We start from the raw sequence: 72089 nt of genomic DNA, 5'->3' as shown, positions 1-72089 counted from the left end.
ATTTTCTCCTGAATGTAAGAAACAATTGTTGCGGAGGACTTATCATCTTGGACTCTGGGATTGTGCAGTGAATCAGTTGTCCCTCCATTGCTAGCCCTGCTCCTTCTGTAAGGCCCTGTGAGATAGAAAAGGTAAATACACTGAAACATTGAAAAGAAATTCAGAAGTTCAAAATAAATCTATTACCCTGAGATTAATTTTCTTGCAGACATTCACAGTAGAACAAAGAAATACAATGGAATCAATGAAAATCTACACACGAAGTCTGATAAACAACAATATGCAAAAGAAGACAAACTCTGCAGATGAAAAAAGCCAAATAATAATAAATAATTAGGTCAATAAATAATATTGAGAACATGAGTTGTAGAGTTCTTGAAAGTGAGTCCATAAGTTGTGGAGTCAGTTCAACGTTGAGATGGGTGAAGCTATTTGTCCATGCTGGTTCAGGAGCCTCACGGTTCACCTGTTCCTGAACCTGGTGGTGTGGGATCTAAGGCTCCTGTACACTGAACGATCACTGAAGTAAAAAGCACAAATGGAATGGTGTGTGGACAGTATCGGCGAGAGCAGGGCTGGACAGGCTCCCATTGAGCACAAACGCCAACAAGGAGAAGCCCAAGGTGACTGTTTCAGTGCTAAATACTCCATGTAATCTGCAGGTTCTGGCAGCAGTCCTGGAAGACTGGTAGGCAACACATATAATACTGCTGTTCAGGAGAGAACAGAAAGAGAAAGCAGGAAACTATAGAGTAATTGGCCTGGCGTCAGTTGCATTGAAGGAGCTACAATCCATCATTAAGGACCTGGTAACAAGGCACTTCAAAAATCAGAGCATGATTGGAATCACATCGTTTCATGAAAGCGAAATCATATTTGATAAGATATTTTTGAGGATGTAGTTTGCAGAGTGCGCAAAGGGGAATGAGCAGATTTTACTGTAACTGACATATAGATACAAATTCTGGAGTTAATTAACAGCTTGGTTCAAATTCAGATTGCTTCTGTACAACACATCAGGTTTCCTTATTTCAGATGCAGGAAATAAAGGATGTAGTAAATTATGTATCATTTCCAGCTCCTCTCAGTTCTGGAGACGCAGTGGAAGCTATAACCCAAGAATCTAGCAAGGGATCTTGACTTGCCAGAAAATTAAGAAAAGTGAGTCCACACTTGCCATCCTGGCAGAATCTTGTTAAAGGACAGCAGGAGGTGGCTTCTGATTGGCTGCTCGAACTTTTAAATGGAACATAGGGTGGGCCGGCAGTGGTGAAGAGGCTACATCAGATTAGTAGGACGAGGCATGATCCAATGTTCAAAATGTTTGCTGGGGTGAAGGTGTTTACATTATGCTAAAAATAGATCACAGTTTGTGGACATCACAGAAATCAGACACCCCTCCATAGCCCTTTCTATACCTCTCTCTATCTTGGTAAAGCAGCCAATATAATCTATGACCCAACTCACCCCAGATATTCTCACTTCTCCCCACTCCTACTGGGCAGATGATACAAAAGCTTGAAAGCACGAAGTACCAGGCTCAAGGACTGCTTCTATCCCACTATTATAGGATAGTCCCCGAGGATGATAAGAACTATGGACCTCACAATCTACCTCATTATGGTCTTGAAACTTATTGTTACCTGTACTGCACTTCCTCTGTACCTCTAACACTTCATGTTGCATTCTGCTATGGATTTACCTCAGTGCACTGTTGTAATGAAATTATCTGTTTTGACGGTGTGCATTTCGCTGTACCTCATTACATGTGACAATAATAAACCAATTTACCAATTTACTTACTGATTTTAACATCAACTGTGGCTTGGCTTTTGTTGCTGATTCAAATTCCCATTCTGAGATTTGAGCACTGAACTCAGACTGAAATGGGTATTAGAATTGGTTTACATACTGTCACATGTACCAAAAGACAGTGGGGAGCTTGTCTTGCAAACTGTTCAGATCAAATCCATGACACTGTGCATTAAGGTAGAACAAGAAAAAACAATAACAATGTAACAGCTATAGAGAAAGTGAAGTGAAGGTGAATGATAAAGCGCACCATCATAACAAGGTAGATTGTGAGGTCAAGAGTCCATCTCATCGTTCAAGAAGTCCATTCAAGAGTTTGATAACAGTGGAATAGAAACTCTCATTGAGCTTGGTTTGTGTGCCTTCAGACTTTTGCATCTTCTGCCTGATGGTAGAGGAGAGAAGTGAGAATGTCTAGGGTGGTGGGATCTCTGATTATGCTGGCCGTTTTACTGAGGCAGTGAAAAATGTAGACAGAGGCCATCCTGGTTTCTGTGATGTGCTGGGCTGTGTCCAGAACCCACTGTAGCTTCTAGCGAAATGGAATTAATGGGAAAGTGGTTCAGGTCATCCTTAATAGAGCACCGGTCACAGCTTAAGCATGTCTGAAATAAATTGTCACTTACTCTGAGAGTCATTGGTTCTCAACTCTACCTGCAACGAAGCAAGCTTCCTGAGAAAACCTTGTCAACAAATGCAGTGAACAAAACATTTCTGCTCGATTTGTTGTTCAGAAAGCTGTTTTCATTTCACCCGATATTGATTTTTTGCATTGTCTAACAGCTTGAGCTCAGTAGCAGTACACACAAGATCAATAAATATTGCCACAAATCCATCACGAAGCTTTTCCAGATGAACTGACGCTCTATGAAACAACGTGTGCTGTGGATCAGACATCAATCTTCTCCTCAGGGTCATGGGTGACTTGCTTTGACTCTGGTTTTGTGGGTTCCGAGGTGGCTGATGAAGTGAGTATTGGTCTCATGCTCAGCTGGGGCACCCTTTGGCTGATGGCTTGGATGGTCAGTATTTTGTGAAGCGGACCACTCTTTCTACCATTTATGAAAGACTCCTGGGTACCCCTGATGCATGGTTTCCAGGCTCCAATATCATCCCGAATATTCCTTAACACAAGAGATTCTGCAGATGCTGGAAACCTTGAGCAACACACATAAAATGCTGGAGGAACTCAGCATGTCAGGCAGCATCTCTGGAGGGGAATAAATAGTTGATGTTTCGGATTGAGACCCTTCATCTGGACTGGAAAGGAAAGGGGCAGAAGCCAGAATACAAGAGATTCTGTAGATGCAGGAGGAATATCCCGTCCTGTCAGGAGTCAATGAGCATGTTGCAGCTCTTGAGGAGGCATTGGACACATCCCTTAGTCCACCTGCTTATCTCTTCCTGTGATAAGGCCCATTTCAGGAGTCTAATGTCAGGCTGAATTTCTTGACCTTGCTGAACAGAGCTAATTGAGTGCCACTGAGCTCTCAGTGCAGGGCCTTCGCCTGGGAGAAAATGAGCTTCTGGTGAGAGTCTGTGGAGACAAGTCTGAAGGTGGTCCCCAAAGAGAGGTCGATCTCAGAGGAAGTCATCACCAGGGTGCTCCTCAGCACCTCCTCTCCGCAGCCAAAGAGCTGCTCCCCGAATCGCAGACACATGAACTTCTGTAGGCGCTGAAAGTCCAGAGTAACATGTACAAAATGCTGGAGGAACTTAGCTAATCAAACAAAATCTATGGAGGGGAATGAACAGTCGATGCTTCATGCCAAGACCCCTCATCAAGACTGATGGACTGAACCACTGAGTCAGAAAAGGCAAAAGCTAGGGCGACTGTTTCATGATATACCCTCTGTGGTGTTCTGCTGTGGTGGTTTTAGCAAACTTGTGTTCCCCCGACCCCTAGCACCTACGGTCAAATATCATCGTTTCTATTTACCTAGGGAGATCTCCTACATAATCCTGACCACAGTTCACATTCCTCCAGCAGCCGACTATAATCAAGCACTTGAAATACTGCATGATGCCCCATCCCAAAACATTTCAAATCATAGTCAGGGACTTCAACCAGGCTTGTTTGAAAACAACCCTGCACAATTACAATCAGCATATAACCTGTAGCATCAGAGGTCCCAACACACTAGCCTACTGGTATACTGAGATATTTAATGCTCACCATCCCATGCCCAGACTGCATCTCAGTAAATCTGATCACATTGCTGTCCTTACCTGCATCCAGGTAGAGGCTAAAGAGCAAGGCTCTTTGAGGACAATAAAGAGGTGGCTACAGGAGGCAGAGGAGCAGCTGGGGGATTGCTTCGAGTTGGAATACTGGGCCATGTTCATCTGTGGATCTGAATGGTTGCCATAATGAATGGTTGTACATAAGTATGTCCCCACTGAATTGTTCAGAGCCTTCCCCAACCAGAACCATGAGATCTGCAATCTGCTGAGGGCCAGGTCAGAGGCATTCAAGTCTGGTGACCAAGGAAGTTACAAGAAGTCCCCGTATGATCTCTGGTAAGTTATCTCTTGGACAAAGTGGTAATTCCAGACTAAATTTGTATCAATGAAGGATGCTCAACAGTTGGTGGCAGGGTTTGAATGCTATCACTTCTTAGTAAGTAAAATCAAGCAACATCAGCAACAACAGGGCTTCACTTTCAAATGAGCTCAATGCCTTCTGTGCTCGCTTTGGCCATCAAAGCATGAAGGAACCGTCATGAATTCCCTCAGCCCTTGATGACCCTGTGATTTCAGTCTCTGAGGCGAATGTGCGAGCAGCGTTCAGGAGAGTGGACCCACAAAAAGCATCCAGCCCAGATGGGGAGGCTGACCAAGTTCTATAAACCTGTGCTGATTAACCAGCTGGAGTGTTCACTGAGATCTTTAACCTTTTGCTTCAACAGTCTGAGACACCCACCTGCTTCAAGCAGATTTCACTTATACTCGTGCCTAAGAAATGCATAGTAAACTGCCTCAAGGACTAGCATCCGGTAGCACTTACATCCACAGTGATGCAGTGTTGGTGATGGTTGGTAATGCAACATATCAACTCCTGCCCGAGAAGCAACCTGGACTCACTCCAATTTGCCAACTGAAGCAATAGGTCCACAGCGGATGCCATCTCATTGGTTCCTTACTCAACCATGGAACATCTGGACATCAAAAATGCATAAATCAGAATGTTTCTTATCGACTACAGCTCAGCATTCGATGCCAACGTCCCTTCAAAACTAATCCATAAGCCTCAGTACCTCTTTGTACAATTGGATCCCCAATTTTCTCACTTGTCAGTTCAAACCCCAGTCAGTTCGGATTGAAATCAACATCTCCATGATTGCCATCAACACAGGTTCACTACAAGGCTGTGTGCTTAGCCATCTGCTCTACTCACTTTACACTTATGGTACTGTGGCTAAGTGCGGCTCAAATGCCGTTCATGTTTGGTGGCAATACCACCATCAGAGTGCAAATCAAAGGCGGTGATGAATCAGCATACAGGAGGGATAATGAAAAGCTGGCTACGTGGTACCATAACAACAAATTCTCACTTAAAGTCAGCAAGAACGAGGAGCTGATTATTGACTTCAGGAGGAGGAAATCAGAGGTCCATGAGCCAGTTCTCATCAGAGGATCAGAGGTGGAGAGGGTCAGCAGCTTGAAGTTCCTGAGTATTATTATTTTGGAGGACCTGTTCTGGGCAAAGAAATTACAAAGAAATCACAGTAGCATCTCTACTTCCTTAGGAGTTTGCAAAGACATCTAAAACTTTGAGAAATAACTGTAGATATGTGGTGGAGAGTATATCGACTGGCTGCCTGGTCTGGAAACACCAATGCCCTTGAACAGAAAATCTTACAAAGAATAGTGGATATGGCCCAGGTAAACAGAGGTAAAGCCCCTCCCACCTTTCACACATCTACACCAAGCATTGTCGCAGGAGAGCAGCATCCATCATCAGGGACCACCAACACCCAGGTCATAAACTCATCTCCCGGCTGCTGTCAGGAAGAAGGTACAGCAGCCTTAAGACCCACACTACCAGAGTCAGGAACAGGTGTTAGTCTCTCAGCTTTACTTATCCCATCATTGAACTGTTCCCACAACAGGTGGGCTCACTTTCAAGGATTCTTCATCTCGTAGTTCTTGATATGTATTCTTTACAATTTCTTTACAAGACACAAAAGTAATTCATTCGATACCTCTACTCAAGTGACAAGTGGCTAACCTTTATGAAGTATCCAGTATCAGAGACAGGGACTGAACATCCATTACCATTGGGAGTATATGTGATCTATGGCGAATATCCAGCACCATCAGAGAGGGGTCTGATATCTGGTACCATCAGAGACAGGCACTAATCTGTGGAGAAATCCAGCACAGGTACCAGCTCCAGACGTTCCCTGCTCCATGGTGGAGAGGCTGATCTTGGTAACGCCTCACTCCTCTAAAGCCCTGAGCTCCTTAAGGAATAATTTGTGACTGAATTGTAATTAAGCAATGGCTGTTCCCCAGTGACTGCCTACCCTGTCTGCATCTTGAGTTTTAAGATAATCACAGTATGGTGGAAATTAGACGGGGAATGAGATTTATCTAGCAGCCAGAGCACCAGCTGGCTCAGAATCAGAATCATATTCACAATCAGGTTCAATAGGACCAGCATATGTTGCAAAATTTGCTGTTTTATGTCAACACTACATTGCAATACATAATTTAAAAACCATAAATGACAATAAGATATATATATATATATGAAAAATAAATTAAATAGTAGTGCAAAAGAGACAAAAAGTAGTGAGGTAGTGTTCATGGATTCATTGTCCAATCAGAAATCTGATGGCAGACAGGAAGAAGCTGTTCCTGAATCATTGACTGTGTGTCTTTAGGCTCCTGTATCTCCCCCTTCAATGAGAACAGGACACGTCCTGGGCGATAGGGTCCTTAATGAAGGATGCAGCTTTTTTGAGGCATACTTCATCTTTTGAAGGTGTCCTCAGTGCTGGAGAGGCTGGTGCCCATGGTGGAGCTGGCTAATTTTACAGCTTTCGGCAACTTTTTCCTATCCTGTGCACTGGCTCCCTCCATACCAAATGGTGATACAACCAGTTAGAATGGTCTCTGTGGTACAGCTGCAGAAATTTGCAAGTCTTTGGTGAGCTATACGAAATTATGAAGGGTATAGATCAGGTAAATGCAAGCAGGCTTTTTCCACTGAGGTTGGATGGGACTTCAACCCCAGAGGTCATGGCTTAAGGGTAAAAGGGGAGAAGTTTAAGGGGAGCATGAGGGGAAATTTCTTCACTCAGAGGGTCATGAGTGAGTCAGCACCAGTAATCTATGCAAGCTTGATTTGGAGAGAAGTTTGGATAGGTACATGGATGGAAGGGATATGGAGGACTATGGTCCTGGTGCAGATCAATGGGAATAGGCAGTTTAAATGGTTTTGCCATAGACTAGATGGGCTGAAGGACCTGTCTCTATACTGTACTTCTCCAGGACTCTATGACATACCAACTCTTACCAAACCCCTAATGAAATAGAGCCACTGCCATGCCTTCATTGTAATTGTGTCGATATGCTGGGCTCAGGATAGATCTTCAGAGATTTTAAAACCCAAGAACTTCTGTTAATGTCCCCCTCCCCTTCTTACCCCATCCCTTATCTATCTATCTATCTATTTATTATTTTCCCCTCTTTTTTCTTCTTTTCTCTCTCTGTCCCTCTCTCAATCACTCCTTGCCTGCTCTTCATCTCCCTCAGGTGCTCCCCTCCCCCTTTCTTTCTCCCTAGGCTTCCTGTCCCATGATCCTTTCCCTTCTCCGGCTGTGTATCCCTTTTGCCAATCAACATTCCAGCTCCTCACCCTCCTGTCTTCTCCTATCATTTCGGATCTCTCCCTCCACCTCCCACTTTCAAATCTCTTACTATCTCTTCTTTCAGTTAGTCCTGACAAAGGGTCTCGGCCCAAAACGTCGATAGTGCTTCTTCCAATAGATGCTGCCTGGCCTGCTGTGTTCCACCAGCATTTTGTGTGTGTTGCTTGAATTTTCAGGACCTGCAGATTTCCTCATGTTTGCGAACTTGGAAGTGCTCACTCTTTCCACTGCTGATCCCTCAATGAGAACCAATGTGTGTTCCCTCAACTTCCCATTCGTGAAATCCACAATCAGTTCTTTGGTCTTATTGACATTGTGTGCAAGGTTGTTTTGGCGACACCACTCAACCTATCTTGCTCTGAAATAGAACATTCTGATCACATTCCCCACAGTTAAAGCCTTTTCTAAATCTGCTCGAGGAACTCAGCAGGCCAGGTTGTGTCAGTGGAGGGGAATAAACAGTCAATATCTTTGGGCGAAGTTCCTTCATCTGGTCTGAGAGAAGGTAGGGGGAGTTCGCTCAAGGGGATATGGGGACAGAGTTAAAGGGGATCGAAAGTCCAGCCTTTTCACACGGAGGGTGGTGGGCATTTGCAACAGGCTGCTAGAGGAAGTGGCAGAGGTGGATACAATTAAATGACATTTGGACAGATTCATGGATATGAACATTTAGAGGGATCCAGGCCAAATATAAGCAAATGAGATTAGCTGAGGCAAACAACTTGGATGGCATGGACTATATAGTTTAAAGGGGCAGTTTCCATACTGAATCACTATGATCCTGCGACTCTATGATAACTTCTTAGGCATCAGTGACAGGAAAATCATCCTGATGAAGGATCACAGCCTTAGTCAATGACTAATCCTCTCCATAGATGCTGCCTGACCTGCTGAGTTCTTCCAGCATTTTGTGTGTGTTACTCACCTCCACTTCTTGGTCTCCAGTGGGTGGCGGAGTATATTGCAGATATTTGTGAATATTCAGACAATCACGAGATTAAGGTACCCAGGTTAAATTCAGGAGAGTAGAGCCAGGGTAGAAGGTCAGCCCTGATGTTATGGAACAGCAGGGCAAAGGTACGGGGCTAAATGATGCGCTTTTCTTTCCAACATGTTTCATTCTGTTCTCTGATATCCTTGTCCACAAACAGACACCTGATTCCCTGTCCCACCTGTGCACAGCTGAAGCCATACAGTATATGAGTCTCTGCCAGGGCTCTGGTGCATGCAGTGTATGACAGATGCCAAGAATTTGGCCTCCCATGGCTATCCCTCCCTGCAGAACACACTGCCCCACATCCTGCAGCACCTTCTGGCCTGTCAGACCCACAGAAGCTCCAGAAAGCCTGATGTTTAAGTTTGGAATTGTTCTGAAGATTTATCCGCTGAAGGACTGCGTCCATTTCTTTCATGAATGCCTCTGAGGACGACGGGTGGGGAATACTGAGCCTCCTCATGGCAGGTGTCAGTGAAAGAAAGGGGGAGCCCAGCAGGGTGAAATTACCCGATGAACAAGAGAAGAATGGCGTACATGTAGTGCCCTGGGGCGTAGAACTATACAGCACTGATGTCCATGCCAAACACAGTGCCAATTTAAACTACATATCTACTGTAACCCATTTTTTTCCTCCATTCTCTGCTCCCCCAACCCCACTCCATCTGACTCTCAGCTTCTCAATAATTTGTCTGTCTCTCATCCATCCTCTGGAGCTTCCCAACTCCATCTCTGTTCCAGTGCACCACCTGGTGCAACCAGTCAGTCATCTTTCAACCTCCCTCTTCAGTTCACCAATCACCTTGGACTTCTGTCTCACTACCTATGTTCCCTCTAAGCTGTGCATGTGCTCAACACGTTTTTCAGCCAGCGCACAAAGGAAATTAATGTGCGCACAAAAGATTAGTTATCTAAAATAATGTAGTAATTAATAATTATACTTATTGAAAATAATATTTTAGCTAAATGTTTCTGTTAACTAGTTAGTCGGTTTTTCAAATACCACAATGCACGTCACTAATTTACGTCACCTCACCTTTCCTGTTCCGGTTTGTACAGCTTCATCACGGCAGCCATCTTTGGTGGATGGTGTTCATATTGTAAAGTTTACAAAGATCTGTTTCAAATCCTGTAGATAGCTTACTAAGTTTTTATTGAAAAATATATTGATTCATTATGGCGAATTCAAAAGAAGCGAAGTGAGTGAAGCGCAAAAGGACTGCAAATTTGTTTAAAGTTGAATGGCTTAACTGTGGTGAACTACATATACCTATATAGCCTATATCTCGCCTCTCGTCTCCGAGAGTTACTGATGGTGCATCATTAATAAAATAGTAGAAACTGCTACACTGAAAGCTCATGAGGTCATGAATGTTCAGTTACGAGAAATATTTATGTATGATGCGGAAACTGGAGTTATCTGTTTGTATTGTCATGATGTGAAAGTTGCTGGAAAATTTGCTAGTGGAAATAAGTGGGATGATACTTGGGAATTTGACTTTTTGAAGCATCATCCAGCAAGTAAATTGCATTTGGATGGTGTACAAAAGCTCACGCAACAGAACCCGCCATTACCCGTTACAGGAGTGCCATGCACGTTACGGTTAAGAGCAGATGAGCAAGATCGAAAATGATCAAACCCAGAGGAGATCAAAGAATGGGTAAATGCCAAAGACAGAAGAGAGAGAAAAGTAACTGAGTGACTTAAATATGTATGTTATTTTGTTGTTATTCTGTGCAGTTTTATGTCAAATATTTTGTAAACCTGCATGAACTGTGCCATGTGTGCATTCAGTGCGCACATACTTTTGTCACAGGAAAAAAACTTGCAAAACATAAGATTTTTGTGCACACTGACTACTAAGAATTAGAGGGAACATTGCTCACCACCAATACCCATTCCCTCCCCTCTCTCACTGTTGATGCAGGGTTTTGACCAAAAAAATTCAATAATTCATTTCCTCCTTCAGATGCTGTTCAACCTATTGAGTTCTAGATATATACTAGAATAAGCAGGACATAGAGGGATATGGATTTAATGCAGGCAAGTGGGATTAATATAGACAAGTATAATGTTTGGCACAGACACAGTGGGCAAACTAATCTCCTCTTTGTCTCCCTCAATATCCTGGGTTTGGATTCTATCAGACCTTGTTGATTATTCACCTTAAAGCACCCAATACCCCCCTCAAAATTGTTGAGGTTGAATCCTAAATGAGATTTTCTCATTGATGTTCACCATGGAAAAGAACACTGCTGATAGGGAGATCAGGGAAGGTCATGTTGATATTCTATGGCACGTCAAAAAAAACCTCTTCTGCCTCCTTAGTTAACCTGAATTCTAAATTTATTTTCACAGTTGTTCAAGGAAAATAATCTTCCACTCCGGATACTGACTGCGAATTGAACAAGTTAGGTCTTTATTCTTTGAAATTTGTCAAACATGAACTTCCATGCACAAATCCATGTTGACTACTCCTAATCAGACCCTGTCGATCCAGATAATTATATATACCATCTCTAAGAATATTTTCCATTAATTTACACACCACTGACATCAAACTTACAGGCCTATAATTGCTAGGTTTACTCTTAAAACCCTTTTTAAACAATGAAACAACATGAGCAATACGCCAATCCTCCAGCACCATCCCCGTTTCCAATGACGTTTGAAATATTTCTGTCAGAGCCCCTGCTATTTCTACACTAACTTCCCTCAAGGTCCTAGGGAATATCCTGTCAGGATCCAGAGATCTATCCACTTTTATATTCCTAAAAAGCACCAGCACTTAACCGTCATAGTTTCCATAACTTCCCAACTTGTTTCCCTTACCTTACACAATTCAATATCCTTCTCCTTAGTGAATACTAAAGAAAAGAAATTGTTCAAAATCTCCCCCATCTCTTTTCGTTCCACACATAGCTGACCACTCTGATTCTCTAAGGGACCAATTTTATCTCTCACTATCCTTTTGCTATTAATATAGCTGTAGAAACCCTTTGGATTTACTTTCACCTTACTTGCCAAAGCTTTCTTTCTTAAGATTCTTTTTACATTCTTTATATTCCTTGAGCACCTCATTTACTCCATGCTGCCTATATTTATTGTAGATCTCTTTTTCCTAACCAAGTTTCCAATATCCCTTGAAAACCATGGCTCTCTCAAACTTTTAACCTTTCCTTTCAACCTAACAGGAACATAAAGATTCTGTACCCTCAAAATTTCTCCTTTAAGTGACCTCCATTTCTCTGTTACATCCTTCCCATAAAACAAAGTCACCTCTCATCTTCTGCTCCAAAGAGAAAAGCTGCAGCTCAATCAACATATTCTCTTAAATCATGCTTTCTAATCCAGGCAGCATCCTGGTAAATCTCATCTGCAGCTTCTCTAAAGCTTCTACTTTCTTCCTATAATGAGGGGACCAGAATTGAATATGACGAGCCAAGTCTGGTTTAACCAAGGTTTCATAGAGCTGCAACGTTGCCTCATGAAGTTTCTCGAACTTTGCCATTCTTATCTTTCATCCTCACGGGAACATGCTGGTCTCTCAAGAGCTGGTCTTTAAAGCATTCCCGGCATATTCATGCAACTCACACAAAATGCTGGTGGAACGCAGCAGGCCAGGCAGCATCTATGAGGAGAAGCACTGTCGACGTTTCGGGCCGAGACCCTTCATCAGGACTAACTGAAAGAAATGATAGAAAGAGATTTGAAAGTAGAAGGGGGGAGGGGAAAATGCGAAATGATAGGAGAAGACCAGAGGGGGTGAAGCTGAGAGCCAGAAAGATGGTAGGCAAAAGGGATACAGAGCTGGAAAAGGGAAAGGATCATGGGACAGGAGGCCTCAGGAGTAAGAAAGGGGTAGGGGAACACCAGAGGGTGCTCCAGAACAGCACCAGAACAGGCAGAGTGATGGGCAGAAAGAGAGAGAGAAAAAAAAGGAAGGAGGAAAACCCAGCATATTCATTCTGGATTTAGACCCAAACAGGCACTCCAGTTCTTCATAAACAAAAGAAATTCTGCAGATACTGGAAATTCAAAGCAACACACATAATGCTGGAAGAACTCAGCAGATCAGGCAGCATCTATAGAAGTGAATAAACAGTCGATGTTTTGAGCTGAGATCCTTCTTCAGTTATTTCCTACTACTGTTGTAATTAGTGTTCTCTGCAATTTAGCACTTTCACCTAAGGTCCTGTCTCATTCATACCTATGACAATCTTAAAGCTTACAAAATTATGATCAGTGTTATCAAACCATTCCCCACTGAAACTTCCATCTCCTGGCCAAACTCTTTTCTCAATACAAGTCTAGTACAATCCCATCCTTAGTTCGACTATCTACATATGGTTTCAGGAAACTCCCCTAGGGACATCTAACAAATTCTGTCCCAATTAGTGCCCCAATTGTCCCAGTCATTTACACTCCCTTGGAAGTCCAGCTGTGACATTGATTTAATAACTAAATCAAAAATAACTAGTATCACACCCCGTTCCACTGAATCAGATTGGATTCACAATTCAAGTTTATTTTTCACGTGTACATTGGGAAACATACATAGACTAAAAACTGAGGACTTGAACTCACGGGAACATAAGGTACACCATGGCTGATACCCACATAACAAATCATCTTTGTGTCTCCTGTGGGCTGTCATATCTCTAAGTACTTTCTCCAACGGCACCATCAATACACACTTACTTATTTTTCATTACACCACTAACACTCAGGGCAATAATGAAGACCTCCAGCTCTGGTGGTGTTCAAGGCTTCCTTCATCATGTCAGTAGCTCCCTCTCAGTTTTCACTACTGTGAGTCATGCAAGTCCTGGATGGAGACTCAGGAATACTGTCACAGCCAGATGTAGAAAGATTCTTAGTTGATTTTTTTCTGCAAAAATTTTGTTCTACCAGTCAGGATTGTTAGACCTGAGCTGAATCCCCAAATCAGGAGGACCGATGGACCAGTCTGGTCTGTCCGGTCTCTACCCTTTGACCTGTTTTGCATGGGTGCCCTACCAAGAAACAAAGCGTAAAGCCCAGACTCCAGTCAACCTAGCTCTCCAGGTCATTGAGACGCGCAAGCCTCCAGGCCCAACAACAAGACTGCAGTCCTTATGAAGATCAATAATACGCAAAAAACCTTTGGACATATCAACAGCACCTGAGAGGAAGTTAATATAATTGGTTTAGTCTCATTATAGGACTCCAACCACAGAACTTCAGTGAAATACAATCTTTCCTCACATTCCAGCCTTCTAGATTGATGTAATTTTGTTTTGAAACTCATAGTGTGAAATTAGTTTCGAGAACGAAATTAGCCTGTTGGAGTATTGTGTACACAAGCCTTTGCACACAGCTCTTCTCTGCCACAGAAACAATAGGTCATAATCAGCACTGCCAATCAAATGCTAAAAATACTCATCAGTGAATACCCACTACTTCCCACCAGCATCCTTCATGAAGCATTTTGTACAGTCCTGTACCGTATTCTGCTGTTGGATAGTTCTGCATGGACTCTTTAATGATTAACCTGTCAAAGACCTCAAATGCAAAGTTATTTCTCAATTATTCTAGGGAGGAGAAATGCCTGAGAAGCAGCTAACAGAGATTTAACTGTAAAACCTCCTAAGGATCTTCTCAAATACAGCTTGTCTCTGGCTGCCTAAGTAGGCAACAGGCTGGCCATACTTTAACTGAAAGGCAGCACACACACAAAAGTACTACAGGAACTCAGCAGTTCAGACTGCATCTTATGACATTAACCAAAGGATGAGGCCTGGTCGCGTTGTGGTTAGGGCTAATGCTTTACAGTGCCAGCGATCACCAATGGGGTTCAACCTCCAGCACTGCCTGGAAGGAGTTTGTACGTTCTCCCTGTGCTCTCTGGGTGTTCCGGTTTACTCCCATATTCCAAAGTCATGCAGTTAGGGTTAATGAATTGTGGGCAATTGTTGGCACCAGAAGCATGGCAACACTTGCGTCCAGCACGACCCTTGGATGTACAACAATGTATTTCCCTGTATGCTTTAATGTTTCAAAGCACATGTGACAAATAAAGCTAATCTTCAATCTGAACCTCTTTGTAAAGGGAGAGTGGCGGGATGGAAGAGATGCTTAGGGAGAGAATAACAGAGTTTGGAAGCTTTTCCAAGGAAGGCACAGTTGCCAATGCTAGAGCAGATATGTTGGGCAGGAGCAAGGGACAGGATGTCTCACCAGTGGCAAAAGTAAAATAGTGCAGGTGCTGGAAATCGGAAATAAAACCAGAAATTCTCAGCAGGTTAGGTATATGTAGAGAGCAACAGGCAACGTTTTGGGTCAAAAGCCTTTCATCAGAAGTATGAGTTGTTTCTGTACCATGGGTACTGTCCAGCCTGCTGAGGACCTTGAGTGTTTAATTTGAGTGTTTAAAAAACACTCAAGAGCAAAGAGAATATATCCAATAGGGCGAAACCAAATAATAATGAATCGAAGTCCAAAGTCCAAAGTAAATTTATTATCAAGGTACACATATGTCACTGTATACAACCCTGAGTTTCATTTTCATGTGGGCATGCTCAATAAGTTTATAGAATAATACCCATAACAGAATCAATGAAAAACTAGGCCATTCATCCAGATGTAGAAGACATCAAATCTTGCAAATACAAAAAGAAGAAATAATAATAATAAATAAATATTAAGAACATAAAGAGAAGAATCCTTGAAAGTGACTTTATTGGTTGTGGGAACATTTCAATGATGCAGCAAGTGAAGTTGAGTGAAGTTATCCCCTTTGGTTCAAGAGCCTGATGGTTGAAGTGTAATAGCTGTTCCTGAACCTGGCAGTGAGTCATGAGGCTCTTGTACCTTCTTCCTGATGGCAGCTGTGAGAAGAGAGCATGTCATGGGTGGTGGAGGTCCCGTATGACAGATTCTGCTTTCCTGCGACAGTGTTTAATGCAGATGTGCTCAGTCGTTGGGAGGGCTTTGCCCATGATGGGCAGGGCCATATTCATTGCTTCTTGTAAGGTTTTCCATTCAATGGCATTGTTGTTTCCATACCAGGCTGTGATGCTGCCAGTCAATATACTCTCCACTACATATCTGTAAATGTTTGTCAAAGTGTTAGGTGTCAGGCTGAATCTCACATACTTCTAAGGAGGTAGACACACTGCTGTGCTTTCTTCATAATTGTACCTACATGCTGGGCCCAGGACAAGTCCTCTGAAATAATAACACCCAGGAATTTAAAGCTGCTAACCCTGTCCATCTCTGATCCTCTGTTAAGGACTGGCTTATGGACCTCTGGTTTCCTTCTCCGAGAGTCCCTAATTAGTTCCTTGGTCTTGCTGACACTGACTAAGAGGTTGTTGTTATGAAACCACTCAGTCAGATTCTCCTATATAGTGATTTACACCACACTTGATTCGACTACGACAGTGGGGTCATCAACAAATTTGGGTATAGCAGTGGAGCTATGCTTAGACGCACTGTCATATGTGTAAAGTGAATAGAGCAGAGGGCTAAGCCCACAGCTGTGTCGTGCTCCTGTGCTGATGGAGATTGTGGGGGATATGTTGTTGCCAATCTGAACTCTACAAGTGAGGAAATCCAGGATTCAAATGCACAAGGAAGTATTGAGACTAAGGTCTTGGAGCTTATTGATTGGTTTTGAGGGTATGATGGAATCAGTTGATAAAGAACATTCTGATGTATCATCTCTGCTATCCAGATGTTCCAGTTTAGAGTGAAGAGCCAATGAGATGGCATCTACAGTGGACCTGTTGCTCCAGTAGGCAAATTGGAGAGGATCTAAGTCAATTTTCAGACGTGTTGATATGTTTCATCACCAGCCTCTCAAAACACTTCATCGTTGTGAATGTAAATGCCACTGGAAGATAGTCGTTGAGGCAGATCACCATGCCCTACTTGAAGACTGGTATAGTGGAAGCCTGTTTAAAGCAGGTGGGCACCACACACTGCTGAAGCAAGAGGTTAACGATCTGTGAACACACCGGCCAGTTGGTCAGCACGGGTCTTTAGCACTTGACCAGGTGCCCCCTCTGGGCCACATGCTTCCTGAACAGTCCTCGCATGTTGACTTCAGAGACTGAAGTCACAGGTTCATTGGGGTTGTGAGAGTTTGTAATAGTTCCTCCATGTTTTGACAGATAAAGCGAGCATAGAAGGAATTGAGCTCATCTGGAAGTGAAGCCCTGCAGTCTCCTATGTCACTTGAATTAACCTTAGAAGAGGTTATAGTTTTCAAGACCTGCCACAACTATTTAACATTCTCTGATGATTCGTCTGGTTCAGAATTGTCATTTCACCCGTGATATGGCTTTCTGGAGATCGTACTTGGACCTCTTGTAACTTTGTTGGTCACCAGATTGGAATATTCTGGTTAGGCTCTCAGCAGATTTCATGCAGATCTCATGGCTCATCCAGGGTTTCTGATTGGCAAAGACTCTGAACAATTTGTGGGGGCACACTCATCTACAGTTATTTTATTAAAATCTGTAACAACCATGGTGTATTCATTCAGATCCAAGAACATGGCCAAGTCCACTGATTCAAAGCAATACCATAGCCACTCGTTTACTTTTCATGACCACCTCTTTGATGTCCTACTTTGCTGTTCTTTGGTCTCTGCCTGTATGCAGGTAGGAGAAGGACAGCCAAGTGATCCAATTTACCCAAATGCGGTTTGGGCATGGAGGGGTAGGCATTCCTTATCATAGTACATCAGTGGACTAGTATGTTGGTACAGCTGGTGCTACAGGTTGTATGCTAGTGGTAACTGGACAAGGTTTCCTTCAAACAGGCCTGGTTGAAGTCTCCACCTATGATCTGAAATGCGTTGGGATGGACTGCTCCTTGTTTGGAGACAGCATCACGCAGTATCACAAGCGCTTGATGATAGTTGGCTGCTGGTGGTATGTAAACTGTGGTCAGGATTACAGATGAGAAGTCCCTAGGTAAATAGAATGAATGACTTTCTAAGTTTTCCAGGTGTTCCAAGTTGGGGGAACATGAATTTGAGAAATCCACCACATCAGAGCAGCACTGAGAGTTTATCATGAAATACACACCTCCTCCTTTGGCCTTTTCCAATTGAATAGCTTGGTCCGTTCTATAAATCGGGAAGCCTTCGGGTCTTATTGCTGCATCTAGTACTGGGAGAAAGCCACGTCTCAGTCAGACATAGAATACAACAGCCTCTCATTTCAATACAGTAATCATACCCTCCGGTCCTTAATTTTGTTCTCAGCCTTTGCCAACAAGATACTGGATAGAGGAGGCCTCATCCTTCTGTTTCAGCCTGGCTTGCAGTCCCTCCCTCCTACCTCGCTTCCAGCCATGGCGATGAACCTTCGTCCCTTTAAAGATGCCATACCTTCCTGTTCTGCCAAGTGCTTCCAATGCTCGTGAGACCTGTGGATCATTAGGTTGATGGAAAAGTACATTGCTTAGAAGGAAATCACATGCTGCAGATCGCAGTGAGAGTAATTCAAAAGAGCTAAATTTAAAAGTATATTTAGAAGTATTGTCTGCAGCCCACAGAAGATCACCAACAATCTCCGGTGTCATGATAATACACAATTCATTAAAATTAACAGGATGTTCATTGGTTGCCGGAGCTTCATGAGGCCAGTTGGAGAAGTTGAGGGTCACCAGGACAGTCATAGTTAAAATCGCAGTGAGAACATTAAATATTTTTCCCTGTTTAATGATTGTTAATAGCAAGACTGTGGGACATACACAACAAGCTGGAAAATATTAAATGGACAAAGGGTCTTCAGCCCAAATCAGGACTGCTGGCTTGGAGGAAGCTCTAGAGAAGGGGAAAGCTAACATCACGGAATGGGAGTCATCAAAACTAAAATGCTGTTGAACACCATAAGACAGAGGAGCAGAATTAGGCCATTCAGCCCATCAAGTCTGGTCCACCATTCCATCATTGCTGATTCTGAATCCCACTCAATGCCACAGACCAGCCTATTCATGATATTCTTTAATGTCTGAACAATCAGGAAAATAGCAACTTCCACTTTGAATATACCCATGGACTTGCCCTCCACCGCTGTCTGTAGCAGAGCATTCCACAGATTCACTACACTCTGGTAAAAAAAAGTCCTTCTTACCTCTGTTCAAAAAGGTCGCCCCTCGATTCTGAGGCTGTTGCCTCTAGTTCTGATTACCCACTCCATAGAAAATATCCTCCCCACATCCACCTTACCTATTCATTTCAATATTCAGTAGGTTTCAATGAGATCCCCCCCCCACATTCTTCTAAATTCCAGTGAGTACAAGCCCAACACCAAACACTTCTCATATGATAACCCCTTCATTCCCAGAATCATCCCCATGAACCTCCTCTGGACTCTCTCCACTGGCAACACATCCTTTCTGAGATATGGGGGCCCAAAACCGTTCACAATAGTCTAAGTGCAGCCTGACTAGAGTCTTATAAAGTCTCAGCATTATCTCCTTGCCTTTATATTCTATTCCCCTTTAAATAAATGCCAACATTGCATCTGCCTTCTTTGCCACAGACTCAAACTTTTAATTAACCTTCTAGAAGTCTTGTACTAAGACTCCTAAGTCCCTCTGTACCTCTGATGTTTGATCCTCCTTCCCATTAAGATAATACTCCGTACTACTGTTCCTTTTACCAAAATGCATTATCATACATTTCCCAACACTGTATTACATCTGCCACTTTTTTGCCCATTCTTCCAGCTTGTCTAAATCCTGCTGCAATCGCATTGCTTCTGCTGCACTACCTAGCCCTCCAGCTATCTTTGTGTCATTGGGTTATTACACAGCACCCAATCTAAGATAGCCTTTCCTTGAGTAACCTCGAGCACAAGCTGCTCTGAAAAGCCATCTTATAGGCATTCAACAATTTTGCTCTCTTGCGTTACCTGTCCCGTGAGTTTCTCATGAGAATGACGTATTGTCTTGTGATATTGATATGATGTAATTGTCTTCCGATAGTAGGGTGATGCGATGTCACGTGATGGCATGTCCCGCTGGTATAAAAGGGGAGACAATAACTTGTTACGTAGTTCTTTTCTTGGGGGTCACAGTCGGTGGCAACCACATTCGCTGCTGGTTGCATAACACTTGCCATTTGATACCAACCTGATTTCCCCAATCCTCTTGCATATTGAAGTCCCCCAATACAATTGTGACATTACCCTTGTTACATACCTTTTCTAGCTCCCTTTGCAATCTCAACCCCTCATCTCAGCTACCATTTGGAGGTCTATATATGATTCCCATAATGGTTTTATAACTCTTACAGTTTCTTAATCCCACCCACAAAGATTCAACATTCTCTGACCCTATGTCACTTCTTTAAAAAGATGTAATTCCATCTCTTACCAACAGAGCCACACCACCACCTATGCCTTCCTACCAGTTCTCTCAATACAAAGTATATATCCTTTGATGTTAAGCTCCCAACTATGGCCTTCTTTCAGATATGACTCAGTGATCCCACAACATCATACCAACCAAGCTCTAATAGTGCCACGACTTCACCCACCTTATTCCAAATGCTACACACATTTAAATACAGCACCTTCAGTTCTGCAGACTTCACGCTTTTGAAATTTTGCCTCTGTGCCTCAATTTAACTTTTTGCTCTGTCTGCATTTGTACCTAATCATTGGCTTGTCCTTCCTTACGTTCATCTTACATCCATCATCTACTTGTAAACCTGCTGGGTCATCTGAGCTCTACCATGCTGGTTCACATCCCTCTGCCATATTAGTTTAAACCACTCCAAACAGCTCTAGTGAACCTGCCAGTAAGGATATTGGTCCCCCTCAGATTCAGGTGTACAGGTCACACCTGCCCCAGAAGAGGTCCCAATGATCCAGAAATCTGAATCCCTGCCCCTGCTCCAATTCTTCAGCCACACTTTTATCCGCCATCTCATTCCATTCCTATCCTCACTGTCATGTGACACAGGCAGAAATCCCGAGATTACTACACTTGAGGTCCTGCTTTTCAGCTTCCTTCCTAACTCTCTGTACCTCCTCCCTTTTTCTACCTATGTCATTGGTACTAGTATGTACCATGGCTTTGAGCTGTTCACCCTCCCTTTTCAGGATATTGTGGACACGTTCAGAAACATCACAGACCCTGGCAACTGGGTGAAAACTCCCATCCATGTTTCTTTTTCGCTTCCACAGATTCATCTATCTGTCCCCCTGACTATAGAGCCCCCTATTGCTGCTGCCATCCTCTTCCGCTCCCTACCCTTCTGAACTGGTGGTGGTGGCATCCGTCAGTCTCGAGAGACCATGGATCTGCGCCTGGAGTTTCCAGGGCACAGGCCTGGGCAGGGTTGTACGGGAGACCGGCAGCTGCCCAAGCTGCAGGCCTTCCCCTCTCCACACCACCGATGTTGTCCAAGGGAAGGGCACTAGGATCCATGCAGCTTGGCACCGGTGACGCCGCAGAGCAATGTGTTGTTAAGTGCCTTGCTCAAGGACACAAACACGCTGCCTCAGCTGAGGCTCGAACCAGTGAGGTTACTGGTTACTTCAGGTTACTGGTCTGATGCCTTGCCCACTAGGCCACGCACCAACACCCTTCTGAACTACAGGGCCAGGTTCAGTGCCAGAGGCATGACAGCATTTGCTTCCCCCATGTAGGTGCACCCTCCCCCCAACAGCACTCAAAATAGAATACTTATTGTTGAAGGGACGGCCGCAGGGGTTTTGTCCTTTACCTGACGTTCCCCCTTCCCTCTCCTGACAGTCACCCATTTATCCGTAGCCTTGGGGTGACTACCTCCTTGTTGCTCCTGTCTACCACCTCTTTACTTTCCCTGACAACTGGGATCAGAAAGCTAAATCTGCCTTCTCCTGCCCCAACTGCAGAAGAAACAGTGATTCCCATGTCTGCTTTGTCAGTCACTTCAGATCCCACGCAGATTAAGAATGGAAGTGGTCACCCTCAGGTTCTGCAAAACAAGAACTATTTCTAATACGTACATTGACAAAACATTTTGTATCGGTCAATAATGACAACACAAATCAATGTTTTGCAATTCCGCTCAATTCTCCATAGCTAAATGTCAAACAAGCACAGTTTAAATGAGCAAATTAAATCATAATGATGCATGTCATTAAGATTAACAGAATGTTCTGTAGGTTGCCGAAGTCCATGGAGAAGCTGTTGAGAACTGGAGTAGTTTCAAGGCCAACAATTCAGAGCAGGAGATGCAACTTCCCTCTTCACTGGATGATGCACCATCAATAACTCACACTGAGATGTAAGGCGAGATATCGGCTTTTATTGACTGGAAGAAGGAACCAGGAGTGAGTGTCTATCATACAATGTCCTGGAGACTGAGGCCGAGCGTCAGGCCTCAGACCTCCTTTATACAGGGGCCTGTGGGAGGAGCCACAGGAGCAGTCAGCAGGGGCGTGTCCCGACAGGCACATAGTTCACCACATTCACCCCCCCTTCGTTTGAAAGAGTCCTCATGTGGCGAAGTTCTTACAAGTCAAGTCTATCAGGTGGTCGAATCTGTCGCTGCAATCTACGTAGCACCGGCTGTGACCGCATAGATGCCGGCAACATTGGTGATTGCACAGGGGACGGAGGTTGCGCTTGTTCCTGCCCACTAGGCGCCGGTGATCCCTCATGCATGTGCGAGGCACCTGGTATAAATGCGTACGAAACGCCCGGTATACAAGTGTCGTGAGGAGTCTGTGTAGGGCCTGGTGAGCACGGTGTCACCTCTGGTGCAGGGTTCATAGTTACCGGAGAGCCTTCAGGGTAGTGGTCTGCTGCACCTGCGGGTGCCAGGTCGCGGATGGAGACCGTGTCCTCCCGCCCATCAGGTAAGACCACGTAAGCATACTGGGGGTTCGCATGTAGAAGGTGAACCCTCTCTACCAGCGGGGAGTATTTATTGCTCCTCACATGTTTCCGGAGCAGCACTGGCCCCGGGGACGTCAGCCAAACTGGTAGGGTGGTCCCAGTGACAGACTTCCTGGGAAAAGAGAATAGGCGTTCGTGAGGGGTGGCATTGGTGGACGTACATAACAGGGAGCGGATAGAGTGCAGTGCCTCAGGGAGGACCTCCTGCCATCGAGAGACCGGCAACCCTTTTGACTTAAGGGCTAAAAGTGTGGCCTTCCACACTGTGGCATTCTCCCGCTCCACCTGGCCATTACCCCGGGGATTATAACTCGTGGTCCGACTAGTAGCAATGCCCCTAGCTAGCAAGTACTGGCGCAGCTGTCGGCCTGGTGCTGGATGGGATGTGTGTGCCCGTGTGTGTGTGTGGTCAGTAGCGGGGTATGTGAAGAAGTCCCACAAAACTGAGGATTCCGGACAGTGAGCGGTGGGAGGGGCCCGTCACATACCATAGTCACACTTTCGAGATGGCTCTGGAAGTCCAGCCCCAATAGCACAGGTGCGCACAGATTAGGCATGACCAGCAGCTCAAAGTCCCGATATTCTGTGCCTTGCACCACCAATGTCGCTACACAACCCACCCGGATGTCTGTGGAATGTGACCCAGAAGCCAAATGGAACCTCCGACTGACCGGCCGCGTTGCGAGTCCGCAGCGTTGCACTGTGTCCGGGTGAATAAAACTCCCAGTGCTGCCCGTGTCAAACAGGCATCTAGTCCTGTGCCCCTCCACCCGGATGTCCATCATGGACCTTGCAAGCTGGTGTGGGGCGCTTTGGTCGAGAGTTACAGTGGCCAGAGACCCGGTAAGCATCAGAGGGTCAGGGGCGGGGCGTGCTGACGTCGACAAAGATGGCCGCCCACATCCGGGCATGCAAGATGGCGGCCCCCACGTCTCACCCGCAGCGCTGCACTCCGCTCGAGGTTGAGACTTACAGACCTTGGCGAAGTGGCCCCGCTTTCCGCAGCTGGAGCAGGTCACTTCTCGCGCTGGACAGCGTTGTCGAGGATGTTTTTTATGGCCACAGAAATAACAAAGCACGAGTTTCTGACGGGCCACAGCCGTGGTCAGGGTCGGGGAGCTCGTGGAATTGCGACTGGTGACGGCGTTGGCGAATTCACTCCCGGGAACCGGCGGTGGCGGGGTCTGAGGTGTCCACGGAACCGGCGGGGAATCGCGCGACTGGACAGCATCGGCGTTATGCAGCGCAGCTTCCAGAGCATTGGCCGTCTCTATCGCCGAGCGTAAGGTAAGGTCGGCATTTTCCTGCAGCCGCTGGTGCATGTACCTCAGTCCCGTCAAAAAGGCGTCTCGCACTAGCAGCTCCGCATGCTGTTCTGCCGTGAGCGTCTTGCAGTCACAAGCTCGGACGAGTGTCTGTAGTGCTCGGAGAAACTCAGCGCATGATTCGCCAGCCCGCTGTTGCCGGGTAGCTAAACAATGTCTTGCGTAGACGGTGTTCACTGGCTGCAGGTACTGTCTTTTGAGGGCGTCCAGTGCCCCATCGTAGGTCGGCAGGTCCCGGATAATGGAGTAAACTTTGGGGGTGACCCTCGAGAGTAGGATTTTGTGCATAACGGCGGGTTCAGTTGCACGAAGCTCCGCCAAGTACAATTGGAAGCATGCAAGCCAGAGTTCAAAAGCGAGAGCTGCGTCAGGGTCTTGAGGGTCCAAATCCAACCGGTCCGGACGCAAAACGGGTTCCATGTTGTAAAACTTCCAGTCAATAAAATTGATGCACCATCAATAACTCACACTGAGACATAAGGCGAGATATCGGCTTTTATTGACTGGAAGAAGGAACCAGGAGTGAGTGTCTATCAAACAATGTCCTGGAGACTGAGGCCGAGCGTCAGGCCTCAGACCTCCTTTATACAGGGGCCTGTGGGAGGAGCCAGAAGAGCAGTCAGCAGGGGGCGTGTCCAGACAGGCACATAGTTCAGCACACTGGAATTGGGGAAGATGGTTGTATTAATCATAACGAGAGATTGGAAAATCTGGGACTATTCTTGCTGAAGCACAGGATCTTAATCTTTTGCGCACCATAGTTTCCGAGGAGATATTGGACTGCGTAGAGGGAAAGAGAGTTTAAAAGAAGCTAGTGCAGGCAGTCAGCACATTTTGCTCACTGGTGTTGGAGGGGTAGATGAGGCTTTCATTCATTGGGGCATCGGTGAGGAGAGGGGGTAGGATGTAGGTAGATATTTTTTCTGTTATTGATGCCCTCTTTCTTTTTGCACATTTTGAGCAGTGAAAATGCCAGGTAGGAGAGTGGAATGCTCCTCCTGTGTGGTATGGGAAAGCTGGGAGATCTCCTGTGTACCTAACAACCACACCTGCAAAGTGTGCAGCCAGCTGCAGCTTCTAGCAGACCGTGTTGAGGAGTTGAAGCAGGAACTGGATGAACTCAGGATCATTCGGGAGGCTGTGGGGTTGATAGGCAGGGCATACAGGGAGGTAGTTACACCCAAAGAGCAGGATACAGGTAACTGGGTGACTGTCTCCTCAGGCTCGCTCAGCTCATTCTCGTCTGGGGGGAGCAGCCTTCGGCCCCGCCAAACTGGGTAATCAGCTGGTGTGGATGCTGTGTGATGTCCCCGCCTCGCCCAAAAAACAGACAGTACACCATATGCAATTAAATGAGTACAATTTATAAAGGTTACTATAACTAAGTGATTAATAACGATACAGTATATATGAAGGAAAAAAACATAAAGAAAAGGCGCCAAACTTATCAAAGTCCAAACCACTTCATGCACAACCGTTGGAGCTCAATTACTGAAGTCTTCTGGCCACCATTCGATCCCCTCCGAACTCCTCGACTCGTAGCTCAGGACCATCCAAAGTGGTCAACCAAGCACATCTAGCTTCATCTCCTCTCCTCGGAGTACCTCCTGGCCTCGGACCCCCGCTTGGGGTCCGTCCCTCGCCCAGCTTACAGCATCGCGTCCTCTCTCTCAACCCCTCGTGCCAATCTCCCCAAAACCCGCCAACAATAGCTTACAGACTCAGAAGAAAGAACAGCATTAATCCCAATTGGTTTACAAAAGAATACAATTCTCATTATCAGTAAATTTTAACCCAAACAAGCTTCCAGCACTCTCTCGCAAACCACCCCTTCTGTACAAGTCCCACATTCCCTAAAAGGGAGCCCAATGATCCAAAAACATGTAAGCCTCTCTCCTGCATCATCTCCTTAGCCATGTATTAAACTGTAAGTATTTGATTAGTGATAGTCAACATGGCTTTATGGATGGTAGGCCATGTGTAACCGATCTTACAGGGTTTTTCAAGGAAAATCAACAAAGGCAAGGCAGTGGATCTTGTCTATATGGGCTTTAGTGAGGCACTTCATGAGGTCCTACATGGGAGGTTGGTTAGGAAGGTTCAGTTACTTGGCATTCAAGGTGAGGTAGGAAATAGGATTAGACATTGGCTTCACAGGTGGAAGCAATAGAGTAGTAGTAGATGGTTGCTTCTCTAACTGGAGGCCTGTGACTAGTAGTGTACTGGAGGGTCCATTGTTGCTTTTCACCTGTATTAATGATCAGCATGATAAAGTGGTAAGCCAGATCAGCAATTGTGTGGTTGACACTAAGATTGGGGATGAAGTGGACAGTGGGGAAGATTATCAAACCTTGCAACAGGATTTGGGCCAGCTAGAAAAATGGACAGAAAAATTGCATTTGGAATTTAATACCAAGTATGAAGTGTTGCATTTTTTGGTGGCAAACCAGGGTAGGTCTTACATGGTGAGCTGTGGAGCACTGTAAAGTGTGGTAGAGCAGAGGGATCTGGGACTACAGACCACTATCTGTTGGTAGAAACTCAGATAATGATGAGCAGGCTTTCTGGAGTGAGATATGCCAACTAGTGGAGTGGTTGGCACTACCCTTGAACACTACCTCACTTTTTCAATGTATGTTATTTCTGTTTTTGCACGATTTTTAACCTATTCAATATACATATACTGTAATTGATTTACTTATTTATTTATTTGTTATTATTATTTTGTTATTTTTTTCTATTCTATATTATGTATTGCATTGAACTGCTGCTGCTAAGTTAACAAATTTCACATCACATGCCAGTGACAATAAACCTGATTCTGATTCTGATAATTCCTTGAAAGTTACATCACAGGTAGATAGGATCATAAAGAAAACTTTTGGTACATTGGCCTTCAAAATCAGTGATGAGTACAGGGATGTAATGTTGAAATTGTATAAGATGCTGGAGGGACCTAATTTGGAGTATTGTGTGCACCGTTGGTCACCTACAGGAAAGATGTAAATAAGATTGAAAAAGTGCAGAGAAAATTTACAAGAATACTCCTTGGACTTGAGTTACAGGGAAAGGTGGAATAGTCTTTGTTCTCTAGAACATAGAAGACTGATGGGAGATTTGATAGAGATGTGCAAAATTTTGAGGGGTATAGACAGGGTAAATGCAAGCAGGCTTTTTCCACTGAGGTTGAGTGAGAATTCTGCAACACTACATGGGGAGCAAATAGCAGGACAAGGCACAGAAAAAAATGATGATTATCCACCGCAACCAGAGAGCACCCCAGTTGTGACATCTGCTCATCCCTCTAGCCCCGGAACTCTGAGGCCAAGACAGTGGAACTGCTCTAGTGAAGTGGCCCTTCCACTTTAAAAAACTCTCCCATACAGGTTTCCTGTCATCATTGGAAATGACAGACTACCGCCAGTATTACTGATAGTGTTCGCTTTTGTTCTGTATTTAATTTAAATACATAATTTGGTACTTGGTTGAATGTAGTGCTAAGGCCCCTGGACTTGATGGTTATCCTGTAGAATTTTATAAAAAAATTTGAAAAATTGCTTTCTCCATATATGTTGGGGATGTCCAAAGATTCTTTTGTGAAAGGTGATTTAACCTCTACTTTTTATGAGGCTTCTATTTCTTTAATTCTTAAAAAGGATAAAGATCCTTCTGATTGTGCCTCGTACAGTCCTATTTCATTATTGAATGTTGATGCTAAGATTCTGTGAAAGATAATAGCCAATTGGTTGGAGAGATTTTTGGGTAAAATTATTTTTAAAGACCAAACAGGCTTATAAAGGATGGCTATTCTTTTTCAAATGTTTGGAGACTATTTAACACTATATATTTGCCCTCTTCTAAAATTCCGCAAAGCGTTGTATCTTTGGAAACTGAAAAAGCATTTGATCAGGTCGAATGGAAATATTTATTTAATGCTTTAGAAAAGTTTGGTTTTGGTGTTAATCTTAATAATTGGATTAAAATGATATATAAAGCTCCTATTACTACTGTTGTCACTAACAACTGTAGGTCTCCTTTTTTTCAGCTATCACGGGGGACAGGACAAGGTTGTCCATTAAGTCCTTTGTTATTTAATTTAATATTAGAACCCCTTGCTATTGCTCTTTGTGAAGCCAAAAATATTCATGGTATTTTTTGTTTATGAGACCATGCACAAGATCTCTCTTTATGCTGATGATTTATTGGTTTATATATATAAACCTGACGAATCTATTCTTGCTTTGCTAAAATTATTTAACGAATTTAGAGATTTTTCAGGATATAAAATAAATTTTAGTAAAATTGAATTGTTTCCTTTAAATGAATCTGTCTCTATATATGATAATATTCCCTTTAAAGTTACGGATTCTTTTAGATATTTAGGTGTTATAATTACTAAAAAATATAAGAATCTTTATAAAGCCGATTTTTTTTCCCTTAGTGGACTTTATGAAGTATTTATTTTGTAGATGGAGTTCACTTACATTTTCACTTGTTGGTCATATTCATATAGCTAAAATGATGATTTTACCAAAATTTTTATATCTCTTTCAGAATATTCCTGTTTTTTTGACTTAGAAGTTTTTTGATCAGATTGATTCTATTATTCTATCTTTTATTTGGAACAATAAAAGACCAAGAATTAGTAAGTATCATTTCCAAAAGTTGAAAAAGGATGGAGGGCTTGTTTTGCCTAATCTAAGAATGTATTACTGGGCTGTTAATTTGCGATACACGTCCTTTTGGTTATATTGGGTTGATAGGGTTTGGGTAGACCTGAAACTGAGAGCTGTGAAACAGTTTTATTTAACCTCGTTATTAGGAGTTGCTTTACCTATACAATTAGCTAAAGTTGCTAATTTAAACCTATATCTGGTGATTAAGCACTCTACAAATTTGGCTCCAGTTCCGCAATTTTTTTCATCTTAAAAAATTTAAACTTAGTAGTTTAATTCATCGTAATTACTTTTTTAAACCTTTGAGTGATGCAATTTTTTTACCTTGGTAAAATAAATGTATTAATTCTTTTCTGGATTTATTTAATTGGATTTATTTATTTATTGATGTATTTTGAACAATTAGTTGATAAATATTCTCTGTCATAAATATTCTTTCTCATATTCACACATTTTACAATACCTTCAAGTTAGACATTTTTTACAAAAATATTTAAGTAATTTTCCTTACATATTGGAGGCTGACCTGTTAGATACTATTATGAGTATGAACCTTTCGATGAAGGGTTCTATTGGAAGAATTTATAATTTATTATTACAATGGGATAAGCATCCTTTATTTAAGATTAAACAGGATTGGGAAAAGGAACTCAATTTGACTTTTATATGGGAGGATTGGATGCGGATTCTGAAGCTGGTTAACTCTTCTTCAATCTGTGCTAGTCATTCACTGATTCAATTTAAAATTGTACATCATTGCCAATTGACGAAAGAGAGACTCTCTAAAATATTTCCCAATGTTGATAGTTATTGTGATATATGTATAACTGAAATAGTTACATTGACACATATGTTCTGGTCATGTTCTGTACTGGAAAAGTTCTGGAAGTCAATCTTCTCGACAATTTCTAAAGCACTCAGAATTGACCTACAACCTAATAAATTGACTGCGCTTTTTGGAATAATTCCTCAAAATATCCATAGTATTTCTGTGTCTGACCAACATATTATTGCATGTGTTACATTGATAGCTAGGAGGGCCATTTTGTTGAAGTGGAAAGATATATCAGCTCCTACTTTGTCACAATGGTTCTCTCAAGTGATGCTATGTCTTAGTTTGGAGAAAATTAGAAATCGAACCTTTGAAACTTTATTTGATTTTGAGAAAAGGTGGGGCTCATTTGCTCTTTATTATCATTTGAGCTCATTGATAGATCTTCTCCACAATCCAATTGTAAATTTTTTTGATATATTTTTCTTGCTGGCGGTTTGATGTTTATTTTTAGAAGCTTTTTGTATGACATATGGCTCTGGGGTTGTACCCCTAATGGGTTTTTTCCCACTTTTTTGCTCAGTAGGGTTTTTCGTAATTCACAAAATTTTCAGTCTTTAAGATAATTTCCTTTTTTTCCTTGGGGTATTGTAAGTGTTGTTACTTCGATGTACTTGTGTTATTTTTGAATAATATAATAACAATAAAAAGATTTGAAAAGAAAGAATGTAATCCTAATTGGGGCAAATGCCTAATTGGGCCAAAACGTATTAGTCCCTATGTGTCTCAAGTAACCAGAAACCACTGTATAAAGTATTACCTGGGGTAAGCTGCCAGAAGAAATGGTAGAGACAGGTACAATTACAAGGTTAAAAGGCACTTAGACAATTACATGAATAGAGAAGGTTAGGAGGGATATGGGCAGATGGAACTAGCTCAGACAGAAATCAGAATCAGAATCAGGTTTATTATCACTGGAATGTGTTGTGAAATTTGTTGACAGCAGCAGCAGTCCAATACAATACATAATATAAAAGAAAAAATAATAATAAATAAATCAATCAATTACAGTATATGTATAATGAATAGATTAAAAAGCGTGCAAATAAACAGAAATAATGTATATTTAAAAAGTCAGGTAGTGTTCATGGGTTCAATGTCCATTTAGGAATTGAATGTCAGAGGTGAAGAAGCTGTTCCCAAATCGCTGAGTGTGTGCCTTCAGGCTTCTGTATCTTCAACCTGATGTTAATAGTGAGAAAAGGGCATGACCTGGGTGCTGGAGGTCCTTAATAATGGACACTGCCTTTATGAGACACCGCTCCCTGAGGATGCCCTGGGTACTTTGTAGGCTAGTACCCAAGATGGAGCCGACTAAACTTACAACCGTCTGCAGATCCTTTCAGTCCTGTGCAGTAGCTGCCCCTCACCCGCGCATACCAAACAGTGATGCAGCCTGTCAGATTGCTCTCCATGGTACATTTATGGAAGTTTTTGAGTGTATTTGTTGACAACATACCAAACCTCTTCAAACCCCTAATGAAGTATTGTCTCTGTCTTGCCTTCATTATAACTGCACCAATGTGTTGGGACCAAGTCAGGTCTTCAGAGATCTTGACACCAAGGAACTTGAAAGTGCTCACTCTCTCCACTTCTGATCCCTCTATGAAGATTGGTATGTGTTCCTTCGTCTTACCCTTCCTGAAGTCTACAATCAGCTCTTTTGTCTTACTGATGTTGAGTGCAAGGTTGTTGCTGCAGCACCATTTCACTAGTTGGTATATCTCGCTCCTGTACGCTCTCTTGTCTCCATCTGAGATTCGACCAACAATGGTTGTATCGTCAGCAAATTTATAGATGGCGTTTGAGCTGTGCCTAGCTATATAATCATAGGTATAGAGAGAGCAGAGCAGTGGGCTAAGCACACACCAGAGTTCAGGAGCACCAGAGTTGATTGTTAGCGAGGAGGAGATATTGTCACCAATCTGCACAGATAGTGGTCTCTTGGTTAGGAAATCAAGAATCCAATTGCAGAGGGAGCTTGAGCTGAATGGTTTTTATCTATGCTAACTGTATGGTTCTATTAATATAGTCTGGCTTCTTGAGCATATCCCACAGTCTTGCTATTAACATGCATTATACAGACAAAAATTTTAACATGTTGATCTCACTGTGACTGTTCTCACAATGTTCAGTTTCTCCAATGAGCCGCAAGACACTCCAATAACCAAAGGAACATACTGTAACTTTAAACGATTCATGTATTATTATTATTAATTAGTCACACTATTGAACATATTCTCTATGTTCTACGCATCCCTCCCTCACCTCCTCTGCTACTGAAAACCAGCTGGTTTTCTCTTCTCCCCATTTCTGTTGAAGATACTGAACCTGAATCGTTGTGTTGCACTTTCCACAGATGCTGCCTGGCTTGCTGAGTGTTTGCAGCATTTTCTGTTTTTATTCATTGCAGACCAGCTTTTCAGAGATTCCATCCTTTCTTCTAGAAGTTAGAGATACCACAGCATATCAGAGGTAGGTAAAACCAGGACTCAATCCTAGGACCAGGGGGAAGAGATTTAGATGAGTTATGAGGCAAACTACTTTTCACACAGGGAAGAGCAAGTCCCTCACCTGGATTGTCAATGTTTCAGGTCAAGACGCTTCATCCAAAATGGCCACCGTCCATTTCTCTCCATGGATGCTGAGTTCCTGAGCTCCTCCTGAGTTCACTTACCGAGTTACATAGAACATAGAAACTTACCACACATTACAGGCCCTTCCGCCCACAATGTTGTGCCGACCATGTAACCTACCCTAGAGATTGCCTAGAATTTCCCTAGCACATAGCCTTCTATTTTCCTAAGCTCTACGTACCTATCTAAGAGGCTCTTAAAAGACCCTATTGCATCCGCTTCCACCACTGTCACCAGCAGTGCATTCCACGCACCCACTGCTCTCTGTGTGAAAAACTTACCCCTGACATCCCCTTGGTACCTATTTCCAAGCACCTTAAAACTATACCCCTCGTGTCAGCCATTTCAGCCATGGGGACAAAGCCTCTGGCTATCCACACTATCAATGCCCCCATGTTCCTACAGCTGTTGTGTAGCTCCAAATTCCAGCTTCTGTGGCCTCCTCTGTCTCCCTAGAATGGACTGCCTAAGTGAGTGATAGAAGCTGAGTTGCCATCAGCCCTTGAAAAAGCTATGCACCAACTGCTGAACAAAGTGGTTAGTACAGAAAGGTGTCCACTGGTCTGCATGACTGAGTTTGGACAAATGGCTTTCTTCAATGTTATATAATTCTATAATTCAAAGAAGAGCACAACGTTTCTTCATCACTCTGTGATCATCACTTTGCCTTCCCAATTATCATGGGGGACTTCATCCAGGCCAGCCTGAAGAGGTCTCTGAGAAACACCAACATCTCACCTGCAGAGTCACAGGAGCCACAGTTGACCACTGTTACACCTCCATCAAGAATGCTTACCATGCCATCCCACGTGTGTACCTTGGCAGGCCCAATCACCTGGCAGTACTTCTACTCCTGGCTGACAGGCAGGGACTCGGGACCACTGCACCAGTAGTGAGTAGTGTGAGGATATGTTGAAGAGAGGTGGAGAAGCACCTACAGAACTGGATAAGTGGACTGGACAATATTCGGGGATTCACCTTTGACCTCAATGAATATGCCATGTTCGTCACTGACTTCATCAAGGCCTGAAGGTCTTTTGAGAACATATCAGAACATATCGGAATCTTCTCAAACCAGAAGCCCTGGATGAAGCAAGACATTTGCCGTCTGCTCAGGGCTCGATCCAGGGCATTCAAGACTCAGTGATCCAGAACACTAGAAGTCCAGGTACAACCTACAGAAGGCTATTTTGAGAGTGTGAAGTTAGAGACACAATCAGATACACGACAGCTGTGGCAGGTGTCGCTGGCCATTACTTCCTATAAGGCAAAACCTAACACCAAAAAATGGCTGTGATGCTTCTCTTCCTGATGAGCTCCGCACCTATTATGCATGCTTTGAAAGGGAGAATATCATAACGCCTATGTGAATTTCCACAGCATTTGGTGGCGTTGTGCTTTCCATCTCAGAGTCCAACGTCAGAACGTCCTTCAAGAGATTGAATCTTAGCAAGCCACCGGGCCCTAATGGTGTACCTGGCAGGGCGCTGAAAACCAGTGCTGACCAGCTGGCTGGGGCATTCAAGGGCATCTTCAGCCCCTCATTGCTGCAGCCAGAGATGCCCACCTGCTTCAAAAGGGTGCCAACCATACCAGTGCTCAAGAAGAGCAGGATGAGCTCTCAGTGACCAACAACCAGTAACACTCACATCCACTGTGATGAAGTGCTTTGAGAGGTTGCTTGGGAAGTTGAGAGGATATTTATCAGTGCTCATTGAGAAGTCAGCGGAAAGGGTGGATGGTTTCAAGTTCCTGGGTGTTAACCCAGGATCTATCTTGACCCCACCTCATTCGTTGATTGAATCACGCTGGCAGCTCTACTTCATTAGAAGTTTGAGAAGATTTGGTATATCACCAAAGACGCTGGCAAGTTTCTACAGATGTACCGTGGAGAGCATTCTGACTATCTGAATCACAGCTTGGTATGGAGGTTCCAATAAATAGGATTGCAAAAGGCTACAAAGTTCTGTAGACTCAGCCATCTGCAGCATGGGCACAACCTTCTCCACAATCAAGGACGTCAAGAGGTGGTGGCACAAGAAAATGGCATTGGTCATCAAAGACCCTCACCATCTAGAACATGCACTCTTCTCATAACTAGCGTTAGGGAGGATGTTCAGGAGGCTCAACATACACACTCGATGATTCAATAACAGCTTCATCCTCTTCACCATCAGATTTCTAAATGGTCCATGAACCCATGGATACTACATCTTTTGCACTATTTATTGAGTTTTTTCAATTTATAGTAATTTCTTTGTTTTGCAGTATACTGCTGCCACAAAATAACACGTTTCACAATAACCATCAGTGATAATAAGCCCAATTTGGATTCTGATTCCAGCCACACGGAGGGGTTTTCTGCTCATTCAATTCAATACTTTGTTCCAAAGTGTCCCTACTTAACCACAATGACTGAACTTCAAGGTAGTTTGTTGTATATAAAACACATTACAGCATATCACAGATTCTCATCTGTATGGCTATTGCTTTCCATAGTTCCGAGCTTTCTCTCCCTATTCACTTCAATGACCCACTTAACCTTTGCTTTTTTTTGTATTTTTATTTGTCTGCTTCTCAACAAGAGATATTTTTATAGAAAGGGACAAGCAGTCCAAATCCTAGCAACATAAAGAAAATGACAATGTGGTATTTGTGTTTTGCTTGCATACATGGGCACCACAGCAAATAAATAGCTTAATCCATCCTAAAGGTGTCAGTAGCTGAAATAATATCACAGCACCAGTGTTCTTTCTTTGACATTCTCATTCATGTTCAGAGCTTCGGAGAGCAGCACCTGGTGACTAAATGGATTACCTGGGGTAAGAAGGTGTGGGATTGGGCTATTTATAGATGTTCCCACCAGTAGTAAGAGGATTGGTATTATTTTCTACTAAGTGTGAATGGTTCCAATGGCGGGAGATGATTGATATCTGTCTGTAATAGACGAAATCTCATGAATTTATGCAGCATAATGTCACTAGAGTCCAGAGGGATAAACTGAGTGAATAGTCAGAGACTTTTTCCCAGGTTAGTACGAAGGTGTGTGGAATGTCCTGCCGTGAGTGGTGATAGAGGCAGATATAACAGGGGAATTTAGGAAACTCTGAGATGGGGAGATGGATGATAGAAAAATGGAGAGCAATGTAGGCGGGGGGGGGTCAGATAGATCAAGTTCAGTGCAATGTAATGGGCTGAATAGACTGCACTGTGCTGTAATGTTCTATGTTCTATATAGAGTCATGGATAAATACCAAACCTAAGTCTATCAGTCCATCAGCCACCATTTACACTATTCCTACATTAATCCCATCTTTTATTCTCCCCACATTCTCGTGAACTCTATCCCTCATCCTACACATGAGGGGACAATTTCACAGTGACCAGTTAACCTACCAAACCACACATCCTTGGGACATAGGCAGAAGCTGGAGCACCCAAGGGAAACTCAAATTGTCATTTCACACAGTCAGCCGGATTGAACCTAGATCGCTGGAGTTGCAAGACAGCGACTCTACTAACTGTGCCACCCTAATGGAGAAATCACTTTTGCTGTGAAGTTAGGCTCATAGGATTCCATTTCTCAGCACTACTTTCATGATTGTGAACCAAGTCACCAGAGAGACACAGCTGGTAGACATAAAAGGCTTTATTTGGGACACACACAAGCTGACAGCTTTGAAGTAACTCAAGAGAGGCTCCCCAATCCAACATTACAGCACATTTTGATATGTTAATGGACAAATGTAACAGGAGAATTTCTATAGTTATAATGCCCGTAAGATGCTTCTTTTGAGTTACATGAAATTTTTCAAGTACCTAGGGCCAACATACCAAAAATGAATGTTAATTACCATGTCTCTGAGTCGTATTCCTGTAGCGGGGTGTTGATTGCATTCATGCATATGCAATCATCTCAGTCCATTAGATGTTTCCTGGTCTGCAATTTTTTCTAAAATGCAGTTTTAGGAAGACCATTGTTCTGAGCTGCATTTTTAATTCAATCTATAATCCATATTCGGATCTGAAAACTGGCTGCTAATGAAATTAATATCGGCTATATTGCATATATGCAGAAGACACCCTAACATCTACAAAGAATAATTTACTTATAAATCACTTTGGTTCTGATCAACAATTTTTTAAATGTATTTAAAGGATAAAGGATAAAGGGGAAGCCTTTTAGGACCAAGATGAGGAAAAACTTCTTCACACAGAGAGTGGTGAATCTGTGGAATTCTCTGCCACAGGAAACAGTTGAGGCCAGTTCATTGGCTATATTTAAGAGGGAGTTAGATATGGCCCTTGTGGCTAAAGGGATCGGGGGGTATGGAGAGAAAGCAGGTACAGGGTTCTGAGTTGGATGATCAGCCATGATCATACTGAATGGTGGTGCAGGTTCAAAGGGCCGAATGGCCTACTCCTGTACCTATTTTCTATGTTTCTATGAACATCGCTCATCCATCCCTGAATACCCATGAACAGATCGTCTACCAGTAAAAAAAAAGCATATCCTTGCCTGTAAAGATTTTGGGAACTGTCACTTAGAAGGTTCTGTAAAGATGTGGAAGAAGGACTTGTGGATGAATGAGACTAAAGTGGAAGTTTTTGGCTCAACACTAAGCAGTAAATGTAATGTAAATCTAGTACTGTGCATCAGCTAGGTAACACCATCCCTACTGTAAAGTATGGTAGAGGTAGCATCATGCTATGGGATGTTTTTCAGCAGCAGGGACTGAAAATCTGGACAGGATTGATGGGAAGACGAATGGAGCTAAGTACAGAGAGATCCTGGATAAAAAAAAACCTTGCTAGCCTCTTCCAGAAAGTTTAAACTGGTGAAGAAGTTTCTCTTTCAGCAGGACAACTAACCAAAGCACACTGCCAGAGCAACCGTGAACTGGCTTCAATTTAAGAAAATTTATGTCCTTGAGTGGCCCATTCAAGAATCCTGATCTTAACCCAATCGAACATCTCTGGCAAGACCTGAAGATTGCTGTGCACTGCAGCTCCCCAACTAACCTGGCACAGCTTGAGCAATTTTGCAATGAGTAATGAGCAAATCTTACTCCATCACGTTGTGCAAAGCTAATAGTGACTTATCCAAGAAGATTATTGACTGTAACAGCTGTGAGAGGTGGTTCAACCAAGTATCAAGCAAAGGGGGATGAATACTGCGGAACTGCTGACACTTTGATTTTTGAATTTTTAGTTTCTTATGCTATACATTTTTCCCTTTTTGGGGGGCTCTGCAGCGAAAAAAGTATATGAAAAGGACCTGGTGCTTTCTTGGTATATATGACAAACTTTTCTCAAGCTTCCAGTCAGGTACAGATATTGATTTTGACCAACATTTCAATGACAAACTCTGCCATCTTCTTCAGGGATGATACCTGGACACGTTTAGTCCAGTGATATTTAAACCAGCATAGTCCGTCCTTCCTGATTGGTTAGTCCTCAGCCAATCAGATTACCACTTTCCATCTTGTTTACAGTTGAATTCTAGTTCTTACATAGAGTGAGACCGTTGTCTTTGTTAAAATTCTCTTCCTTGGGTTTTATTTCAATAGCTTCCTTTACCAGGTGGTCCCAACAGCCCACTGCACAGTAGTTTTGTGCCATCAAAGTTAATCCTGTGGCTGTTGCAAAAGCAATGTTCTGCTACCACCGATTTCTCCAGGTAACCCAAACAGATGCACCTCCTGTGCTCCTTGATGTAGGTTTCCACTGGGTGGCCCGTCTGACCAATATACGCTGCTCCACATTCACAGGGAACCCTGTAAGCGCAAGTCAACCTGAGTCCAAGGACATCTTTGACCCACATAAGTTGCGATTTGAGCTTCTTTACTGGCTTGTGGATGGTATTATCTGGTACTTCTTCAGGATCCTGGCAATCCTTCCTGAACATGTGACAATATAAAGAAAAGAGCCAGTAGCAACAAAAAACTCCTCATTGTTAGGTTTCCTGGTTTTTCTGTCAGCCCTTTTAAGGACTCGATTGACTTCCTTCACCTTGTAACCATTCTATAGGAATATCATGTGTGATTGTCTTATTTCCCAGTGGAGACTCTCTGGATCCAAAATAGTTTTTGCACAGTTAATCAAAGTAGAGAGAACCACTCTACATTGGGAGGCATGATGCTGGCTGTTATTGTTGAGGTATAAGTCTGTGTGAGTGGGTTTCCGATAGATGCTTAGAGGGTTCAGGGAGTTAGGAGTGAAGCTGAAAGGCAGGACCTCCAGGGTGACAATCTCGGGATTGCTACCTGTGCCACGTGCGAGTGAGGCGAAGAATAGAATGATTATGCACATTAATACGAGGCTGAGAGCATGGTGCAGGAAGGAAGGGTTCAGGTTTTTGGATAATTGGTCTTTGTTCCAGGGACATTGGGATATGTTTCGAAGGGATGGTCTACATCTGAACCGGAGGGGTACTAACATTCTTGCAGAAGTATTTGCCAGTGCTGCTTGGGGGGGGTTTAAACTAGATGTGCAGGGGGCAGGGATCCAGATCCAGAGGGTTGGTCAGAAGGTGCATGGGGTTAAATGTGTACAAGGTTTGGGTGATCTTGAGAAGGTCATCAAAATTCAGGGTGCAATTTGCCCGATGGAAGTTCAAGGAGCTGGGTTAGGTACAGTAGACAGTGTTTTAAGCAAAGAGAGGAGGAATGAACTAAGAATTCTATACTTGAATGCGCGTAGTGTCAGAAATAAGACAGATGAGCTTGAAGCTCAGATGAAAATGGGGAACTACGATATTGTTGGGATAACGGAGACATGGCTGCAAGGGGATCAGGCCTGGGAATTGAGTGTACCAGGGTATACGTGCTATCGTAGAGACAGAAATATGGGAAGAGGGGGTGGGGTGGCCCTGTTGGTGAGGAATGAGATTCAGTCCTTAGCAAGAGGTGACTTGGGAACAGGGGAAGTAGAGTCTGTGTGGATTGAGCTGAGGAACAGTAAGGGTAAAAAGACCCTAATGGGTGTTGTGTACAGGTCCCCAAACAGTAGCGTGGATATTAGGTACAAGTTGATTAGGGAGTTAACATTGGCAAGTGCTAAAGGTAATGCAGTCGTTATGGGAGATTTCAACATGCAGGTGGACTGGGAGAATCAGGTAGGTGCTGGACCCCAGGATAGGGAGTTTGTGGAGTGCCTAAGGGATGTATTTTTGGAACAGCTTGTGCTTGAGCCAACCAGGAACGAGGCTATTTTGGACTTGGTGATGTGTAATGAACAGGAATTGATAAGTGATCTTGAAGTAAAGGAGCCATTAGGAAGTAGTGATCATAACATGATAAGTTTTTATCTACAATTTGAGAAGGATAGGGGCAGATCAGAGGTGTCAGTGTTGCAATTAAATAAAGGAGACTACGGAGCCATGAGGGAAGAGCTGGCCAAAGTTAAATGGGCGGATGCCCTGGCAGGAAAGACAGTGAATCAGCAGTGGCAGATATTCTTGGGCATAATACAAAAGATGCAAATGCAGTTCATTCCAATGAGAAGGAAGGATTCAAAGACGGGGAAGGGGCCACAGTGGTTGACAAAGGAAGTCAGAGATTGTATAGCATTAAAGAAAAAGAAGTATGACAGGGCTAAGATGAGTGGGAATACAGATGATTGGGAAAGTTTTAAGGAACAGCAGATCTTAACTAAAAAAGCAATACGGAGAGAAAAAATCAGGTATGAGCTCAGTCTAGCCAGGAATATAAAAGGGGATAGCAAAAGCTTTTTTAGCTATGTGAAGAGAAAGAAGATAGTTAAGAACAAAGTTGGTCCCTTGAAGAATGAATTGGGAGAAATTGTTATGGGAAACAGGGAAATGGCAACAGAATTTAATGCATACTTTAGATCTGTCTTCACCAGGGAGGACACAAGCAATCTCCCAGATGTATGGATGGGCCAGGGTCATAAGATATCAGAGGAATTGAGACAGATTGACATTAGAAAAGAAACTGTGATGAGTAGACTGGTAGGACTGAAGGCTAATAAATCCCCGGGTCCAGATGGTCTGCATCCGAGGGTTCTAAAAGAGGTGGCTCAGGAAATTGCGGATGCATTGGTAATCATTTTCCAATGTTCCTTAGATTCAGGATCAGTTCCTGAAGATTGGAGAGTGGCTAATGTTGTCCCACTTTTCAAGAAGGGAGGGAAGGAGAAAACGGAGAACTATCGCCCTGTTAGCCTAACGTCAGTCGTGGGGAAGATGCTTGAGTCCATTATTAAGGACGAAATAGTGGCACATCTAGATGGCAGAAATAGGATTAGGCCGAGCCAGCATGGATTTACCAAGGGCAAATCATGCTTGACTAATCTGTTGGAGTTTTTTGGGGGTGTAACAAGGATGTTAGATGAGGGTAAGCCAGTAGATGTTGTGTACCTAGATTTTCAGAAGGCATTCGATAAGGTGCCACATAGGAGATTGGTGAGTAAAATCAGAGCTCATGGCATTGGGGGCAGGGTTTCAACATGGATAGAAAACTGGTTGGCAGATAGAAAGCAAAGGGTAGCAGTGAATGGGTGTTTCTCAGACTGGCTGGAGGTGACTAGTGGGGTACCACAGGGCTCTGTATTGGGACCACAGCTCTTTACAATTTATGTCAATGATTTAGATGAGGGCATTGAAAACTATATCAGCAAGTTTGCTGACGATACTAAACTGGGTGGCAGTGTGACATGCGAAGAGGACGTTAGGAGAATACAGGGAGACTTGGATAGGCTGAGTGAGTGGGCAGATACTTGGCAGATGTCATTCAATGTGAATAAATGTGAAGTTATCCACTTTGGAAGCAGGAACAAGAGGGCAGAGTATTGTCTGAACGGTGTCAAATTAGGTAAGGGAGAAATGCAAAGAGTCCTAGGAGTCCTAGTTCACCAGTCAATGAAGGTGAATGAGCAAGTGCAACAGGCAGTGAAGAGGGCAAATGGAATGTTGGCCTTTGTTATAAGGGGAATTGAATACAAGAGCAAGGATGTTCTTTTGCATTTGTACAGGGCCCTGGTGAGACCACACCTGGAATATTGTGTACAGTTTTGGTCTCCAGGTTTAAGGAAGGACATTCTGGCAATTGAGGAAGTGCAGCGTAGATTCACTTGGTTGATTCCTGGGATGGCAGGGCTGTCTTACGCAGAGAGATTGGAGAGATTGGGCTTGTACACGCTGGAATTGAGGAGATTGAGAGGGGATATGATTGAAATGTTTAAGATAATTAAAGGATTTGATAGGATTGAGGCAGGAAATATGTTCCAGATGTTGGGAGAGTCCAGTACCAGAGGGCATGGATTGAGAATAAGAGGTCAGTTATTTAAAACAGAGTTGAGGAAGAGCTTCTTCTCCCAGAGAGTTGTGGAGGTGTGGAATGCACTGCCTCGGAAGACGGTGGAGGCCAATTCTCTGGATGCTTTCAAGAAGGAGCTGGATAGATATCTGATGGATAGGGGAATCAAGGGATATGGGGACAAGGCAGGGACTGGGTATTGATAGTGAATGATCAGCCATGATCTCAGAATGGCGGTGCAGACTCAAGGGGCCGAATGGTCTACTTCTGCACCTATTGTCTATTGTCTATTGTCTATTGTCTATTGTCTATGCCATGTCGGAGGCTACCATCTGGTTTGCATCATATTAGAATGTCCAGGCAAGGGAAGTAACGGTTCTTCTCCATCTCTGGTAGTCTGGATTTCTTCAGGAGCATGTGATTCACAAATAAAAATTCTCAGTTAACTTGACTGAGATCCCTGGTTGTAATACTCATTATTGTGAACAAACAGCTGGAGGCCGAATAATTGTTCAAGGCACACTGTATAGAAAAAAATAGGTAAATAGATTCAGTGGCCTCCTTATTAGATCCTGGAGTGGAACGCCGTGCGGTCTTCTGCTGCTGTAGTCCTTCCACTCCAAGGTTCCACATGTTGTGCATTCAGAGATGCTCTTCTGCACACTAATGTAGCATGTGACTATTTGAGTTACTGTCAGCTTCCTTTCAGCTTGAACCAGTCTGGCCATTCTCCTCTGACCTCTCTCATTAACAAGACATTGTTGCACACAGAACCGCTGCCTGTTTTGTGTTTTTCACACCATTCGCTGTAAAGTCTAAAGACTGTTGTGCATGAAAATCCCAGGAGATTGTAGTTTCTAAGATGGTCGAACCACCCCATTTGGCTGGAACAATCATTCCACAGTCAAAGTCACATTAGATCACATTTCTTCCCCATTCAGATGTTTGTTCTGAACAATTGAACATCTTGAGTCTATCCGCACCCTTTATGCACTGAGTTGCTGCCACATGATTAGCTGATTAGATAATTGTATTAACCAGCAGGTGTACAGTAATGCAAGATGAAAACAAAACTAGTAAGGTAGTGTTCTTGGGTTGATTGTCCATTCAGAAATCTGAGGGTGGAGGGGAAAAAAATAAGTAAAGTTCCTAAAACATTGAGGTTGTGTCTTCAGGCTGCTGTCCCTCCACTCTGATGATAGTAATGAGAGGAAGGTGTCCCCAGGGTGGGGGGTGGGGTTCCTTAGTGATGGATGCCGCTTTTTGAGGTATCACCCTTTGAAAATGACTTCAGTGGTAGGGAGGCTATTGCCCATGACAGAGCTGCCTGAATTTACAAGCCCCTACATCCATTTTCCAATCCTGTGCAGCGGGCTCTCTGTTGCAGATGGTGATGCAACCAGTCAGAATGATTTTCACCGTACATCTGTAGAAATTTGCTAGTCCTTGGTGATATACTAACTCTCCACAACAATTTCTACATTTTCCTATAATATCAGAGGCCACGTTAGCCCATCAAATCTAAAGGTTCAAAGGCTCAGTTTATTGTCAAAGTATGCACGTACAATACATCTCTGATATTCGTCTTTTCCAGATAGCCACGGAATACAGAAAAACTCCAGGAATTGTTGAATGGAAAGACATCAAATCCCCTACCCCAGGTGAAAAGGAGAAAGAAACAAAACTCGCAAACCCCAAACCCTCCTGCCCCCTCCCTCACACAAAGCTAACAGATCACACATCTGGAAAACAGCAGCTAGAATATTAAAAACCCCAAATCCCCAACACCCCTTTGCAAAAATGAACAGTGACAATAGAGTCAAACCCCCCCCCACCCCTCTTTCACACACAAAAACTAACAGACCACCCACGCAGATAAACCCATCAGACCCCAAATCCCGAACACCTCCCTCACAGTCCTCCCATCCGAATCGGGGGGAGCGGCTGCTCAAACTCAGTCCTTCCGTGAAGAGCCGCTGCCATGCCTCCAATCTGCAGCCTACCAAACGCCACCAACCACCGTCGACCCGTGGCCTACATGGAGAGCGGCCGCTGACTTCCTCCACCTTCACCTTGATGCTTCAAAATGGAGTGGGTCATGACCCCACACACCATCTCTGGTGTTCTGCACGAGGCAGCTTATGCTTGTGGTCATCTCCGGGGCGGTAGCGTGCTAGATCATTCGATCGAACTCTAACCTTCTCGTCACAGGCTCCATCAGTTTCTGAAACACAATCAAGATAAAAAGAACAAGTAGAAGGCATGGAAAAAGTGATTGGAGGGAAATTGAAGGGATTGGCGATCTGGACAACTTTGGCCAAGGAATCGTTGCTCACGGGTGCCATCTTGACTGGAAGCTCATACGGCAATCCCGTTCCCCCATTATTCCGTGTAACGTATTCTTACTCCAGACAGCAATCCTATTGTCCCACTATTCCACATAACCTATCCTCACTCATCTGCACACTACGGACAGCTCACAGTGGCCTATTAGCCAGCACATCCTTGCGAAGTGGGAGGGAGTTGAAACATCCAAGGGAAACTGACACAGTCATATGTAAGGTCCAGAAAGAGAGCAGCTGAGCTCAGCATTGACTCCGTCACAGGAACTGTACATCTCTGTAATTTCACCCATCAGGCTCCAATATCTCAGGAAATAAAATCCTAATCTGCCCATCTTCTTTCTATAAATCAAGTGCCTCATCCTGGCTACATTCTCATAAGCCTTCTTTGCTCTAACAGCTGTTCTATAACACAGTCACCAAAACAGAGCTCAATACTCCAGATGTGGCCTCACCACTGTCTTGTCCAACAGCAACGGAATGTTCTAGCTCCGATACTGAATTCCTTGTCTGATGATTACCAGCATGCTAAACATCTTCTTCACCTTCCTGTCCATCTGTGACTCCAGGAAACGAGGTACTCCTGGGCCCCTCTGCACTTTCTAGGGCCATACGTTTAATTCTGTTCAGCAAAACTCACGGTGAACGTACCACCCTGAGCTGGCATTGAACTTGAGTCTCAATGAGGACAAGACGAAAGAGATAACTGTGGGTTTCAGGAAGGTGCAGGCTGACCACTTCCTACTGCACATCTTCCGTGAAGAGTGTCAGGAACTCAGAAAAAGCAAGTGCACATCACAGAGGATCTCACCTAGTTCCTCAAAACCACCTCTTTCATCAAGGAAACATGATCTGTTGAGGAGAATGAGGTTTCCCATGCCCTTCATAACCACAGTCTACTGCAGTGCCATCGAGAGCGTCCTGACCACCTGTATCGCCATTGCAAGGCACCCGACCGCAAGACTCTGCAATGGGTTGTGAGGACTGCTCAGAGGATGACCAGGGTCTCCCCCCCCCCCCACCAGCCAGGCATCCAGCACGTATATCAAAAATGCCGCATTTGCAGAATCCTTGGCATTATCAAGGATCTTCCCAATCCATCCCACAATCACTTTGACCTATCGTCAGGCAGAAGGTACCACGGCATAAGAACAAGGACTGTTAGGCTGGATAAAAGCTTCTTCCCCCAGGCTGTGAGACTTCAGAACACTCTGCTACCATCCAGTACACATTATTTATGACAGTAATATTGTATATTTAACTATATATCAATATATGCACTTTATGTCAATGTACTGTAAATCTACTGAATATGTAGTCTATCTGTAAATATTTTTGTGTTAATATTATTTTATATATTATATGTGATATGTATGCTGTGTTTGCACCTTGCTCCTTGAGGAATATTGTTTTGTTTGCTGAGTACGTGTACGGTTGAATGACAATAAACTTGAAATTGAACTTGAAACTGTGTTTTACTGGAGAAGTGTAGGCAGCCTAAGGTACGGTGACACTGGCTTGGAGAAAGAACAGGAAGCTCATGATCAGTTTTGTTTGCTGCACCACAAACTGAATGTCTGATCTGCAAGATGAAATCCTTTACTCTTTGAAGGTTGGAACACCTAATTACTAAATATGTTTCAGGCAACCTCACATCACTTCCAACCAGCATTAAGCCACTTATAATTAGATGCAAATTGACACTAAGTTATCTATCTCATGCCAACGGGTCATAAGTCAGAGAGAATGTCATTATCATCATTGGAAGCAAATAGCCTTTTGTCAGTACAGATTAGCAGTAAATAGCACACACACGTGCAGAGAGATTAATGCTAATAAGCTTGGCTCATAAGGCCAATTGGCAAAACACCGCGTGGCGGTATGAGCAGTGATGTTTCAAGCTTACATTTGGAGAAGGCCGCGATGTTGTCTGGTGAATGGATGTCCGTGTGAAAGGGAGATGGCATGTACAGTGATCACCGGGGTGAATTGGAAAGTGGAGGATATCATGGAATTATAACTTCATAAATTCATAGAGGCATTATGTCCTAAAGCAGGACTTCTGACCCATCATGTCCATGCAAGATTAAGGACCTATCTAAACTTTTCCAGCACTTAGCCTGTAGTAATACAGACATGGAGTCATAGAACAGTACAACACGGAAACAGGCCCTTCAACCCATCCAGTCTATGTTGCCCCATTAGTTTCGTTGACCTGCACCCAAAACAAAGCCTCTATATCCCGCCCATCCATGTACCATAAGACAGTAAGATATTGGAGCAGAATTGGTCCATTTGGCCCATCGATTCGGCTCTGCCATTTCATCATGACTGATCCATTTTTCCTCTCAGTCTCAATCTCCTGCCTTCTCTCCATATCCCTTCATGCTCTGACTAATCAAGAATCTATCAACCTCTGCCTTAAATGTACATAAGGACTTGACTTCCTCAGCTGCCTGTGGCAAAAAATTTCACAGATTCACCGTGTACCTATCTAAATTTATTTTAAATGTTGAAATTGACCCTGCATCCACCAACTGTGCTGGCAGCTCATTAAAAGCCCTCACCACTCTCTGAGTGAAGAAGTTACCCTTAATGTTCCCCAGAAACACTTCACCTTTTATATTTAACCCATGCCATCTAGTTCTAGTTGCACACAAACTCAGTGGGAAAAGCCCTGTCTATACCCCTCATGATTTTGTATATCTCTATCAAATTTCTCCTCAATCTTCTACAGTCTAGGAAATGAGGTCCTAACCTATATAATCTTTGCTCAGGTCCTCAAGTCCTGGCAACATCCTGGTAAATCTTCTCTGCACTCTTTCAGTTTTACTTACATCTTTCCTATAGGTAGGTGACCAGAACTGCCCATGTACTCCAAATTAGGCCTCACTAATGCCTTTTACAATTTCAACATAACATCCCAACTCCTATACTCCAAATTGCAATTTATGAAGACCAATGTGCCAAAAGCTTTCTTTATGATGTCACTTTCAAGGAATTACAGATCTGTATTCCCATTTCCCTCTATTCGACCACACTCCTCAGTGCCCTACCACTCACCATGTAAAACCTACCGAGTTTGGTCCTCCCAAAGTGTAACATCTCACACTTGTCTGTATTAAATTCCATCTTCCATTTTTCAGCCCATTTCACCAGCTGGCCCAGGTCTCATTGTAAGCTTTGATAGTCCTCCTTGTTATCCACTACACCCCCAGTCTTGGTGGCATCCCTGTAGACTTGTTCACCTTAGTAAATCAATTGCTATCTAGATACCTTTCAATATGTGACATCTTCTGTTTGCATTCGAGTTTTAGCTTCACCTTCAATGGGGAAATGTTTTTCTGTTTTTTACCATGAAGAAAGAAAAGATGAGCTTTATTTGTCATGTGTACATGGGTGACAGGGTGGAGATACATCTCTACCAAAGGTGCTGCTACCCTCCACTAGCCTGCCGGTCACCCTCGGGCAACATGTAGTACCTGCTTATTCCCCCCCTCCCCAACTCCTGATCAGGGTTACGTAAAGCCACGGGAACAGGTGGTGAATGGTTGTATGAGCAGCTGCTGCACATCACAAGTCCTGAATGTACGACCAATGATAACGACCAATCTCAGAAGATAATGGTTGGGGTCACCCTTCTTGTAAAGGCCCTGCCCAGAAGAAAGCAATGACAAACCACTTCTGCAGAAAAATTTGCCAAGAACAATCATGGCACATAATGATGATGATGATGTACATTGAAACATACAGTCAAATCTCTCAATGCGTCAACAGTCAGCCAGAAAGGGCCTCCTTTTTCCCCAGTCTTTGCCTTCTGCTGGTCAGCCAATCTTCTAAACATTCTAATACCATTCCTGTAATTCCATGAGCTCTTATCTTGCTGAGCAGCCTCATGTGCGGCACCTTGTCAAATGCTTTCTGAAAATGCAAATAAACAACATTCACTGACTCATCTTTGTCTATCCTGCTTGTTATTTCCTCAAGAAATTCCAACAAATTTCTCAGGCAAGATTTCCCCTTTGGTCTATTTTATCATGTGCCTTCAGGTATTCTGAAACCTTATCCATAATAATAGACTCCAACATCTTTCCAACCACTTAATGTCAGGATAACTAGCCTATAATTTCCTTTTTCCTGACTCCCTCCTTTCTTCTGAGTAGAGTGACATTTATAATTTTCCACACCTCAGGAACAATTCCAGTATCTAGTGATCCCTGAAAGTTCATTACTGGAACCCCCACAATCTCCTCAGCTAACTCTTTCAGAACCTTATGGTGTAGTCCATCTGGCCCAGTTGATTTATCTATATCCAGACTTGTCTACTTCCCTTGCAGCTTCTCCAGACACTCACTTCTGCCCCCTGGCACCCTCACATTTCTGGCATTCTGCTAGTTTCTTCCACAGAGAAGACTGACACAAAATGCTTATTCAGTTCATCCACCATTTCTTTTTCCACCATTACTACCTCTCCAGCGTCACTTTCCATCAGTCCACTGTTGTCTCTCTTTTACTGTGTATATACTGTATCTGAAAAAAACTTATTGTATCTTTTTTTTATATTATTGGCCATTTTACCTTCATATTTCATCTCTTCTCTCTTTATGGCTTTTTTAGTTGCCTTCTGTTGTAGGTTTTTGTAAATAAAAATGGCAGAGGTGTTTTATGTCTAATAAAAACCATAACTCTTTTATTGTACTCCAAACACCGGACGCAAAACCATGGTAAAAGTACTTTATGTAATTATGTCATCACATCGGCCCAGCCTCTTAAAAGTGAAACCGCAGCACAATGTTGGTGGCTGTGAATTATGTACATTTCCACTAATTACATTACCCTACACAGGTTATCCCTTCCGGCCCTTCAGAATTCACTATAACCTGCATCATGAGCCTGTCTGGAGTTCCAACTAGCCGTCTGGCTTGGGTCTTCTGTCCCACGGGTGGAGTAACAGCAGGTGTGTCCGGTCATCAAAGGTGTGTTGACCCACTCATGGTCATGTCATGATGCCAGGGGCATGATAGTGGAGTCCTGCAAACCTTGGTGAGCCAGTTCAAGATGATCTACCGAAATACATTCACGCCTCTTATCTATGATGCAAGTCTTTTTGGTCCATTCCAAAACATGGAACGGGCCATCAGTAGGGAGTGCTGGTGTACATCAAGGTGGACAAAAACAAACGAGGTGGAATGCAGGTCACCAGGAGCCCAAGAGCGGTATACGCTGATGGCGGGGGAGGAACAGGTGAAATGGAATTGAATTTACTGAAGAGGGTGGAATACTGTTGAGAGGCTGACCAGGTGGTCACGGTATCAGGAATAAAATCACCTGGCACTCGTAATGGCTGCGCATATACCAGCTCAGCTGTGGAAGAGCTGCTCTGAGCCTCAGCGGGACCCCTGGGAGTCGATCAAGCCAACACTATCTGTCAAGGAAGCCATCAGATCAGCCTTTAAGGAGCATTGAAGTCAAGTCAAGTTAATTTTACTGTCATTTAACTAGATACGTATATATATGAAACATATATAACTATATAATGTATATAGGAACAAGAAAATGTTTCGCCAAACTAAGGTATAAAGCACAGTCGTATACATAAACTTATGAAGGTAAAGATAAAATCTACAGATGAATCACACATCTGTAAAGTACATTAATATTAAATATTGTAAGGTATGAAACAGATTAAGCAGTGACACTTCAAATGCAATGCGGTAGCGAGTTCAGAAGGCTAATGGCCTGAGGAAAGAAACTGTTTCTCATCCTGACTGTTAGTCTTTTCATGCATCATAGCCTCCCGCCTGATGGTAGAAAGTCAAAGAGGATGCTGGATGGATGGGTGAGATCCTTAATAGAATATGGGCCCTGCATTCGCAGCGCTCCTGAAAAATGTCCCCGATGGATGGTACCAAGAACCCTTTGATCCTCTCAGCTGTCCTCGCAGTCCTTTGTAGGGATTTCAGGTTCACTACTTGACTGCTCCCATTCCAGATTGAGATGCAACTTGTCAGGATGGTCTCAATGGTGCCCCTGTAAAATGCAGTTAAGATGACAGGGGGACTCTTGTTTGCCTCAATCTCCTTAGGAAGTGGAGGTGTTGCTGTGCCTTCTTGTTCAGGGAGGTGATCTTAAGGACCAGGTGAGGTCATAAGACCATAAGATACAGGAGCAGAGGGGCATGTAGGTCATTGGTGATGTGAACTCCGAGGACCTCGGTGCACTTCTCCCTCTATGGAGGAGCCATGTATTTTCAGAAGGGGGATGGTTCAGCTGCACCTTCTGAAGTCCACAAGCCATTCACAGAGGTCACTGGACTGTGGTGATACATTGTGCTGAGGTTCTGGGCCTTCACAGCCCAGAGGCTGGATCTGAGTTGGGGGCTGCTGTCAGAGGAAATATCAGATAGGGGGCCAAGCCAAGCAACCCAGGTGTTGATGAACACCCAGGCCTCATCCGCAGCCGTCATTGATGCTGGAGGGACGACCTCTGACCTGCTGGTGGTACGGTCCACAATGATAGGGAGGTGCATGAAACTGTGCAGGGGGATGTGGTTGAGGGAAGAGGACCAACAAGGTTAACGTTGACATGCTCAAACCATCATTCAGAGACCTCAAAAGGGACACCTGAACATGACGGTTAATTTTTGTGTGTTGGCACTCTACACAGACTGCAGTCCAATCACGGACATCCTTTCTAAGGCCATGCCACACAAACTTTAACGCAACCAATTTCTGAGGCCTTCCAGCCAATGTGAGAATCCATGTATGGAGTCAAACATAGTCCTCCTCCAGCTTACGGGCACTATGAGGTGAGATTGACCAGTTAAGACATCGCACAGGAGAGAAACTCCTGCTTCCCCAAACTTAATGTCAGCCAACTGCAGGCCTATGACTGCTGTTCGTTATGTCTGGATCTCTGGGTCAGTAGCTTGGTTGGTTGCCGTGCTGGCATAGACAACCCCTATGTGTATCGTCTCAAAGGCTGGCCATGAGAGGCAATCAGCCACGGCATTATTTTTCCCCTTGATATGTTGTATATCAGTTGTGAACTTGGATCTAAAAGCCAGTTGGCATTGCTGCCATGCAGACCAAGGGTCTGATATTTTGACCATTTCGTGCACAAGGAGTTTGTGGTCAACAAACGTGGCAAAATGGCAACCATCTAGAAGAAAGCGAAAATGGCAGACAGCCAAGAAGCTCAAGGTCAAATGTGCTGAACTTCCTTTCGGGGGGATGGATCTGCCGGCTGAAGAAGGTGAGTGGCTGCCACACGCCTCCGACCAAGTGCTCGTGCACAGCGCCCACAGCAGAGTCCGACGGGTCAGTAGTGATGGCTATAGGTGCACAGGGGAGCCGGTGTGCCAGTAGGGTCCCATTGGAAAGAACTTGTTTGGGATCATTAAATGCCCTGGTCATGTACACTGACCAGTCAAGCACATGGTTAAGAGTATTGCCTTTAAGCACACTATACCAGATAAGCATAAATTCAGCAGCTCGCAGAGTAAAGTGGTGATAGAAATTCACAATATCTAAAAACTCCTGTAGCTTTTGGTAGTGTGGGGTTGGGGGGGGAAGTCCATTCTCGCAGCTACTTTTGATGGGAAGGGTTTCACACCTTCTGCAGAGATGCAATGGCTGAAAAAATCAATAGCTGACAACCCAAACTGGCATTTAGCAAGGTTAATAATCCACCCGTGTTGGCTTAAGTGCTCAAAAAGTGTGTGGCGATGAGACCCGTGTTCAGATTTAGATACACTGGTGACAAGTATGTCATCCAGGTAAACAAGAAGAAAATCTATGTCTTTTAATACAGAGTCCATCTACCATTGGAAGGTCTGTGCTGCATTTTTCAGCCTAAATGGCATGCACAGAAATTCAGAGCTCAACTGGGCTGTTTTGGAAATGTCCTCTGAGCACACAGCTACATGATGGCAGCTCCTAACTAGATCGACTTTAGAAAAACTTAACTTCCGGGCTAAACGTGGCGAAAAGTCTTGGATGTGTGGGACCGGGTAACTATGGGAGCAGGTGGCCTCGTTAAGCTGTCAGTAATCACCACATGAGCGGCATCCACCATCACACTTAGGGACCATATGGAGGGGCAAAGCCCAGGGGCTATTTGACCGGCGAACAATGTCAAGTCTTTCCACATTGGCCAACTCAGCCTCCGCGGTTGCCAGCTTTTCTGGGCCCAGTCTACACACATGGGCATGGACTGGTGGACCAGTCGTAGAAACGTCGTGCTCAGCCCCATGATTTGTGACTGGGCTTGCCGAGGTTTGAGACTTCACCCAGCAGTTGAGTAAACTCACATGTGGTGGTGCACATGATTTTCAGAGTCATTGTGGGGAACGTACTTGGGGAGCAGGGTAACGACCAAAGACCTTGACATCCACAAGCCAGCAGTTCTTAAGATCGACTAGCAGTCCTTAGGCACACAGGACGTCTGAACCTAACAGAGGTCTAGCCACTTTGGCCAGGACAAAGTCCCATGTGTAACGTCGCATACTGAAGCAGAGAGTCACCCCTCATGTCCCGTAAGTTAGGATCACGTTGCCAGCCAGGTTTCGTCAGACGGTGCCTTCTCAGCAATAGGCAATGCCAGCAGCACACTCGCTCGAGCGCCCGTGTCACAGAGGAAGCATTGCCCTGTGATAAACAGTAGAGAGCCCAGGCAGCTGGAACAGTGTTCACAGACCTCTGATACACCGATTCGCTGGCACTGTTGAAGCTGCGAGGCAATCAGCACTTCCAAGCGAGTGTGGCAAAAACACACTGCTTCTCAGACACAGGCATCCCTATGTTGACTGGGCTTATTGAAGTCGAGAAAGGAGGAGGAATCGTGCACATCTGCCTGGCAAGCCTCCCACAGTCCTTCACGGGTGCATTCGCAAGGGCTATTCAAACTTGCTCAGGCACTTGCTGTATGAAGTGTTCTTTAAAAATAAAACAAGGATGGTGATTTCCCAGGAGAGATAGTGCGGGGTCCATTAGCTCCAAAGGCTTACCATTGCCAAGACCAGGCAAGGAGAGCAACTGTTTGTTGCACTCAGACTCTGATAGTCCAGAAATCTGTAAAATGTGAGTTTTCAGCAATCGGTGTTTATCCTGTTCAAGCGGGTGTTCTAGTAGACTCACCACTCTTACCGCCATGGATTTGCTGAGTGACGCTAGCACAGAAAAATACTTTGTGTTGTTGACAGAGATTTCCCAATGCACGAATTGGGCTTCAGCTTGTGCAAACTAAACAACAGCATTTTACTCCCAAAACTCAGGCAATTTCAAAGTGACTGTGAATGTTCATTAACTCTGGATTCATCCTAGAGTATCGGGGTCAACATAGGCTTTCACAAATAAAAATGGCAGAAGCATTTTATGTCTAATAAGAACTGATACAACACATTTATTGTACTCCAAACACTGAACAAATAGCCCAGTATAAGTACTTTACATAATGACGTCATCACGTCAGACCAGCCTCTCAAAGTGAACCCAAACTCAATGTTGGTGGTTGTGAATTATATATGTTTCCACCAATTACATTACCCTGCAGTGGTGGTTTTTAAAAGCCAACAATAGGTATTTATCATATTTACCAATCCTCTACCTTCCCACCAATTTTTGCTATATTATATGCCCTCTCTTTAGCTTTTATGCTGTCTTTGACTTCCCTTGTCAGCCACTTTTGCTTCACCCTCCTTTTAGAATTCTTCGTCATCTTTTGAATATATCTTTCCTGTGTCTTCCAAACTTCCCCCTGAAACACCAGCTATTGCTGGTTTTACCATCATCCCTGCTGGTGTCCTTTCCAATCAACTTTGGCCTGCTCATCTTTCATGCCCCTGTAATTCTCTTCAGTCCACTCTTCTCAAACTGCAGGGTAAATTCTATTATATTATGATCTCTGCCTCCTAAGGGTTCCCTTAGCTGAAGCTTCCTAAGCAAGTCTAGGCCATTACATAGACCTAATGCAGAATTGCCATTCTCCTAGTAGACTACACTATAATCTCCTCTAAAGAGCCATCTCATCAGCATTCTTCAAATTCCCTCTATCTGGATCGAGCACCAACCTGATTTTCCCAATCTATCTGCATAGTGAAACCCCCCCATGATAATCAACACATTGCCCTTTTCACATGCCTTTTCTATCTCCTGCTATCTATCTCCTCAACCTGGCTACAGTTTGGATGTCAGAATGTAACTCCCATCAGGATCTTTTTACACTTGCAGTTTCTTAACTCTACTGATAAGGATTCTACATCTTCCAATCCAATGTCACTACCTTCTAAGGATTTGATTTCATATTTTACCAAAAGAGCCACCCCATCCCATCTGCTTACCTGCCTGTGCTTACGATACAATGTGTATCCTTAGATGTTAAGCTCCCAGCTGTAATATTCTTTCAGCCACAACTCAGAGATGCCCACAACATCATATCTACCAATCTGTAACTGTGCTAAAAGATCATCTACTTTATTCTCTATACTGCGCGCATTTAAATGTACTGCCTTCAGTCCTATCTTCATCACCCTTTTTGATTTTGGCCCCGTGTTACTCTTCAACTCATCCCACTGACTGCAATTTAGCCCTATCACCTGCTTCTCCTTCCTCACAGTCTCACTACACACTGCCTCTGCAACTCCCCATCCTTAGCCCCATTTTACCAGCTCCCAAACCCCTGTAAACATACAAAGTAGTTTAAACAGCTGCAGCAAACTGTCCAAAGGATATTGGTCCCCCTCAGGTTCAGGTATAACCTGTTAGATTATGTATAAAACCATAAGACCATAGATACATGGAGCAGAAATAGGCCATTTGGCCCATCTGGTCTGCTCTGCCATTTCATCATGGCTGATCCAGTTTTCCTCTCAGCCGCAGTCCCCTGCCTTCTCTCTGACCGGCCAAGAATCTATCAACCTTTGCTTTAAATACACATAAGGGCCTGGCCTCCACAGCTGCCTGTGGCAACTCTCTGCCTAAAGAAACTCCTCCCCATCTCCATTCTAAAAGGACTCCCCTCTATTCTGAGGCTGTGTCCTCTGGCCTTAGACTCTCCTACCATAGGAAACATCCTCTCCACATCCACTCTATTACAGCCTTTCAGCATTCAATATGTTTCAATGAAGTCACCCCTCATTCTTCTGAATTCTAGTAAATACAGGCCCGGAGCCATCAAACACACATTTGTAGTATACGACCCTGAGACTTGTCTTCTCACAAGCAACAACAAAACAAAAAAATAGTAACAGTTGCTTATTCCCTTCATTCCTTGATTCCCTCTCATTCCAACCTATACCTACCACATAGGCCTAGGAGTTCCAAAGATTTGCAGGTTTTAGTAAGAATGGGATGGGTGAAGGAAGTCTGGAATCAAAAAGCAGAGCACCCTTGGCTTCACTCTCCTTGAAAAACCTGACAAAGTTTGGGGTCCATAGATCACTCAAAGTTGCACACAAGTTGATAGGGTGGTTAAGAAGATGTGCAGTGTGTTGGCTCTATTCTCTCTGCACTCATTGTGTGGCTAGGCACAGCTCAAATGCCACCCGATAAATTTTCTGATGACGCCACTGTTGTCAGAATCCCACATGGTGCGGTGTACAAGAGTGAGGTAGTCGAACGGTGTTGCAGCCACAACCTCGAATTCAACATCAGCAAGACCAAGGAACTGATTGTGGACCTCAGGAAGGGGAAGTTGGGGGAACACGCACCAGTCCTCATTGAGGTCAGCAGTAGAAAGGTGATCAGTTTCAAGATCCTGCTGACAGAAACCTTCTGAGCATCGAGGACATCTTCAGAAAAAAACGCCCCAGAAAGCAGCATCCATCATTGTCTTCTCATTACTACCACTGAGGGAGAGGTGCAGAGCCTAGAGACCCACAGTCAGCATTTTAGGAACAGCTTCTTCCATTCTGCTTTCAGATTTCTGAATGTTCCTTCACCCCATGAGCACTGCCTCATTATTCCTCTTTTGCACTATTAATATATTTTTCATTTTTATTGCAACTTTTAATACTTTTCAATGTCTTGCACGTACTGTTGCCAAAAAACAGCAAATTTCAACAGAATTCTGATTGTGATTCTGCTCGAGTTGATAGGGTGGTTGAAAAGGCTTCTGGTCTGTTGACCATCATTAGTCAGGGGCGTGAGTTCAAGAGCCACCTGTAATGGTGCAGCTTTATAAAACTCTAATTAGACCACACTTAGAGTATTATGCTCTGTTCAGGTCACCTCATTATAGGAAGGATGTGGAAGCTTTAGAGAGGGGTTTAAGAGGTTTACTGGAATGCTGCCAGGGTTAGAGAGCATGTCTTAGGGGGGTATGCTGAGTGAGCTAAGGCTTTTCTTTCCTGAGGATGAGAGATGTCCTGACAGAGGTGTATAAGATGATAAGCGGCACAGACAGAATGGAAAGCCAGTGCCTTTTTCCCAGGCTAGTACAGGCATAATTTTAATTTGATTAGAGAAAAGTACAAGATGGGCGATGGCAGATGTAGGTCTTTTTTTACAGAGAATCATGGGCGCATGGTACATGGTACCAGAGGTAGTAGAGAGGCAGATATATTAGGGAAATGTAATAGATTCTTAGATAAGAACATGAATAAAAGAAAAAAGGAGAGCTAAGGAAGAGAGAAGTGTTAGATTGAACTTGGAGTAGGTTCAAAGATCATGGGGTGCAGGACCTGTTCTGTGCTGTACTGTTCTATGTTCTACAGAGAGAGGTCAAGAAGGTCAGTGGTGAAATTGCATCGACAAGGAGAGGGCAAACTTTAGTAATTTAAACAACAACAGATAACACTATGATAAGCTCTCTGTGGAATCAGCTGAGCACCAAACTTCTCCAGAACTCATTGTACAGGTTGAAACACGTTCAGCTTGAATTGCAGAACAGAAAAGAAACAAGCGAACAAACCACTTCCAGGGAGGCACTGAAGCAACAACTCCAATCAGAAGACCTCTGGCACCGGTGACAGACCACAGACAATGGCTCCCTGCTGAGAACAGCAGGGCATACAAAATGCTTTCACCGTAATTGAAAATGGAAAAATAACTGACAGTGCTCAAAATCTAAAACAGGAATGGAGAATTCTGGAAATACACGAGTCTCAGAATACTGAAGCACAGAAACAGGCTATTTGGCCCATCTCATCAATTCTGATCTGATCTTCTGCTGAGTCCCATCTACCTGCCCTCTAAACCCCTCCCATCTATGTATCCATTGAAATTTCTCTTAAATGAAATTGAACCCATATCTACCACTTCATCTCATAACTTGTTCCACACTCGCACTACCCTCGGAGTGAGTTTCCCTCAAATTCCCCTTAGAAGTTTCACCTTCCACCCTAATTCAGGAATTCGCAACCTGGGGTCCAAGGGCCCCTTCCTTATTGGTGTTGATCCATGGCATATCAAGGATCGGGAACCCCTTCCCTAAACCTATGACCTCTAGTTCTATTCTCACCCAACCTGTGGCGAAGAAAAAGACTGCTCCAGTTTCCTCTAATGGATCCAGCTCCTCTTTCCTCCAACACTACAAAGATATATAGGTTAGTCATTTGTGAGCAAGTCACGTGGACATAGGAACCACGGCAATGCTTGTAAGCTGCCCCCTCCCCTCCATCACAATCCTTGCTGATCAACACAAAAGATGCATTTCACTGTCTATTTCGATGTTTCGCTGTACGTATGACAAGGAAGCTTCATATTTAATCTTTATCTGATAAAAACTTGGGCATTACATTCATCCTTACAAAATAATGGTAAAGTTCTGGTCACCACACAATTGCAAGGATGTTGTTGCACTGGAGAGTACAAAGGGAATTCACCAGGATGTTTGCCTGTATTGGACTAATTGTGTTACAGACAGGTTTATCAGAATCAGTTTTAATATCATGACGTATGTCGTGAAATTTGGTAACTTTGCAGCAGCAGGTCAATGCAATACATGATAACACAGAAAAAAACTGAATTACAGTAATAAAAATATGTATATCAAATAGTTAAATTAAATAAGTAGTGTAAAAACAAAAATAAAGAACCGTAGAACCATAGAAGAAATAAACGGGCAGACTATTATTTAAATGGGGAGAAAATTCAAAGTTCTGAGATGCAACGGGACTTGGGAGTCCTCGTGCAGGATACCCTTAAGGTTAACCTCCAGGTTGAGTCGGTGGTGAAGAAGGTGAATGCAATGTTGGCATTCATTTCTAGAAGAATAGAGTATAGGAGCAGGGATGTGATGTTGAGGCTCTATAAGACACTGGTATGCCTTATTCTTATGGATAGGAGAATCAAGGGATATGGGGACAAGGCAGGAACCGGGTATTGATAGTAGATGATCAGCCATGATTTCAAAATGGTGGTGCAGGCTCGAAGGGCCGAATGGTCTACTTTTGCACCTTTTGTCTATTGTCTATTGGTAAGACCTCACTTGAAATACTGTGTTGTAGCGATGTACTATATACAGAGCTAGAGACAATAACATGCAGTCGGTAAGTTGTTTTGAGACTAGTTTATTCAAACATCGCGGAGCTGGTATTTCAATCCCTAGTGCCCGTCCTCTCTGGGCAGAAATGATGTCAGAGGTACATTACCAAAGTCGCTCCCCGCGCGCTGGCTATTTGTGAGCCGGTTCGCCTGCGCAGAAAGTGGGTCGCCACATAAACCCCACCCCCCCAGAACCGGCGATACACCCCCCAATGTCCACAGTCTGGATCAGCCTCTGTTTGGGAGGTCTGCCTCTGCGCCGCGGTGCCTGAACCTCAACCGGCTGTGCCAAGTCTACATGGGCTGGTTTGAGTCGGTCCACCATGAAAACCTCTTTCCACCCAATGTCCAGAACGTACGTGGACCCATTGTTGTTGATCACCTTGAACGACCCCTCGTACAGCCGCTGTAGCAGTGCCCAGTGTCCGCCCCTTTGTACAAACACAAACTTACAGTCCTGCAGGTCTTTGGGTACATGGGTCGGGGTCAGTCCGTGCTGTGAAGTCGGTACGGGGGCCAGGTTGCCGAGCCTTTCGTGTAGTCTGTCCAGGACTGCTGCGGGTTCTTCCTCTTGCCCCCTTGGGGCTGGTATGAACTCACCTGGGATGGCCAGGGGCGCACCGTACACCAGCTCGGCCGACGAGGCGTGCAGATCCTCTTTGGGCGCTGTGCAAATTCCAAGCAGGACCCAGGGAAGCTCGTCCACCCAGTTAGGCCCTTTCAGGCGGGCCATGAGAGCCGACTTCAAGTGACGGTGGAAGCGTTCCACTAGTCCGTTCGACTGTGGGTGGTGTGTAGCTGCGTTCCCAACAGGCTGGCCACAGCCGACCACAGGCTGGAGGTGAACTGGGTGCCTCTGTCAGAGGTAATGTGGGCCGGTACCCCGAAGCATGCTACCCAGGTTGCAATCAATGCTCGGGCGCAGGAATCGGCAGATGTGTTGGTGAGCGCGACCGCCTCTGGCCACCTTGTGAACCGGTCTACCACAGTTAGGAGGTACCACGCTCCTCGTGACACTGGCAGGGGCCCCCACGATATCCACATGAATGTGGTCGAACCTCCGGTGGGTGGGTTCGAACTGCTGCGGCGGGGCTTCAGTGTGCCGCTGCACCTTGGCTGTTTGGCACTGCGCGCATGTTCTGGCCCATTCACTGACCTGCTTGCGAAGTCCGTACCACGCGAACTTGCTGGAGACCAGCCGGATGGTTGTCCTGATAGATGGGTGCGCCAAACTGTGTATGGAGTCGAAAACTCGCTGCCTCCAGACTGCTGGGACGATGGGGCGAGGTTGGCCGGTAGCCACGTCACACAGGAGGGTCCTCTCACCTGCGCCTACAAGAAAGTTTTGCAGCTGCAAATCTGAGACTGCAGTCCTGTAGCTGGGCATCTCATCGTCTGCCTCTGCCAATGCTGCATAGTCCACCCCCAGGGACAGGGCCTGGACAGCTGGTCTGGAGAGTGCATCCGCCACGACGTTGACCTTTCCCGAGACATGCTGGATGTCCGTCATGTACTCGGAGATGTAGGACAGATGTCGCTGCTGGCGAGCCGACCAGGGATCAGACACCTTCGTGAACGCGAAGGTCAACGGTTTGTGGTCCATGAACACAGTGAACAGCCTGCTTTTTAAGGAGTACCTGAAATGCCGGATTGCCAAATACAGTGCCAACAGCTCCTGGTCGAAAGCACTGTACTTGAGTTCGGGTGGTCGTAGGTGCTTGCTGAAGAACACCAGGGGTTGCCAGCGCCCCTCGATGAGCTGCTCCAGCACCCCACCGACTGCTGTGTCGGATGTGTCCACTGTGAGGGTGGTTGGAACGTCCGTTCTGGGGTGCACCAGCATCGCTGCATCTGCCGAGGCTTCCTTGGCTTTAACGAAAGCGGCCGCAGCCTCCTCGTCCCAAGTAATGTCCTTGCCTTTACCTGACATCAGGGTGTACAAAGGGCACATGATACGGGCTGCTGAGGGGAGGAAATGGTGGTAGAAGTTCACCATACCAACGGACTCCTGCAGGCCTTAGACCGTGTTGGGCTGGGCAAAGTGGCGGATCGCATCTACCTTGGTGGGCAGAGGTGTTGCCCCGTCTTTGGTAATGCTGTGGCCCAGGAAGTCAATGGTATTGAGACTGAACTGGCATTTGGCCGGGTTGATCATGAGGCCGAAATCACTCAGGCAGGAGTAGAGCTGGCAGAGGTGGGACAGATGCTCCTGACGACTACTGCTGGCTATAAGGATGTCATCCAAATAGATGAACGCAAAGTCCAGGTTGCGTCCCACCGCATCCACTAGCCGCTGGAACGTCTGTGTGGCATTCTTCAGGCCAAACGGCATTCAGAGGAACTCGAACAGGCCGAACGGGGTGATGAATGCTGTTTTGGGAATGCCTTCAGGGTGCACCCGGATGGTATCCCCGGACGAGGTCTACTTTGGAAAAGATTCTTGCCCCATGCAGGTTTGCTGCAAAGTCCTATATGTGCGGCATGGGGTAGTGGTCTGGAGTTGTAGCCTCGTTCAGTCTGCGGTAGTCACCGCATGGTCTCCAATCCCCGGCTGCTTTGGGCACCATTTGCAGGGGGGAGGCCCATGGGCTGTCGGACCACCGTATGATCCCCAATTCCTCCATCCCCTTGAACTCCTCCTTCGCCAGGCAGAGCTTTTCCAGGGGGAGCCTTCATATGCGGGCATGGAGGGGCGGTCCCTGGGTCTGAATGTTGTGCTGTACCCCGTGTCTGGGCATGGCTGCCGTGAACTGCGGTGCCAGAATCGATGGAAAGTCCCCCAGTATTCTGGTGAATTCGTTGTCCGACAGCGTGATGGAGTCCAGGTATGGGGCCGGCAACTTGGCTTCACCCGGGGAGAATGTCTGGAAAGTCTCGGCATGTACCAGTCTTTTACCTTGCAAGTCAACCAGCAGGCTGTGAGCTCGCAAGAAGTCCGCCCCCAGGAGTGGTTGGACCACCGCGGCCAGTGTGAAGCCCCACGTGAACCGGCTGGCGCCAAACTGTAGCTGCACTGTGCGGGTGCCATAGGTCCGTATCGTGCTGCCGTTTGTGGCTCTCAGGGTGGGTCCTGGCTTCCTGGTGCGGGTGTCGTACCCCGTCGGGGGCAAGATGCTGATTTCCGCTCCGGTGTTGACCAAGAAGCAGCGTCCCGACTGTTTGTCCCAGATGTACAAGAGGCTGTCCTGGTGGCCAGCCGCCATAGTCATTAGCGGCTGCTGGCCCTGGCCCTTGTAGGGCGGGCGACAACGGTAGGCTTTTGTGCCCCACCACTGGTGGTAGAAACACCACTGTTCACTGGCCTCCTCACTCCTGCCTCTGTGTTGTGTGCGCCCCCCTGCCGGGCCTGGTCTGGTCCGCTATTGGGCGCATGGCCTGGTAATCTGACTGACGGATGCCATGCTCTCCCTCTTGGCTTTCCACAGCACGTCTGCCCGGGCCGCCACCTTCCAGGGGTCACTGAAATCTGCGTCGGCCAGCAGCAGATGCATGTCCTTGGGCAGTTGCTCTAGGAATGCTTGCTCAAACATGAGGCAGGGCTTGTGTCCGTCAGCCAGGGCCAGCATCTCATTCATCAATACTGATGGCAGCCTGTCTCCCAAACTGTCCAGGTGAAGCAGGTGGGCACCCCACTCATGACGTGAGAGGCCAAAGGTCCCAATGAGCAGCACCTTGAATGCTTCATATTTGCTTTCTTCCAGGGGCGACTGTATGAAATCCGCAACCTGGGTAGCCAACTCCTGGTCAAGGGTGCTCACCACGTGGTAGTAACGCGTGGAATCAGAAGATATCTGCCGAATCTGGAACTGAGCTTCTACTTGGCTAAACCACATGCCTGTTCGCAGCGTCCATAAAGTCGGCAGTTTTAGCGAAACTGCGTGAACAAATGAAGAGTCGGTCATCTTTGGTCCAAATCCTGTTTGGACCGTCGGGGTCACCAATGTAGCGATGTACTACATACAGAGCTAGGGACAACGATACGCAGTCGGTAAGTCGTTTCAAGACTAGTTTATTCAAACTTCACGGCGCTGGCATTTAATCCCTAGCGCCCGCCCTCTCTGGGCGGAAATGACATCAGAGATGCATTACCAAAGTCTCTCCCTGCGCGCTGGCTATTTGTGAGCCAGTTCGCCTGCACAGAAAGTGGGTCGCCACAGTGTGCAGTTTTGGGCTCCTTATTTAAGAAAGGATGTGCTGATATTGGAGACGGTTCAGAGAAGATTCACTAGAATGATTCCGGGAATGAGAGGGTTAACATATGTTTGACCACTCTTGGACTGTACTCCTTGGAGTTTAGAAGAATGAGGGCGGACCTCATAGAAACATTTTGAATGTTGAAAGGCATGGACAGAGTGGATGTGACAACGTTGTTTCCCATGGTGGGGGAATCTAGTACGAGAGGACATGACTTGAGGACTTCAGGGCGCCCATTCAGAGCAGAGATGCGAAAAAAATTTTTTAGCCAGAGGGTGGTGAATCTGTGGAATTTGTTGCCACGGATAGCAGTGGAGGCCACGTCATTGGGTGTATTTAAGGCAGAGATTGATAGGTATCTGAGTAGTCAGGGCATCAAAGGTTATGGTGAGAAGGCGGGGGAATGGGACTAAAGGGGAGATAGGATCAGCTCATGATGAAATGGCGGAGCAGACTCGATGGGCCGAATGGCCGACTTCTGCTCCTTTGTCTTATGGTCTACTACAGCACAGAAACAGGCCTTTTGGCCCTTCTTGGCTGTGCCGAACCATTTTTCTGCCTAGTCCCACTGACCTGCACCTGGACCATATCCCTCCATACACCTCTCATCCGTACAAGTTTTCCTTAAATGTTAAAAGTGAGCCCACGTTTACCACTTCATCTGGCAGCTCATTCCACACTCCCACCACTCTTTGCGTGGAGAAGCCCCCCCCAATGGTCCCTTTAAACTTTTCCCCCTTCACCCTTAACCCATCTCCTCTTTCTTTTTCTCCCAGTAGTGAGGTAGTGTTGATGGTTTCAATGTCCATTCAGAAATCGGATGGAAGGGGGAGAAAAGCTGTTCTTGAATCGCTGAGTGTGTGCCTTCATGCTTCTGTACCTCCTGCTTGACGAGCGCAGGTCCTCTGCTGGGCGCTGCATTTTTCAGGCACCACTCCTTAAAGATAAGACCTTAAGACCGTAGGTAAGAGGAGCAGAATTAGGCCATTCAGCCCATCGAGTCTGCTCTACCATTCCAACATGGCTGATCCTGGATCCCACTCAACCCCATACACCTGCCTTCTCGCCATATCCTTTGATGCCCTGACCGATCAGAAAGCTATCAACTTCCACCTTAGATATACCCACGGACTTGGTTTCCAACACAGTCTGCGGTAGAGTACTCTCTGGCTAAAACAATTCCTCCTTACCTCTGTTCTAAAAGGTCATCCCTCAATTTTGAAGCTCTGCCCTCCAGTTCTGAATACCCTCACCAAAGGAAACATCCTCTCCACATCCCTCTTATCTAGTTCTTTCAACAGTCAGTAGGTTTCAATGAGCTCTCCTCACATTCTTCTAAATTCCAGTGAGTACAGCCCAAAGCTGCTAAACACTCCTCAAATGTTAACCCCTTCATTCCCAGGATCATCCTTGTGAACCTGCTTTAGACTCTCTCCAGTGACAACACATCCTTTCTGAAATGGGGGGGGGGGGGGTCAAAAACTGTTGACAATACTCCAAGTGCAGCCTGACTAGTGTCTTGTAAAGCCTCAGCATTATCTCCTTGCTTTTATATTCTATTCCTCCTGAAATAAATGCCAATATTACATTTTCCTTCTTTACCACAGACTCAACCTGTAAATTAACTCTGTGTCTTTACCGATGCTTTGCTGCGCGCTTGAGTGCTTGGTGGAGGGTGCTGGGACGCTTTTTTTTGAGGGTGGGGGAGGTAGGTCATTGCCTTGATGCTGCTTGTGCGTGGGAGGAGGAAGCTGGGGGGGGCTTTGGGATTCTAATGTTTAACTGTCTCTCATTCTTTGGGGGACCCCACTGTTTTTGTGGATGTTTGCATAGAAAAAGAATTTCAGGATGTATATTGTATACTTTTCTCTGACATTAAATGTACCTTTGAAACCTGTTGAAACCGGTATCCTCCTCCAATCCACCTGGGCAAGCTTCTCTCTCAGGCCTCTATAATTCCCTCTACTCCACTGCGATACTGACACATTTGAGTTATGCTTTTCCCTCTCAAAATGATGTATGACTTCCAAAGGGTTCCTTTACATTAAGCTCCCTAATATGATCTGGGTTACTGCACAACACCCAATCTAAGACACAAGCTGCTCTAAAAAGCCATCTCGTAGGCATTCAACAAATTCCCTCTCTTGCAATCCAACAGCAACCTGATTTTCCCAATCCCCTAGCATATTAAAGTCTCCCATCACAATTGTGATATTACTCTTATTACATGCCTTTTCCAGCTCTCTTTGCAAACTCAAACCCACATCCTGGCTACTATTTGGAGGCCGAAATGTGGTTCCCATAATGGTTGTTTTACCCTTACAGTTTCTTAACTCCACCCGCAAAGATGCAGCATTCTCTGACCCTGTGTCACTGCTTTCAAAAGATGTAATTCCATCTGTTACTAACAGAGCCACACCACTGTCTATGCCTTCCCTCCTGTCCTTTCAGTACGAAGTATATCCTTTGACGTTAAGGTCCCAACTATGGCCTTCTTTCATCTGTGACTCAGTGATGCCCACATTAAACTGACCAATCCCTAAATGCGCCTCGAGTTCTGAATGCTATCTGCACTTATATACGGTACAACACTTTCAGTCCTGCATTCTTCCCCATGGTACAATTTAACTCTTTGTTCTGTCTTCATTTATGTCCAGTAATTGGCTTGTCCTTCCTTACATTCATGTTGTTACATCCATCTTCTACTTGTAAATCTGCTGACTCATCCTCAGCTCTATCATACTGGCTCCTATCCCCCTGCCATATTAGTTTATCCACTTCCAACAGTTCAAGTAAACCTGCCCTTAAGAATATTAGCCCTCCTCAGATTCAAATGTGACTTGTTCCATTTGTACAGGTCAAACCTGCCCCAGAAGAGGTCCCAATGGTCCAGAAATATGAATCCCTGCACCAATTCTTCAGCCAATCATTTATCTGCCACCTCTCCTGTCCTCGCTGTCGCGTGGCACAGGCAGCAATTCCAAGATTATTACCCATGAGGTCTTGCCTCTCAACTTCCTTCCTAACCCCCTGTGTTCTTTTTTCAGAACTTCCTCCCTTTTTCTACCTGTATCATTGGTACCAACACGTACCATGACTTCTGGCTGCTCACCCTCCCTTTTCAGGATATTGTGGACCCTGACCTAGGGGGCAAACTACCACCCGTGTTTCTTTCTCACATCCACAGAATCGCCTATCTGCCCCCCCCCATTATAAAGTCCCCTATTACTGCTACCATCCTCTTCAGTTCCCTACCCCTCTGAGCCACAGACCCAGACTCAGTACCAGAGGCACGACCACATTTACTTCCTCTAGGTTGGTCATCCCCTTCAACAGTACTCAAAATGAAGTGCTTATCATTGCAGGAGACAGCCACAGGGTTGTTCTCCACTATCTGATGTCTTGGATACGAGGGAGGCTAATACCCATGATGATGGAGCTGACTAATTCCCCCACACACTCACCCCCGTCATACCAGACAGTGATGCGGCCTGACAGAACGCTCTCCATGGTACAACTATATTAGCTTTTGAGCGCTTGAATTGACTTGACTTTATCCCTTACATCCTTCACACACATGAGGAATAAAAATCTTTACGTTACGTCTCTATCTAAATGTCCAATGTGCAATCATAGTAATTTATAATAATTTATAAGTAATAGAACAGTCACTGTAATGTAGAGTACACTCAAATCAACATGAGTTTATCAGTCTGATGGCCTGGTGAAAGAAGCTGTCCTGGAGCCTGTTGGTCCTGGCTTTTATGCTGCGGTACCACTTCCTGGATGGTAGCAGCTGGAATAGATTGTGGTTGGGGTGGCTTGGGCCCCCAATGATCCTACGGGCCCTTTTTACACACCTGTCCTTGTAAACGTCCTGAATCATGGGAAGTTCACAACTACAGATGCACTGGGTGTCTGCACCACTCTCTGCAGAGTCCTGTGATTGAGGAAAAGTACAGTTCCCATACCAGGCAGTGACGCAGACAATGGGGATACTCTCAATTGTGCCACTGTAGAAAGTCCTTAGGATTTGGGGGCCCATACCAAACTTCCTCAACCGTCTGAGGTGAAAGAGGCGCTGTTGTGCTTTTTCACCACACAGCTGCTATGTACAGACCACATGAGGCCCTTGGTGATGTGGATGCCGAGGAACTTGAAGCTGTTTACCCTCTCAACCCCAGATCCATTTATGTCAATAGGGGTTAGTTTAATCAATAGGGAATGTTTTAGGTGACATTCTGAATCACTTCAAACTGCAAATGAAATATAGCCACATCGATATGCTGAGACCAGGTTAAGCCCTCAGAGATATTAACACCCAGGAACTTGAAACTGCTCACTCTCTGTACTTCTGATCCCTCGTCTTACCCTTTCTGAAGTCCACAATCAGCTCTTTGGTCTTACTGATGTTGAGTTTGCACTGTCATTGCTGCGACACCACTCAATCAGCTGATATACATTCTTGTACGCCTTCTCATCACCATCTGAAATTCTGCCAACAATGGTTGTATCATCAGCAAATTTATGTATGACATTTGAGCTGTGCCTAGCCACACAGGTTGTTATAGCCAGGGGCGGGGGTGGGGCAGTGGGGATAATCTCCCTCTACTTATTAAATCCTATTAAATGCTCCCCGTGGTATGTGTCTCAAATAGCCTTTGATAACCAAGTCCAGCTCCTGCCCTCCACGTGTGGCTTAGCTACTAAACCCAGCAGAACCATTTCTACTAACAGGAGTAGGAGCAAAGGTGGTCACTGGCACCTTAAAACAAGTCATTTCAGGAAAGTGGGCCTCGATAACCATATTTGCCAGCTCATCTAGGAGAAAGAAAGCTCTGATCTCAAATTTCCGCCGCCTTGCAGCTATACCCACTCATGAGGAAATTATTTGAGAGAAAACCTCAAGGGAAAAATCCAGAGGTGGAACCCCTGAGACAGTCCAACATTGAGTTCATTGCTGACTGGCAAAAAGTGCGACACTGCTGGTGCCAAACTGTATCGGTCTCTGCTGTTCCTTTGGATTGATCAGCTACGTGGAGAGGGAGAGACTGTTGTACAGGCAACAGCTCGCTCTCCATATCATACTGCCCTGGCTTGTGTATCATGTAGACAGCTGGGACGCAACATCCATGGTCGACCCCAACCAATCGAGCACCTCAATGTATGAAGAGAGATTGGACAGGCCGTGCTTGTCTTCTCTGAAGCAAAGCAGGCTGAGAGGTGACACAACAGAAGAATACAAGATTAAGGGAGACATAGATAGTCAAAAACTTTTTTGCCCACAATCTAGCTGTCAACGAACTGGGAGACACAAGAGAGTGCAGATACTGTAATCTGGAACAGCACCCAAAGGTGCTAGAGGAACTCAATGCCAGGAAGCATAAACGCAATAGATTCTGCAGATGCTGGAAATCCAGAGCAACACATACAAAATACTGAAGGGACTCAGCAGATCAGGTAGCATCTATGGAAGGGAATAAATAGCCGACATTTTGAAGCCAAGATCCTTCATCCAGACTGGAAGAAAACAGGGAAAAAGCCAATATATAAAAGGTTCAGTGAAGAGGTGGAGCAAGGGTAGCTCAGGGTGAGTATATTCATCTCTATCTCGGATAGGTAGAGATCATTGAGTCATAGAGCACTACAGCACAGAATCAGCCTATTTGGCCCACACCAAGCTATTATTCTGCCCTCGTGCCATCAACCTGCACCTAGACCGTAGCCTGCCATATCCACCAAATACTCATCCAAACTTCTCTTAAATGTTGAAATCGAACCTGCATCCATCACTTCCACTGGCAGCTCATTCCACACTCACATAAACCTCTGAGTGAAGCTCCCCTCATGTTCTGGGCTGGGTGCTGTGCTATGAACCAGAATTCTCAAGGAAAGATGACACAACCACAGCTAACAAGAGAAGTCAAAGCCAACATAAAAGCTGAATAGAGGGTGTATAAAAGCAAGAATTAGTGGGAAGATAGAGGATTGGGAAGCTTTCAAAACCAACATAAAGTAACTAAAAATCTCATTAAGAAGGGAATACTAAAGTAAGTTAACCAATAATATTAAAGAGGACACCAAAAGCTTCTTCAGATACACAAAGTGTAAAAGAGGGGTGACAGTGGATATCAGACCACTGGAAAATGATGCTGGAGAAATGGTAGACGAACTGAATAAGTACTTTACATCATTCTTCACTGTGGAAGACACTAGCAGTATGGTGGAAATTCCAGATATCAGGGTCATGAAGTGTGTGAAGTTAAAAAAAGCCTTTGACAAAGTACCACACATGAGACTACTTAACAAGCTACGAGCCCATGGTATTACAGGAAAGATTCTAGCATGGATAAAACAGTGAGTGATCGGCAGGAGACAAAGAGTGAGAATTAAGGGAGCCTTTTTTGGTTGGTTGGTTGGTTGTTGGTGAATAGTGGTATTCCATAGGGATCTGTGTTGGGATCAATTCTTTTTACATTATATGTCAATGATTTAAATGATGCTATTGATGGCTTTATTGCAAAACTTCCAGATCATGAAGGTAGGTGGTGGACAGATTGCTTTGAGGACATAAAGAGGCGACAGAAGGACTTTGACAGATTAGGAGAATGGGCAAAGAAATGGCAGATAGAATACAGTGTCGGGAAGTATATGGTCATGCATTTTGATAGAAGAAATGAAAGGGTTGACAATTTTCTAAATGCAGTGAAAATACAAAACAATGCAGTGCTGAAGGACTTGGGAATCCTTGCGCAAGATTCTCTAAAAGTTAATTTTCAAGTTGAGTCTGTGGTGAAGAAGGCAAATATGATGTGAGCATCCATTTCATGAAGACTAGAAAATAAAAGCAAGGAAGTAATATTGAAACTTTATAAAGGATTGGTGAGGCCTCACTTGGAGTATTGTGAGCAGTTTTGGGCCCCTTAGTTAAGAAAGGATGTGCTGAAACTGGAGAGGGTTCAAAGGAGGTTCATGAAAATGATTCCAGGATTGAATGGCTTGTCATATGAAAAGTGCCTGAATTCACTAGAATTTGGAAGAAAGAGGGGTGACCTCATTGAAACCTATCAAAGTTAAAAGGCCTTGATAGAGTGGATGGGAAGATGTTTCTTGTGGTGGGGGAGTCTTAATCCAGAGAACACAGCCCCAGAATAGAGGAATGTCCTTTTAGAATGGAGATGAGGAAGAATTTCTTTAGCTAGAAAGTGGCAAATCTGTGGAATTCATTGCCACAGGCGGCTGTGGAGGCCAAGTCTTTATGTATATTCAAGGCAGAGGTTGATAGATTCTTGTTTGGTCAGGGCATGAAGGATACAGGGAGAAGACAGGAGATTGGGGCTAAGTGGAAAACTGGATCAGCCATGATGAAATAGTGGAGCAGACTTGATGGGTCAAATGGCCTAATTCTGCTCCATATGGTCTTAAACATTTCATCTTTCACAATTAATCTTTCTCATCTCACCTGTCCTCAGTGGGAAAAGCCTGTTTGCATTTACCCTATCTATATCCCTTATAATTTTCTATATCTCTGTCAAATCTCCCCTCATTCTACTATGCTCTGAGATATTATATCCATAGTGCAAAGAAGGTATGGTAAACTTACTGAAAGAGAGTGGATGGATAGGCTTCCCAAGTGTTAGTAGAAATGCCAGAAGGACCTAATGGGTTTTGGGATTCTGTGGACTAGGTAACCAGTCTGTACATCTACAACCTTTTAGGCTAATTATCTGTGCAATAACAATATACGGATTGTGATTACACAAGCAACTATTTGGCAGGGTACATTTCAGCTCCCTCACTTGATCACTCGCAACCTTATTTTTTTCTGCTAATGCATAAACACACTCCTGAAATAAATGTTCCCAGAGGAATGGATTGTCAGATTCCGATCCAGGTTGATTAATGGCTGCTCACTCAGATACTCGACGAGCAGGAACGTGTGGCTTTAAGAGCGCAGGAAGAGGATTAATTACCAGTCCAGGCCTGTCATCTCAACAATTATATAAATGGGAAATTGTTTAGAAAGCAGGATTTGTTAAAGGGTTCAGCTCCCAAGTCCCTGAAAAAGTGGATTGTAAGCAAAAGAACTTTGAAATCATAATTGTATCCCGTGCAGACACCCAGCTCTAAGCTGAATGTGTTTACATGTAAATCGGTGTCACAGTCAGGGTCGGCTTTTCAGGTCCAATTTGCCTCTTCCTGTTTCCAAACACAACTCATCTTTGGCCAGCTCTCTGAGATAAGATGCCAGAAGGCTCTGCTTGGATCGCACTGACCTCCACTCCCCATCGCATCTCCTGAAACCAACCCAGAGCCCATCCCAAAAAGAAAACACTGAAGAAAACAAGTTCAGAACAAACTGCAGCACATTTAAATCTTAAATTAAGCAAATGGACTAGTGTGTATGAAGCAGCAAGAGTTTCCAGCGTGGATGAATTTACTCATCTCAATACTGATCCTACAAACTATGGACTTACTTTCAAGGACTCTACAATTCATTCCCAATTCTATTTATTACTTATTTGTTCAATATTATTATTCATTGATTTTGTTTGTCTATGCAGATTGGTTGTTTGCCTATCGTGTGTCATTTTTCATTGATCCTATTGTGTTTCTTTGTATCTACTGAGACTCTGTCTCACTTGTACCTGTTATGGTGCTGGACTTAGGGCAGCAATGAAGGTCCTCCATCTCTGGCAGTGCTCAAACCTTCCTTCATCATGTCAGTAGCTTCCTCTCGCTTTTCACTACTGTCAGTCATGCAAGTCCTGGGTGAAGACTCAGGAATACCGTCACATTCAGATGTAGAAGGATTCTTCATTGATGTTTCCTTAACAATTTTGTTTGACCAATCAGAGCTGTTAGCCCTGAGCTGAACCCCAGAACCTGGAGGACCAGAAGACCCCTCTTGGTCTGTCCTCTACCCTTTAACCTGTTTAGCATGCCTGACCCTACCAAAAGCCAAAGCATAAAGTCCTGACTCCAGCCAACATAGCTCTCTGGTTCATTGAGGCACACAAGCCTCCAAACCATGACAAGGTTGTGGTCCTCTTGGAGGATCTGCAGTGAATGAAAATGAACCTCGGGGAAGAGTATGGTGACATATAGGAACTTTGACAATAAATTTACTTTGAACTTTGAGACAGTGTAAATCCTTTCAAACCTTTATATTAGAGTCTGTGTGATTTCTCTGTCTGATTATCCCAGAGAGATAGTTACACTGTGTCTAATCTCGCCTTGCAGTGCAATCGTGATTGGAAATTCAGCGTTGGCCAGAAACTCTTTGGTTATTACTTTTCATGGATGGTTAATATATTTGTGACAGATTCCTGACTTCCATTTCGATGTGGTTATTAAAGTGTTTGTTTTAAAATATAGGGCAGAGAGGGATATGCATCTTAATAGGGGAGCCAGCAGGGCCATTTACTGCTGTTATTTTGCATGGATTGGAGTGAGGGAAATCTAGAGCAGCTTGTTAGTATACAAAATATATGAATTAGGAGCCAGGATAGCTTTGAGTCTGCTCTGCCATTCAATAAGATCCTGCGAATCTAACTGTAAACTTAACTCTGCATACATCCCCATTCCTGGTAACCTTCACTTCTTTGTATCCATCCTCTCTGCTTAAAATATTCAAAGTCTATTTCGCCTACCCTTCAGAAAGAGACTTCCAAAGACTCAGAGAGAACCCTTCCTTTACCTCGATGAGTCCTTGGTTCAGCAGTGACTCCAAGGTTCTACATC

Source organism: Hypanus sabinus, chromosome 2, assembly GCF_030144855.1.
Source record: "Hypanus sabinus isolate sHypSab1 chromosome 2, sHypSab1.hap1, whole genome shotgun sequence".
NCBI lineage: Eukaryota > Metazoa > Chordata > Chondrichthyes > Myliobatiformes > Dasyatidae > Hypanus > Hypanus sabinus.
Note: the sequence above shows the minus strand (reverse complement) of the source record.